This window comes from Ornithodoros turicata, chromosome 5, assembly GCF_037126465.1.
Source record: "Ornithodoros turicata isolate Travis chromosome 5, ASM3712646v1, whole genome shotgun sequence".
Lineage (NCBI taxonomy): Eukaryota > Metazoa > Arthropoda > Arachnida > Ixodida > Argasidae > Ornithodoros > Ornithodoros turicata.
Genome location: NC_088205.1, coordinates 33,455,679 through 33,527,767, shown reverse-complemented (window position 1 = coordinate 33,527,767; position 72,089 = coordinate 33,455,679). Strand labels below are relative to the sequence as shown.

Here is a 72,089-nt window from a genome sequence, read left to right as displayed (position 1 = left end):
TTGCCATCTCTCGCAGACTGTTGTAATCTTTCTCTGTCTTGGATAATTCGACCCATCTGTCCAACAAGCTCCCTATTCTTGCGGCATATTGGTTCCAGTTCCGCCTTCTGTTCCTGAGCTTTTCTCTAAATCCATTGGCCGTTAGCCGGAACCGTTGTAGCACCGCGTTTTTTTCTTTGTGGTAGTCCACTGAATCCTCGGGCGTAAGCCTCGCAAATACTGCTAATTTACCAGCTCCCGTGGCTCAGTGGTTAGCGTGCTGGCCATGTCACGTCGAGACTGGGAGGTACCCGGGTTCGAATCCCGGTGCCGGCTGTGCTGTCTGGGGTTTTTCCTGGGTTTTCCTCAGACGCTTTCAGACATATGTCGCCACAGTTCCCTTAGAAGTCTGCCCAGGACGCACATTCCCCCAGGGCGTGAGTCGTGACGTTACCCACATACGTGAGGCAGACAACGGCAAGCCCTATCACCCCCACCACCAATGCTGCTAATGTCTCCCTTGTGAGGCTCATACTCAGGGTGGCGGCCCACTGTTTCCCCGGCCATATCGTTGTCCGGTTGCCAGACGTTTAAATCGCAGTAGATAAGCGTCCAGGTCGTCTTTCTTTTCATCGAAGGCGGCCATCCACCTGTGCGGGATGTTGAAATCGGGAAGTATGCTGCTCTGTACCCCGGTGCTTTCCTGTCGTTGCAGGCCCTGACCCTCTTGAAGCTTGAGTTTTAACTCTAGTACCTTGCGCTCTTCCTCCAATTTCTGCTTTTCTAGCTCGGCGGCCCTTGCGCTGGCTTCTACTTTTTGCTTTTCTAGCTCGGCTGCTTCTTTTGCCACTTCCCTGTCGAACGCTCGTTGCTCTCGGATACGTGAATCTGCTCTCTTCTGTTCGGCATCTACCCACTCAGATTCAGATTTTATTTATGCACAATAACAATGTATAGACAAAATACCAACTGGATTGCGAGGTCAAAGCCTGTAAATGCAATCCATGTAACACAACAGAAAAGAAAACAATACACAGTATAGCCTTGTGCGATATAATTAAATGTTAGAATACACAGTACATTTAAGCGTATAGTGACCTGATGTCAAAAGAAATCGGTAACTTAGAGGCCACCTAAGATCAAAAACAAAACTAACTATAACCACAAATTAGGAAACGTACAGACTATGTAACAACTAACTTTGCTCAGAACAACAGCTCGGTTAAGCAAAAATGCAAACATTTAAATATTTATGTCTGATAGGTTTTGCAACGAATATACTCTAAGGGTGCTTCTCATAGAGTTAAGATTAGCATTTTCCAAGCCAGCCATTTTCAATTCCAAGCCTTCCCACCGTAGAACTCTACCGTAAATTTCCCATAATTTGTTCGTGGTTTTGGCAGTTTCACGGTCCAAAGATCGCGTCTCAAATCATAACAAGAAGAGTAGCAATAAAAAGAAGCGATATGAGTGACACCAGTTTCGTGCAGAAATTTGAGTACAAGGCAACATAATTTACATTTTCTAAGGGAAAAAACATCCATTATTGCGAGTGAATTAAAAGCATACGATATTGTCGTCCTAGGCGGAACACGCAAGATAATACGCAACGCCTTTTTTTGTGCAAGATAAAGCGGCTTTAAGGCAATGTTGTAAGTTAAACCGTAAACTTCTAGCGCATAATTTATATGTGAATGAACGAGCGCGTAGTAGATGTCAGTAAGTACTTTTGTTGACAATAGAGACTGTGCTTAGTGCATATATCCCTGAGCATATCTTATTTCTCACAGAGAGGACGTGTGGGTGCCAATTAAGATTCCAAAAATTTGGAAGATGGTACTCTGGGAAGGACCTTTGAGAAAAAAAGACTATGCAAATCTAACTGGACGCGACTTTGAGCGGGGCGGAACAGAACGTAATTAGATTTAGAGAAATTTGGAATAAGTTTGTTCTCAGAGAGCCACATTACAAGTTCGCTGAGAACCTTGTTGGCCTTTACAAACAATTCATCAATAGAAAGAGCCTCTACAAAGATATTTATATCATCAGCATATAAAACACTGCTCTCCGACTAGTACCCGGGAAGGTTATTTATGTAGGCTAAGAAAAGAAAGGGCCCAATAATAGAACCCTGTGGAACACCGATTGAACAAGGACTACGGTGTGATTTGGTACCACCAACATCCACAAACTGCTCCCTGTCACTTAGGTAGCTTGCAATGAGTCGTAATGCACACCACGTACACCATAACTTTCAAGTTTAAAGGTCAGCTATGCCGATATCCCAAATAGTCGAAACGGTTGTGATATTCTGAAAGCCCACATCCAGCTCTCCCCAAAATACACCTTCATTCTCTCAGTTCGGTACAGTACCGTGTCAAAAAAATAGGTAATTCATTCCGAAACACACATGGGCGCAGCCATTTTTATGACATAGATGCACCCGAACGGGCATTGTGACGTGTACGCGCCAGTAGTATTGGTTAATACGGCTTAATAACGGTGCTGGCATAAGAACCGAGCGGCACAAGAACCGAGCGCTATAACGGCATCTTTTTCTAATCCAAGATGGCCGATTCTAAGCCAACACAATCCAGTTCTAAGCCAACACAAGCCAAATCCAAAGCCATCTGATTGGCCGCCATTAGCTCCGCCCACTTCACACGTTGATTGGCCCATGCTAAGCCTACTGATCTTTGATTGGTTGACCGTAGCTCCTTCATGCTAATTAATTGGCTCCGCCCCCACTTCACACGCTGATTGGCTCATGCTAAGCCTTGACTGAGCATTGATTGGTTTACCGTAGCTCCACCCCTTCATGCTAATTACTTGGCTCCGCGCCCCGCGCCCGCCACCGCTACTGATCGCGTTGATTGGTTCACCATAGCTCCGCCCCCCGCCCGTTTAGGTTAATTACTTGACTGCACCCCGCCCCCCGGCTTCACGCTGATTGGTGCACGCCCCAGCGCGACCGCTGATTGGTCCAGGCGCGGCGGCAGCGACCCCGCTGCGGCTTTATCTCAGATGTCCAAACTTACCCATCTGATTGGTCCATTCTAAGCCGGTCCGCGCACTCTCCCAGCCCCCTCTGATTGGTCGCCACTGCCTTCACCGGCACCCACCAGACGGCCCGTTGCGGCCCTATCTCAGATGTTCAAACTTACCGATTGGCCCGCCACCACACGGTGCGCGGCGGCGGCGGCGGCGGCTTCAGATGGTTCTAACCTATCTCAGATAGCTCTATGAGATCGAACAGACAGGGAAAAAAATACCTTTCAACGTTTATTGAGTACATGTTTGAGGAAAAGCATGGCAGTTTTGGAGAGGTTGATTCCCTTGATGCTTGATTGGTCCAGGCGCGGCGGCAGCGACCCCGCTGCGGCTTTATCTCAGATGTCCAAACTTACCCATCTCTTTATGCTGATTGGTCCATTCTAAGCCGGTCCGCGCTAATGAGCACTCTCCCAGCCCCCCCTCTGATTGGCCGCCGCCGCCCGCCGGACGCCCCGCTGCGGCCCTATCTCGGATGTTCAAACTTACCCGTGCTGATTGGTCCATTCTAAGCCTACTGATCACCCTTCCAATGTAAGCCTGCCGATTGGCCCGTTCTAAGCCCACTGACACCGGACTTTACTGGCTCCGCCCACTTCACGCTGATTGGTCCATTCTAAGCCTACCGATGGCTGGCCCCCTGATTGGTCCACGCTAAGCCTACTGAACGGTGATTGGCTTACCTGTCGCTCCTAAGCAGCTTCAGATAAGACACACACGATAATCGTTGATTTCAACCTTTATTTGGTGCAACAGCCTCCTGGTTCAGCTGTGGGTATAGGTTCAGCTGCACCAGAGAGATCATTGGTCTACGTGAACATCTCTCACGCTCACTCAGCTCCCTCGGTAGATTCCAACTGTTATTGGTTCATCTGACTGCGCACGTGGCCGCTCACCCAGCTCCTTATTAGTTCTAGTTGGTCACAGCTCCCTCATAGGCTCCAACTCCGATGGGTCCCTCTAACAGCAAGTGGTCACTGCTATTGATCCATTGAACTGCAAGCCACTCATTGGTCACTCACACTCATCTCTAGACGAGATAAATTTAGCTGTGGAACTTTTACCATAAGATAACTTTAGCGGGGGCTGGTAGGCTCCAACGGCTATTGGCCCGCGCTAACCGCATGCCTCCACCCATTGGTTCACAACGCGCATGCTCTGACGGCGCCGAAGAAGGTTACCTACACATTTAATAGAAATTATGCTATTGGTCCAGCTGCGTCATAGGGCACGGCTGTGGCCGGCCCTGATGCTACTTACTTCGTGGCGCAACTCTTTAATGGCTCCACCCACTTCGCATTGATTGGTTCATTTTAAGCCTACTGACTTCTAAGCCAGTCCACGCTAAGCCTACTGATCACTCAACCAGCGCTCTGATTGGCCGCTACCAATTGGCCCTCGTTCTAAGTCCACTGACACCAGATGGCGCAACTCTTCACCAGCTCTGCCTACTTCATGCTGATTGGTCCATTCTAAGCCTACTGACTTCTAAGCCGAACCACGCTAAGCCTACTGATTGTCCCTTCACACCAAAGCCTACCGATGTCTGGCCCTGATTGGTCCACGTTAAGCCTGCTGAACAGTGATTGGCTAGCTTGTCGCTTCTAAACCACAATGCAGCAGCTTCAGACAAGACACACACGACAACTGTTGATTTCAACCTTTATTTGGTACAACAGGCAGCTGTGGGTTGGTTCAGCTGCATCAGAGAGATCCCGGTCATCTCTTGCGCTCATTGGTCACTCAGCTCCCTCGATAGACACCATATGGCTCATCTAACTGCAAGTGCTCATTGGCCCATCTGACTACAAGCCTCTCATTGGTCACTTATGTCTAGGGCTCCCTAACGGGCTCCAACTGCTATCGGCCCATCCGCGGCTGCTCACCGGTTCACAATGAAACTTTTTCACATGCTCTACCCTACACAGACAAGAGATGGCGCCGCTTGTCTTTGCAAAGATGGACAGCTGCCATTGCATTGGTGACTCATTTCTATCCAACCGGTTCAAGAGAGCCAGCGTGCTGAACAGCTTACATGCCGCCGCCTGTTCACACAGCCACAGTTGGAAATGGGGAAAAAAATTTTTTTTCAGGGTACACATCTCAAAACACACTCTACACGAGTAAAGTTGGCTTCCCCCGGTTGCACGCGGGCGTTAGGTCAAGCCCACCCCATGAGAACAAGCTTAGGATCGTTTAGGATGTGTGTGTGTGCTTTGCAGTTCAACCTAAAAATTGTTTCAATCAAGCAGAATGGCAAATGATGCAATGGAGCGCGTTCATTCTTGAGAACGAATTTTGTGACAGAACATAAACAAAACAAAACATTTCAATGTGCAAAAAACTCATCGTGATGCTAATCAGGGAAGCCAGCACGCGTTCGAAATAAGCAAGAAGAAGCACATGATCGAGAAAACAACGATAGTTGGTGCTGTGCAGAGAAGCTGGTTTGAGGGAAAAACAGCTTGTATGATCAATAAACCCTTGGGCCTGTTTTTATTTTAGACAGCGCGCATTCAACACGCGAAATTAAATAAATCGAGCAGAATGACAATAGCATAGTGGCGCTATGTGGTGAAGCTCAAGACGCACTGACACTCCAACGCTTATTAAACAATGCTATGCACGTACTGAAGCTAAAAAAGAAAAAGGCAGGCTCAACCCAAGCTGAGTATGAAGAAACACACTGCTCCCCTCAGAATACCCTGTTCAAACATAGCCAGTGTACACGACACAGCTCGCAGTCCTGGAAGCACTTTTAGAAATATAAGTCCAAGGCACAACGTCGCACTATGAACGAGTTCATCTCGGAAAAAATGCGCGCTCACCTTCGCAGACGGGTCACGAGCACCATACCGCAATATCTGAAACATGCGGCGCGTGGACAGCTCACGTGACTTTAGCCAGCCCGTGCAGTTTTAGACTTCAAGATAAGAAATTAACTAAATCAAGCACAGTGATGCTATGTCGTGACTGATGCTTATTAAACAATGCTATGCAGTGAAGCTTCGCACGTACTCAATGTTAAAAACGGACACTCAACCCAAAACTGAGTATGAAGAAACACAATTTCAGATTGCTCTCTCCCCGAACATCCCGTGCACCTCCGCGTTCCTTCTCTATTCTGGAAGCAGCAATATTAAGATCGTCGCACTATGAACAAGTCCGGCTCATCAAAAAAAGAAAGGGCTTACCTCATCACACCGGTATGACGCACGTAGACTCTTGTCGCATGGCGCGGTACAGCAGGGTAGGGAAACACGGCCGCGTGGACAGCTCACACGATTTCAGCCTGCCCGCGCACACCTCACAACATGCGCCGACACACCCAACATGTCGACCACTTACGCACGGAAAACTTGATAGCCGAAACACAGGCGCGTAACACACCCCTCCGGTTGGGACCATCTCTTTTATATCAGTACTCACTCGTTTCCGCAAGGTTGCAAGCCCGAGAAATTGGGTCACCTTGAAGATGAGCCATCTGTTTTATATCGAAAACGCACTTCATGGCCAAACTCTGCGGCGGACCCTAGCGGAAAAAAATGTTGCGTCAAGGTGATGTAACGAGAAACTGGGTCACCTCGTAAATCATGTTTTCCGAGGCCGCACGTATTAAAACCAGTGATCACACCACGCTATGAGAAGGAAAAAAATATCCCTATGAGTCCACCTGCTCATTGCCGAAACAAGCACCGAGAACAAAGGGTTCGCTTATGCAGTTTCCAAGAGGTTCCAAATGTCCCTCGCAGCTAACGGGCGCGCATCACGGGCACGATTGTGTAAACAAAATCGCACCACCCTCCAAGGGCGCATTTGAGTTCCGTCCATCGGTCGACTCTGGGTTAAGCGCACAACGAGGAAGATGAGGAAAGTTTTCAGTTCATTCGGCAGTATTTCCTGTTTTTAGGAGGGAAAATTCTGTGTTGTGTGATGGAGACGCTATATAGATAGGTGATAAGGAGAAGGATTATATAGCACGTACTCATCGACTAAGCGAGTATATAGTTTGTGGAGAGCGCCACGCTATTTTAAAGTAATTTTATACCATATCCCAAACGTTCTGCGCGATCAAATGGAAAGAAGAAAACCGTTTCACGCATCACGATGCGTGCGCGTGCTCAAACAAGTTCTGGCTATTAGTAAAAGAAGTAGTTTTGGGTTCCCAGGCGGGTGTTTCCAGCGCATCAGGCAACAACGTAAACTGTTCTGCGCGATCAAACAAGTCCCGCTCCCACGCGCGTGCCATATCATAACTTGTTTCAGCGTGCTCACACAAGTTCTGGCTTTTGTGGTCGTATGATGGTGCAGATTTGTAAGAAACACTGAAGAGATTCAAGAGGATGATCCTCCGACAGGAGAAAAGTGATGAGCACCGACTTGAGAACCGCAAAAGTGCGAAGGCCCAGTGTGTCGTGTGAGATGGATCAGTTCGTATGCAAACGCATGCTGGCAGATTTACAATGCCTACACAACTTTTTAAATGGACACGGAGAAGAGAGTGATTTTAGTGACATTTTGAGAGCTATTCCCGTGCGGAGTACTCATAAAATAAGACAGTTTGTGAGATACAAGTTGGAACTGCTGGAGCAATATAGAAACGGAGAACCCATCGACGAGACAATCATAAATGCCGGGTTTTCCATCCCCGTGGTGCGCGACTACTGGAAAAAGAACCACACGAGCTTGGACATTACCGTCATCGAGGGAAATGAACGTGTTGTCTCCACGTTAGAAGACATCCTCGCTAAAGTGTTGTGAATACAGTGTTTAGCAGTACCGCGGGGTCTCTATGAAGCTTTCATCGGGAAACGATTCACCACCATCGACAGGGTAGACGATGCCATGGACGAGATCCTACGAGTATACCACGAAATTGAGCTAGAAAAAGGAGATGCGAACCTATTCATGATATCACGCGAAGTCCTAAAGAGATACGGCTACAGAGACATCGCGGGCATAGATATTCTTCAAGCTCTTCATCTGCTGCACGTCTTAGTTTACCTCTGGAATGAATGCTGTCGTATCATGTACGAACCGTATGGCTGTCCCCTAAAGATCGAGTGAAACAGAAGAAGAAAAGGCGTCTTTGACGAGCAACCGATTGGAGTGCGGAACAAATAAATAAATATTTTGTCAACACAGTTGTCCGTTTGTATGACTGGATAGGAAAAGCACGATATTTCTTGCATTTTTCTAAAGATATAGATTAAAAAGTTGTGCATATACTCACACATACTATACAAGATATATGATTGTGGATTAATTGCTAAAATTTATCGATCCACACTCAGGAGAAGTGGTGACTACCACACATCAGTAAGAGTTTAATCACAATTTGAACAAGTGTTGCGATTTATGATCAGTGTTGTAGAATGTGTAATTTCACAATACGCAAGCTTTAATTCGCTCACTTTGACGAGCACTCTTTCACGATGACAGAGAATTTAATCCAATGGATTGATATTTTCTATATACACTATAACATAATGCGAATTCTTTATGTCGTGGATATTAAAAGTTACGAATATTTTCCGAATGAAATTTACTTAAAACTCGAAGAAAGGGTCACCCGCGTCGACGAAGACGTTTCGGCAACACGCCGGGCCGCGTTTCCCAAATGCCGTACCCGAAACCGAACGCGATTCTGCGCCCGACGCGTTAACGCGGTACCGCACGCGAGCGTGTTGCTTTTTGCGGAAACGTCTTCGTCGACGCGGGTGACCCTTTCTTCGAGTTTTAAGTAAATTTCATTCGGAAAATATTCGTAACTTTTAATATCCACGACATAAAGAATTCGCATTATGTTATAGTGTATATAGAAAATATCAATCCATTGGATTAAATTCTCTGTCATCGTGAAAGAGTGCTCGTCAAAGTGAGCGAATTAAAGCTTGCGTATTGTGAAATTACACATTCTACAACACTGATCATAAATCGCAACACTTGTTCAAATTGTGATTAAACTCTTACTGATGTGTGGTAGTCACCACTTCTCCTGAGTGTGGATCGATAAATTTTAGCAATTAATCCACAATCATATATCTTGTATAGTATGTGTGAGTATGTGCACAACTTTTTAATCTATATCTTTAGAAAAATGCAAGAAATATCGTGCTTTTCCTATCCAGTCATACAAACGGACAACTGTGTTGACAAAATATTTATTTATTTGTTCCGCACTCCAATCGGTTGCTCGTCAAAGACGCCTTTTCTTCTTCTGTTTCACTCGATCTTTAGGGGACAGCCATACGGTTCGTACATGATACGACAGCATTCATTCCAGAGGTAAACTAAGACGTGCAGCAGATGAAGAGCTTGAAGAATATCTATGCCCGCGATGTCTCTGTAGCCGTATCTCTTTAGGACTTCGCGTGATATCATGAATAGGTTCGCATCTCCTTTTTCTAGCTCAATTTCGTGGTATACTCGTAGGATCTCGTCCATGGCATCGTCTACCCTGTCGATGGTGGTGAATCGTTTCCCGATGAAAGCTTCATAGAGACCCCGCGGTACTGCTAAACACTGTATTCACAACACTTTAGCGAGGATGTCTTCTAACGTGGAGACAACACGTTCATTTCCCTCGATGACGGTAATGTCCAAGCTCGTGTGGTTCTTTTTCCAGTAGTCGCGCACCACGGGGATGGAAAACCCGGCATTTATGATTGTCTCGTCGATGGGTTCTCCGTTTCTATATTGCTCCAGCAGTTCCAACTTGTATCTCACAAACTGTCTTATTTTATGAGTACTCCGCACGGGAATAGCTCTCAAAATGTCACTAAAATCACTCTCTTCTCCGTGTCCATTTAAAAAGTTGTGTAGGCATTGTAAATCTGCCAGCATGCGTTTGCATACGAACTGATCCATCTCACACGACACACTGGGCCTTCGCACTTTTGCGGTTCTCAAGTCGGTGCTCATCACTTTTCTCCTGTCGGAGGATCATCCTCTTGAATCTCTTCAGTGTTTCTTACAAATCTGCACCATCATACGACCACAAAAGCCAGAACTTGTGTGAGCACGCTGAAACAAGTTATGATATGGCACGCGCGTGGGAGCGGGACTTGTTTGATCGCGCAGAACAGTTTACGTTGTTGCCTGATGCGCTGGAAACACCCGCCTGGGAACCCAAAACTACTTCTTTTACTAATAGCCAGAACTTGTTTGAGCACGCGCACGCATCGTGATGCGTGAAACGGTTTTCTTCTTTCCGTTTGATCGCGCAGAACGTTTGGGATATGATATAAAATTACTTTAAAATAGCGTGGCGCTCTCCACAAACTATATACTCGCTTAGTCGATGAGTACGTGCTATATAATCCTTCTCCTTATCACCTATCTATATAGCGTCTCCATCACACAACACAGAATTTTCCCTCCTAAAAACAGGAAATACTGCCGAATGAACTGAAAACTTTCCTCATCTTCCTCGTTGTGCGCTTAACCCCAGAGTCGACCGATGGACGGAACTCAAATGCGCCCTTGGAGGGTGGTGCGATTTTGTTTACACAATCGTGCCCGTGATGCGCGCCCGTTAGCTGCGAGGGACATTTGGAACCTCTTGGAAACTGCATAAGCGAACCCTTTGTTCTCGGTGCTTGTTTCGGCAATGAGCAGGTGGACTCATAGGGATATTTTTTTCCTTCTCATAGCGTGGTGTGATCACTGGTTTTAATACGTGCGGCCTCGGAAAACATGATTTACGAGGTGACCCAGTTTCTCGTTACATCACCTTGACGCAACATTTTTTTCCGCTAGGGTCCGCCGCAGAGTTTGGCCATGAAGTGCGTTTTCGATATAAAACAGATGGCTCATCTTCAAGGTGACCCAATTTCTCGGGCTTGCAACCTTGCGGAAACGAGCGAGCACTGATATAAAAGAGATGGTCCCAACCGGAGGGGTGTGTTACGCGCCTGTGTTTCGGCTATCAAGTTTTCCGTGCGTAAGTGGTCGACATGTTGGGTGTGTCGGCGCATGTTGTGAGGTGTGCGCGGGCAGGCTGAAATCGTGTGAGCTGTCCACGCGGCCGTGTTTCCCTACCCTGCTGTACCGCGCCATCCGACAAGAGTCTACGTGCGTCATACCGGTGTGATGAGGTAAGCCCTTTCTTTTTTTGATGAGCCGGACTTGTTCATAGTGCGACGATCTTAATATTGCTGCTTCCAGAATAGAGAAGGAACGCGGAGGTGCACGGGATGTTCGGGGAGAGAGCAATCTGAAATTGTGTTTCTTCATACTCAGTTTTGGGTTGAGTGTCCGTTTTTAACATTGAGTACGTGCGAAGCTTCACTGCATAGCATTGTTTAATAAGCGTCAGTCACGACATAGCATCACTGTGCTTGATTTAGTTAATTTCTTATGTTGAAGTCTAAAACTGCACGGGCTGGCTAAAGTCACGTGAGCTGTCCACGCGCCGCATGTTTCAGATATTGCGGTATGGTGCTCGTGACCCGTCTGCGAAGGTGAGCGCGCATTTTTTCCGAGATGAACTCGTTCATAGTGCGACGTTGTGCCTTGGACTTATATTTCTAAAAGTGCTTCCAGGACTGCGAGCTGTGTCGTGTACACTGGCTATGTTTGAACAGGGTATTCTGAGGGGAGCAGTGTGTTTCTTCATACTCAGCTTGGGTTGAGCCTGCCTTTTTCTTTTTTAGCTTCAGTACGTGCATAGCATTGTTTAATAAGCGTTGGAGTGTCAGTGCGTCTTGAGCTTCACCACATAGCGCCACTATGCTATTGTCATTCTGCTCGATTTATTTAATTTCGCGTGTTGAATGCGCGCTGTCTAAAATAAAAACAGGCCCAAGGGTTGATTGATCATACAAGCTGTTTTTCCCTCAAACCAGCTTCTCTGCACAGCACCAACTATCGTTGTTTTCTCGATCAATGTGCTTCTTCTTGCTTATTTCGAACGCGTGCTGGCTTCCCTGATTAGCATCACGATGAGTTTTTTGCACATTGAAATGTTTTGCTTTGTTTATGTTCTGTCACAAAATTCGTTCTCAAGAATGAACGCGCTCCATTGCATCATTTGCCATTCTGCTTGATTGAAACAATTTTTAGGTTGAACTGCAAAGCACACACACACATCCTAAACGATCCTAAGCTTGTTCTCATGGGGTGGGCTTGACCTAACGCCCGCGTGCAACCGGGGGAAGCCAACTTTACTAGTGTAGAGTGTGTTTTGAGATGTGTACCCTGAAAAAAAAAATTTTCCCCATTTCCAACTGTGGCTGTGTGAACAGGCGGCGGCATGTAAGCTGTTCAGCACGCTGGCTCTCTTGAACCGGTTGGATAGAAATGAGTCACCAATGCAATGGCAGCTGTCCATCTTTGCAAAGACAAGCGGCGCCATCTCTTGTCTGTGTAGGGTAGAGCATGTGAAAAAGTTTCATTGTGAACCGGTGAGCAGCCGCGGATGGGCCGATAGCAGTTGGAGCCCGTTAGGGAGCCCTAGACATAAGTGACCAATGAGAGGCTTGTAGTCAGATGGGCCAATGAGCACTTGCAGTTAGATGAGCCATATGGTGTCTATCGAGGGAGCTGAGTGACCAATGAGCGCAAGAGATGACCGGGATCTCTCTGATGCAGCTGAACCAACCCACAGCTGCCTGTTGTACCAAATAAAGGTTGAAATCAACAATTGTCGTGTGTGTCTTGTCTGAAGCTGCTGCATTGTGGTTTAGGAGCGACAGGCTAGCCAATCACTGTTCAGCAGGCTTAACGTGGACCAATCAGGGCCAGACATCGGTAGGCTTTGGTGTGAAGGGACAATCAGTAGGCTTAGCGTGGTTCGGCTTAGAAGTCAGTAGGCTTAGAATGGACCAATCAGCATGAAGTAGGCAGAGCTGGTGAAGAGTTGCGCCATCTGGTGTCAGTGGACTTAGAACGAGGGCCAATTGGTAGCGGCCAATCAGAGCGCTGGTTGAGTGATCAGTAGGCTTAGCGTGGACTGGCTTAGAAGTCAGTAGGCTTAAAATGAACCAATCAATGTGAAGTGGGTGGAGCCATTAAAGAGTTGCGCCACGAAGTAAGTAGCATCAGGGCCGGCCACAGCCGTGCCCTATGACGCAGCTGGACCAACAGCATAATTTCTATTAAATGTGTAGGGAACCTTCTTCGGCGCCGTCAGAGCATGCGCGTTGTGAACCAATGGGTGGATGCATGCGGTTAGCGCGGGCCAATAGCCGTTGGAGCCTACCAGCCCCCGCTAAAGTTATCTTATGGTAAAAGTTCCACAGTTAAATTTATCTCGTCTAGAGATGAGTGTGAGTGACCAATGAGTGGCTTGCAGTTCAATGGATCAATAGCAGTGACCACTTGCTGTTAGATGGACCCATCGGAGTTGGAGCCTATGAGGGAGCTGTGACCAACTAGAACTAATAAGGAGCTGGGTGAGCGGCCACGCGCGCAGTCAGATGAACCAATAACAGTTGGAATCTACCGAGGGAGCTGAGTGAGCGTGAGAGATGTTCACGTAGACCAATGATCTCTCTGATGCAGCTGAACCTATACCCACAGCTGAACCAGGAGGCTGTTGCACCAAATAAAGGTTGAAATCAACGATTATCGTGTGTGTCTTATCTGAAGCTGCTTAGGAGCGACAGGTAAGCCAATCACCGTTCAGTAGGCTTAGCGTGGACCAATCAGGGGGCCAGCCATCGGTAGGCTTAGAATGGACCAATCAGCGTGAACTGGGCGGAGCCAGTAAAGTCCGGTGTCAGTGGGCTTAGAACGGGCCAATCGGCAGGCTTACATTGGAAGGGTGATCAGTAGGCTTAGAATGGACCAATCAGCACGGGTAAGTTTGAACATCCGAGATAGGGCCGCAGCGGGGCGTCCGGCGGGCGGCGGCGGCCAATCAGAGGGGGGGCTGGGAGAGTGCTCATTAGCGCGGACCGGCTTAGAATGGACTAATCAGCATGAAGAGATGGGTAAGTTTGGACATCTGAGATAAAGCCGCAGCGGGGTCGCTGCCGCCGCGCCTGGACCAATCAAGCATCAAGGGAATCAACCTCTCCAAAACTGCCATGCTTTTCCTCAAACATGTACTCAATAAACGTTGAAAGGTATTTTTTTCCCTGTCTGTTCGATCTCATAGAGCTATCTGAGATAGGTTAGAACCATCTGAAGCCGCCGCGGCCGCCGCCGCGCACCGTCTGGTGGCGGGCCAATCGGTAAGTTTGAACATCTGAGATAGGGCCGCAACGGGCCGTCTGGTGGGTGCCGGTGAAGGCAGTGGCGACCAATCAGAGGGGGCTGGGAGAGTGCGCGGACCGGCTTAGAATGGACCAATCAGATGGGTAAGTTTGGACATCTGAGATAAAGCCGCAGCGGGGTCGCTGCCGCCGCGCCTGGACCAATCAGCGGTCGCGCCGGGGCGTGCACCAATCAGCGTGAAGCCGGGGGGCGGGGTGGAGTCAAGTAATTAACATAAACGGGCGGGGGGCGGAGCTATGGTGAACCAATCAACGCGATCAGTAGCGGTGGCGGGCGCGGGGCGCGGAGCCAAGTAATTAGCATGAAGGGGTGGAGCTACGGTAAACCAATCAATGCTCAGTCAAGGCTTAGCATGAGCCAATCAGCGTGTGAAGTGGGGGCGAAGCCAATTAATTAGCATGAAGGAGCTACGGTCAACCAATCAAAGATCAGTAGGCTTAGCATGGGCCAATCAACGTGTGAAGTGGGCGGAGCTAATGGCGGCCAATCAGATGGCTTTGGATTTGGCTTGTGTTGGCTTAGAACTGGATTGTGTTGGCTTAGAATCGGCCATCTTGGATTAGAAAAAAGATGCCGTTATAGCGCTCGGTTCTTGTGCCGCTCGGTTCTTAGGCCGCTCGGTTCTTATGCCGCTCGGTTCTTATGCCGGCACCGTTATTAAGCCGTATTAATCAATACTACTCGCGCCTTCGTACTTGTCAGTGGATTTCAGCTACGGCTTCTCGCGGCTTCACGTATCTGTGCTTGAAGATGGCGGACAGCCGGGTTCCACCGTTCCGCGATAAGTAAACAGTGCAGCAGCTGCGAACTCATTCGCGAACCAACCTCTGTGCGATGTTGTGACTGGAATTCGTCGTTTGTGTTTTGTGAGCACGTACAATTTGTATCAAGTCGCGTCTGCGTTTGCCCCTTAACAGCACTTGCCCATTGTAGAGACTGACGTTTCGACAGCCGTGTCAGCAAGAAAATGCCGACAGCGTTTTATTACTGCAGGAAAATTGTGCAATGTATTTGAGAAACCGCATACTGCTATGGGACAAGTTTTACGTACGATTTATCAATGTGCAACAGCGTCGACGATGGTATGTAACGACGAAAGACGTAAAACGAAATACAAATCACATTTTAAACTTTTTGTGGGATTCTGTGCATTTTCCAGAAGCTTTCTTTGAATCACACACTCCCATGTCACGCTGCGTTGTGTGGTACGCTACAAGCTACTTCATTTTATGTCTAACATCTGGATATTGTTTGTAATGAACACCGTCGCACAAAAACATGCACACGAAAGCTCCAGTAGCCATGTGGTTGCACACTATGCAGACGCAAAAGAAGTACCAGAGCACATATTGCCACTTAGAAATGTGGTGTCTGAAGAGTTAGGGCATAGCATAGATCCTAGAAGTCCATGGGGTGTAAAAGTGTTAAAGCAATTATGTGACTTGTCGTCCTCGGTGACATCACTGGCCAGCCTCGGGATTAATTCCGTGCTCAGGAATTATTGTACAAATCACTTTGTATGTAGGACGTGATAAGCAATATGTAAGTTGCAACCTTGTCTGCAGCATTCTCGATTGCCTCTTACCTTTAGAGTTCGAGACATGTTACCAAACAAAGTAGTTTGCAAAGGGCACTCTTAGAGGGGCCGTGTAACTTGAGTTTTTAGTTTATAAAATTTATAAAAATATAAGTATACAATATGTAATATGAAATTTATATAAAATAAAAAATAACATTTATAAAAAGAATTTATAAAAATAAATAAAAAGGCTTCATGGAAGCAATCCGTTAGCATACCCATTGCACATGAAGCACAATTCTATATGCTTGGACATCATCTAATTAATCTTCTGAACCATATGTGTGGCTGCATACGAAATTTTTTATGCGCATTCTCTACCTTCCTATTCCTACATGTGCACACGAATAACAGTGCATATATGTGAAGTGGCAACGCTAGACTCTACCATCATTGTGCCCCTTTAACTTTTCCACATTTATGTCTGGTGAACAGGGAATATCTCACTAGAAAAGAACACATTTGTGCATTGGTTGGCAAGCAAATAAATATATTTATTTACATTTTCCATAAATCAACCTGGTGCAAATATTAATGTCAACAAGTAAAGTACTTACAAATTATTCCTATGTGCTCAAATGCAAATATGACAATTCTGTTTTTGTACCTCAGCACAGTACAGTTTCAAAATTAACAAACTGCACAGCATCAGCAATCTTAAAGTATCTGAAGAGGGGAATCACATAAAGCTCCAATAATAGGCTGTGCAAACAAAGCTAAAAAAAAAACAAAGTACTTCAAGAAAAATATGAATAATCGGTTGCCGTTGTGATATGTACTACTATGCACAGTTCATGAATGCAACATGTTACCTCATTGGATTGCCTCCATGTGAGCACTAGAACAGGCATCTTTTTAGGTCGCTCTTTCCATGTTTTTCTATTGTCTTTTTTGGTTTTCTTTTTTTGCAATAGCAAGCATGGCCATAGTGAATCACAAGCAACCAAGGACAGGATGAGACATCTACAATGCGACTGCTAGCTCTAAACTGATATATTTATTAGCAGACTCTGGAATATACACACATTTGCTGCTAAGAGAATGACAATTTAACCAATAGAATAACAGACAAGAAAAAGGGTTATATATCTTCCCCTCTCCTCATTCTATTTCACAGGCAGCCCTAGTATCATTCTGAGTGTGTCCGTGCGTTCCCTTTGAGATAACGTATCTCTGACAGAAGCAAATCCAACAGCGGACTGCTTACGGATGCAACTATCTTGGATTTCTAAAACCACTGAGGGTCCGAAGTTGGGGAAGTCGGTACATGTCAAGTATTTCTCTAACCACTTGTTATTTAACCGCTGCCTTGAGCTGTGTGTTCTGGAAATTTAGGCAGCATCCAGAGTCCCTGCAATGTGTTGCCATGTTTCTCGAGGGCCTGTGTTTCACTATGGCTCTCAGATACAAACTACCCCATTTCAACACAGTAGAAAACACAGATTTGTAAATAGCATCTGCTGATTGCACTGTACATACCCCCCACATAAAGGATCACAGTGGATACTACATCTTGTGCAATAATGTCAGGAACACAAAAAAGCTAGATTTGAAACCACTCTTACGTCGTAGTAGTATTTGTGTGAAGCTGCGCAATTCCTGTCCTGCAAATAATTTAAACCATATGCTTCTTCTGCCAGCGTGATGATCCCCTGAAAAGCAATTCACACTTGGTGGGAACTACCGGTTCTGAAACCTATCCCTGACATGTGTAGCCATCAGGGAGGAAACGGAAGAGCTGCGGTGGAAAAGACAAACACACACGGGCTATGTTCTCTCTGTGTATCAGCTGCTCTGGCTACTTAAGAAGAACATGTTCCAAATTAATATAACACGGCTTGACATGATTCGCCAGCGAAAGCTAACCAATAAAATTAGTAGTTATATGTACAATGCGTAAACACTTGCCATAACATGACAGTTTCCTTCCTGCATTCATGCGCTACCATTCAACCCACACAAACAGTGTACTGAATTTTTTTATAGCATTACAGGTTGTTTGACAGAACTTGAACAAGATTATATAGCACACGATAAAAGTGGAGTGAACATAATGTGCAGAAAAAATGGCTGCAAGCAAGCGAGCTGGTGAAGATGATGCAAATGTAAAACCCCCGAGACTAGGGAACACAAAGGGACATGTTTGTATCTGTCCCTTCGTGTTCCCTAGTCTTGGGGTTTTACATCATGAATAATGTGCAGGTTTCTATTCACGCTTAATGGCCGTAGCAGTAATGCATGAAGACCACTGCTAAGTTGTGTTGAGAAACACCACTTTATGTTTGCCATGTCTAAATGAAACGTACCTGACCAGATCCAAATTAACCGTTCTGAGTCTGGAACACACAAAGAGAAAAACGCAACACACGCCATGACATTAACAGATACCAAATGAGCTGTAGCGAGCTGCACCTTGGGACAAAGTCAACAAGTAATTCACAAAAAGTCAGTGAGCGCCTGAAATGTAACATCTCCAGTGGCGTAGCCAGACCTCAAAGGTAGGGGGGGCTCGATACGAAAACTCGCCCCCCCCCCGCTGATCCTGTGTCGACAACACACACATACTTGTGCACACTGCAAACTGATGATTAAAAAAGGGAACGAAAATAGTTGATTTAGACGTTCACAGTACGATTACATGTATAGGCTGTCATGACCAATGAAGTGGTGTCACGAGATTGGAAGTATTTTGAAAAGCTCATACTTTGAAAACCATTCAAGAGTGCTTCTTAAATAGACGCCATGAACTGCAAGAACTTTCGCGATACTCACACTGGTCCCCCCCCCCCCCCCATATATTATGTTATCGGATTTGCACGATTTGTGTGGGTCGGTCCGTGGCAGGTAGGAGGGGGCTCGAGCCCCCCGTGGCTACGCCACTGAACACCTCTGACTGGTAGCAGGACGGTCCACGTTCAATTCCTGGTGCTAGCTCTGACTGGCTTTTTCATGAATTATTTGTTGGAAGTTTCGATGTGCTTGATAATTATTCGTCAACCATTGTATCCTCATGAGGTGATGAGGGTTTGTCATCCCAAAGAGACTCCCTTTCTGGCATGTGTCCTTATGGATGCTCATCACTGCAGAAAAAAAGAAAGAAAGAAAGGAAAAGCATTTAATGACAAGAAATGGATAGTCGCATTTACTGTATAATGATTGTGCACAACAGAAAGAATACTTTTGCACAGAAGGCTGTACTTCTTGATGTCTAACATCAAGTTACAAAATTCCAGAATATATGACATGTTGTAAGGTAGAGAATAAGTAGAGTTATTGAGTTGTCGAGTTGAGTTGAGGGTGGAGTTGTACCCCCTTTTTATTTTATTATATATGATTATATAATTATCTTTATGTCTGTACCACCCCTCACTCTCTACATTACACGTTTTATATATTCTGGGATTTGTTGTTGAACTTCATGTTAGACATTAACAAGAGCAGCCTTGTGCACGAAAGTCTCGTCTCATTAAAATTTAGATGGTCTCAAGAGTCTTCTTTCTGTTGTGAATCTCTATCGCAGCATACCTGCACATTGCTGTTCTACGTACTGTGACTTTGCAGTAAGAGTATGGAGTTTGGGTAAAAAGACTACACAGCACTGCTCAGGTATTTTTGCCTATCGAACAGTATGTATGTATGCAGTATGCACACAGTATTTGTGCACCGGACCCACTAAAAATGTAGTGAACGTGGCATTGCCCATGGTAATGCACCAAGTTGAACACAATTATTGTAGAATCCAGGTATTTTATCTTACATGTCAAGCCAGTACCACACCAGTATCCAGTGTGAAGTTGTGACAAATAAATAGTTTCCATTTTTCTTAGCTCTCAGAAAACAGACAGTGAATTAGTAAGAGTAGACAATGTTAACATGAATTCTGGGCTATTCTTCAGTTAAAGATTCGCAGATAGTAAAGGCACCTTCCTCAATGGACGTTGATGACACTGAAAATTCTAAAACGTTATCAGAGGCCACATCAGCTTTGGTGTGTCAAAGGATTGTATGTCCAACAGTAATCCAGCTAACAGTAAAAAAAATGTGCAAAAGACATATTAACTGAACTAATGTAACGTACCTTCTATATCAGACAGTGAAGCTTGTAACACCCCATCCACAGGAACCAGTGTCCAGACACAAAAGTGCTTGAACTGGGAGATAGCAGCTAATCGGAATGGCGACCTTTGTTTTCCATCCTGAAAGCACAGGTTGTAACTTTGAGGGCAGATTTAAAAGTGGTGTCAAGAGTGCACATGAAAAGTTGAACATAGATGAATACTCAAATTATAACATCACATTGTCATACCTGTTGGTGGAGGTGGACTGCAACTAACGTGTCAGCAATTTCTTCATGACCAGATGCAAGCCAGATCATGCTTCATTTCCGCCTTCAGCGTGCATCTGTGATAATTCAGAAGTTAGATTACCAATAGTACTATTGTGTTGTTAGTCGTGGTTATATCAGAGTAAGCGCAGTAGGACAGCTGCACAATCGATTTATTAAGCTTGCTATTTTTTATATCTGAACCTCGAGTTACCTTTTCTTGCTCCTTTTTTTTTTGCCTTGATCCTCCGTGGCGCGTTCAAAATGTTATGCGTCGGGCACCTCAGATTTTCATCAGACGATTTCGTGCCGAGATTCCAAATTGCCTCTGGAGTCGCGCGTAACCTATGATAACATCCGTGGACGAAATCCTTGCAGTGGAAATTAGCAGGCACCACTGTCAGCCATGAGCTTCGCACTGCTTGGTCTTTTGGCAGCTTATAATAGGTAACACTTGAATGCTGCGATTAATTGTTCTAACAGCGTAGCACTGTCGCATCTTCGACAACTTCGCCGTGGCATATTCACGAATCATATCGCTCCAGCCCATAAAAGGCAAGGTCAGAACAAGGAAGTGCACTTTCCAAACGACGCTGTGCCAAAAAAAACAAAAACAAAAAAAAACACATTCACATGCTTTGTTTCCGGCTTAGCAACAAGATAACAGCTGTTCGCTTATGTACGATGCACAGAGGAGGAAACGAAAGAAGCCAAGCAGCCAAGCGAAGAGTCCATGCCAAGCCAAAGACAGATAAACCGAGAGCAGTGACGTCGGTGCGCCCGTGCGCAGGGTTTGCCGACGGTCTGACGGCCGGACGTGGGAACTAAAAAATCTGTTTTCTAAAAAACTACGAACAGTTGGAGCAAGATATTTCGCACACATATTCAGTGTTCGGTAATGAACACACAGCGCGAGTATCGCTCAGTTCTGCGGCACTTCAAAATCGGCATATCTGACCTTTAAGTAGTAACCTATTGTGGTCAATCAGGTCGAACGCCTTCGACAAATCTACGAATATTCCCATCGTAAGTAATTTAGAATCCAGATTCCGTTTAATTTTTTCAGTAACATTACTCAGCGCCAATACGCTTTGTAAGTGAGTTTCTGCGCAGAAGAGGAGGGGGAGAGAGTGGAGTGACGCGCGCGGTGATGTGTCGAGCTCCTATTGGTGGAGAAGCCCATTGCACCACGTGCGAGCAGCGAAAAAGGTAAACAAGACGGATCGGTCGCTTTCACGCTGTCACTTTGTTGTGTTCTACGTCGTTTTTAAGCGACAAAATGGTAAATACGTGTTGGGGATTTCGTGTTGTGATAAATACGTGCTATGGACAATTGGATGGAAGTATCTGTCTTCCCTGTTCCAAAAGACAAACGGGAACGTCGGCGGTGGCAGAAGGCACTCGACCGTCGCAACTGGCAAGATGCAGCTACCAGAGTTGTTTGTAGTCGTTACTTTGACGCCGCAGTTCCGAGGCACCATTCAGGACTTTTAAAAGTAACGAGTTACTTTCTATATACTTTGATGTCACATTCCGGCGGACATCAGTCCTGTCTAATAGGGTTTGGATAGTTTAACCGCATACCGTTCAGGACCCCACATCGCTTCCTGCGTGCCCCCAAACCGCCCAAACCCGAGGCACAGTATGCTACCCCTTCAAAAGAGGGATATGGATGTCCCGCTTGTTTCGGTCATTGAAGCATTCGTACACACATTGCTGCGACAAAAGGGAGTATTTCGCTTGACATCCGGGTGACGCACAGAGTAGTGCTTTCAGTGTAACATGGAAAATGCGTAGAAGTACAGAAAAAGTATTCAAGTTCGATTACTAAATTTGACCTTTTTAAAAACACACTTAAATACACTCCTCATGTCTAGTGGTATGGTACTGTTGGGGCGGCGTTTCTACTGTTGCGGTACGTTAGTTTTTGACACGTACTTGATGGCAGCAAACGGCATGACTACATTTCTCATTTCCGTTGGGGCATTCACACAAAGCACACTGCATCCGTCCATAGGTTGACAGCGTAACCCTGACGCTGTATGAACGATCTCGGAATGTAGCACGCGCATTCGAACTAATACACACGTCCAGGAATTCACGCTTAAGCGCGTTTCCTACGTTCAACTTTCTTTTCACGTTTGTTCATACAGCCAAGATATCACAGAAAGAAAAACACACACTTTTGATGTCGATACCACAGCCGTATTCGCTGTTTTACAGTTCAGCTTCGGCTAGACGCTGCATTGTTTACCTTTTAGGAGCGAGCACATGTTTCGTCCAGCCAATCAAAGGCGTCCTTGAAACGTCACTCCTGCGTAATGCGCGGTGACCCCGCGCGCTTACAGAGCGTATACTGTTGATTTCCCCTTTCTAAAACCAAATCGGTGTGGGCTTAGGATATTACAGCTGCTGAAGAATCCCTCAAGTCTTTTCATGATCACTTTCTCAAAAATTTTACTTAAAGACGACAGTACAGCAACTGGTCGATAATTCGAAACATCAAGTTTGCTACCTTTCTTGTAAATTGGAACCACCTTAGCGATTTTCAGCTCTTTAGGAAACACGCCTTCTGTAAGCATGCAGTTCACAAGTTCGCAGATAATATTTGACAACTGATAAAGGAACTTCTTAAAAAATGCCACCGGTATATTATCATAGCCAGTGGCCTTCTTTGCGCGTAACGTGTTTATGAGTGATACAATTTCGTCTGGCGTTGTCGGAACAAGAAAACACGAAACAGGATTAGCAGGCAAAGGAGGAAGGTCGACTCCACTAGGTGGCAAGGAGTTCACGCGGCTCGTGATATCAGAAAAATATTGATTAAATACATTGGCTATGTCATACCTATCACTGATTACCGTGCCTTCCTCATTCATGACGGAAGTAATGACGGGCGAAGTGGTAGGTCGGTTCAGGACTTCGTGAATTACCTTCCATACTTTGCTCTGATCTCCTGCACATAGTTTGATAGATTCAGAAAAATATCGCTCCTTTTCAGCTTTCAGTATCGCCTTTAAAGTGTTACTATATCTGCAGTAGCGAGCACGTAGCTCAGGATTATGTGTGTTCGCTCTACACTTCTTGTATAGATTATTTTTATGCTTGATGGATTTAAGCAAACTTTTTGTTACCCATTTTTCCGAGGAGTACTACGGCCACTAGAAAAATAAGTTCGACTGGTTTTTGTTATAATGTTCTGCAGAACAGACACGAAGGAACTGCACTTCTCTTGGACCTTACTAAAGTTAGCGAATTCCCAATTTTGAGAACTCAAAAGACTTTCGGCAGCATCATAGTCCAAAAACGTGCGTTTTTCCGTGTGCATTGGGGGGTGACCCCTGGGGAGTACTACATAAACCAAATCATGGTCAGTGATGTCGCATACAACAACGCCATATTTTAGGTGCTCTCTCCTTAGGTTCGTGACAATATGGTCAATCAGGGTATTAGATCCAGATGATCCAAGTCGAGTTGGCGTATCAAGAAGTTGACTAAAGCCATAAGGGGAGCATATTTCTTGGTATTGTATGGCAATATTGCTATCGCCAAGCAGGTCAATATTCATGTCTCCCATCAAAACAACATTAAGTTTCGCACTGTCTAGTACACTCATAATCCTTTCCAACTGGCCAAGAAAGGCCCGTATGTTACTTTGCGGGGATCTATATACTACACCAAGTACCAGCGGCCGATTAGGAAAACGTGCGTCACAGTTAGGGCAAAAAGAAGCAAGGTCTGGGATCTCTCTAAAAAGACTTTCGCAGTAGTCTACGTCGATGCTGATATCCTGCCGCGGAAAGAATGCCGCATCATCTCTGACGTATATCCCAACACCACCATGCATATGCATCTCCCGATGCTTAAATTCAGCATTGTAGCCATTCAAAAAACACAATGATTCACTGGTGTTGCTCAACCAAGTTTCAGATAAAGCAATGAATGTTATATGTGAGTGTACGCTCTCAGTAATTAGTTAACTCGCGAAGTTCCTGCCCCGCGAGTCCCAGCCCCTTTCCGGCTGCAATCATTTGTGAGATCTCCATAATGTTGACTATGTGCCCTCTAGCATAACCAACTCCGACACTCTACAGTTCACCACTTCCCAGTCCTCCAGATATCGACCCGTCCTGTCGCGGACGCCACTTTATGTCACACACAGCGGGGGAACTCAGGACCTTCGAGCGACCCGAGAAGCAGTACTTAGTTCCTCGAGGGTCGTACCCTACTCTCACTGAGTCCCAACTGTGTGCGCAAAAGAAAGATTGAGGTTTTGGACGGTCGACTGGTGCAGTGAGCACTTCTGGAGTAGCGGGAGCGGAATGAACTGAGGCCAAACACAGGTGTAACCTTCATAACACAACAATTTACTTAATCAAAACCATTGTCAGATACTATAGAGGTATTCAATTGAACAACACTATATGAGTACACTGTAAAAAATACTGTGATTTCTACGGGCGTTTAATAGTATCTGACGACGGCGTGTTACCGTATTCACAAATACTGCGAAAACTATGTAAAACGGTGGCGCTATCATCATGCGCCGGCCAAAAACTTCAATGCTGCGGCAAGGCCAAGTCAAGTACGGGTCATCGCCGTCATTCACAACCGCCGGACGCCGAACATCTTTCACGGACGATCGTTGAGGAAGGAGGACTACCTCCTACAAAGAAGAAGGAGGAGTGGTCGTTGTAAATCTCGTGAATGCACGTAGCCAGGTAAGCACATTTCTGTTCGCACATCCTGTTCTTTGCGATTTGAGCGTGGTGCACCGTATGCCTTGTTTTTGTTGAACTTATGGCACACCAGTAAATTGTGGCTCGCGTTTGCTGTGAGGTGTCTCTCCAGTTTCAGATCTCCGTGTGTCAGGCGTCCTGGCTCGTAGGGTGATCAAGGCGCTCTTATTGTAATGTATCGTTGCGGAAGGTGCCCTTGTGTTTTTAACACTTTGATGGACTACGTTGGCCACTGTAGACATGTACATGAAGCGAGCAGAATACCGTGCTGTCATGCATTGTGTGCACACGGCGGCGAACTATGCAACACTCAGATGTCACATTTTGGGACGTTACAAGAACACACCAGGACGGTCGCCTCGAAGCAATTTGCTCTCCGAAACCACGAAAGTATGTCACGTCCGTTAGTGCTCGCGTCCGTTCACTACGAATATAGAGATACTGTCACATATCAAGCAGCACATAATAGAGGGTCATGATCAGATTTCCTTATGAACGCTGCCAGAAGAAGTTCCGTGCCGTCTCCGCGTTTTGTGTGCACCTTCATATGTTCTTCCTCTGAAAAAATAAGATGGTGAGTATAATCTTCTTTCTCATTGCAGTGTTTTGATGCCAGAGCTGTCTGATGGGTGCACATGATTCCTTGGTATGTTCTTCATTTGAAAAAATAAACTGTGAGTATAACTGCAAGTCAATTCCCTGCTCCCTGCAACAGTTTCCTTTCTCTTTGCAGTGTTTTGGTGCCCGAGCTGACTGATGGGTGCACATGGTTCCTTGTATGTTCTTCCTTTGAAAAAAATAAACGGTGAGTATAACTGCATATCAGTAGCCCCGCTCCCTGTAACAGTTTCCTTTCTCTTTGCAGTGTTTTGATGCCAGAGGTGATTGGCGCATTTTCGTCACTATGTACATAGAAAATAAATCCCAATGTGACAAACATCACAATGTGTTACGCATGGTCATTACTTAAACTGCTCTCATTGCTACGACTATATGTAGAAAAAAAAAAAGAGGGGCTCAAGGGATGGGCACAGCACGATAAGGGTACACGGCATATGTCAGTTAAAATTACTGGCCAATGCAGTTTTTTTTAACGGCCACAGCACTGTAATGCTACACGGCGTATGCCTGTTAAAATTACTGGCCAATGCAGTATTTTTCACGGGCACAACTTATACGGGGCCACCGTAAAAAAAACGGCCAATGTTTGGCGGCCAACTTTCCTTGCATTTGCCAGTTTTTTTTTTACGGTGAATTTTTTTACAGTGTAAGAGTGAAATCGGAACAATAGGTAGAAGGGCAGTTATTCAATGGTCACTGAACTCTTAAACATATGGAATTATGGGTTGAGGGTATACACTAGATCTGTCAGGACAGGATTGAAATAGCTTAGCTGTGTCGGCGGTGGAGTCCAGGGTCCGAAGTAATGAGTCTCGGGCGGAGCCAGCTGATGAGGTGATGCTCGGTGTCGGGGATCAGCGGTGACCACACACACAACACTCGGCGCACTCGATCCTTGGTGACTGTCCCCAAGCCCCACACTTCGTCGACCCGGTCTCGACACACAACCGTTCGCTTGCACTGCTGCTTGTCAACTCCCCCGTTCTCTCTGAAGTCTTCCCATACTTTTTCTTTTCCCGCGTTTTTGCATTCTCAGAAGCATTGTCATTAAAAAATATATATACCAGCCGCTCGCTAAGAAAGGAAGCATCCCCAAAAACCAATTAACGTGAGCGGCATAAACGACACTCTGCGGTTACAGCTGCGTTCCCGTTTGCTCTCTGTCCGACTCTCGGCAGAGGCCAGACCCATAAACGGGCACTGTTAACAAAAGAAAATCCAAGTGCTTGGACTGTACGTATCCGTGGACCCCTCTTTTTACTGTGAAGAACACATGAGCTTTGTGACAGATTCAAAGAAGATATTCTTAATCAATATGATAGCAATCAAAATTACAAGTTTTATTATAAAAAGTCTAAGATTCCTATATGTGACTACCAATATTGCGACACACAATAGTTTAGTTTTAATTTCAATTACGAGTGCCGATAGATGTAAGTAATTAATTGTGCATAACAGATATCCTGAAAGACCATGGGAACACAGAGGGACGACACGAACACAAGAGGAAATAAATCTATAACAGAGGACACTTTAGTTAAAGAAGACAATCTTAATTGGAAGGAATTTCGAGCGCAACATGGAATCTAAGTTGCATAGGTTTTGTTCCAACATGACACAACTTTTACTAATCAATTTCTTATTAAGTGAATAGCACAGATGTAAGGAAATAATGAGAGACAACACAACACGATCAACAGCTAGCACTAATAGAGAGCTAAACCTGCGCATCCTCCAACACGCAAACAAAAGATACATGCTGGAAAATAATAGCGAAACAATCTACCAAAACGAGAAACATTACAAATTTAATATCTTCCAACTGTGACTATCACAGACTTAACGCTGAAGAACAGAGGAACACAAACAACAGCAAGCAAAAAAACTAAGAACAGACATCGATATGAGAGCGAACCGGTTTCTTTAAGCGGCGCATTCTCCAACACGTAAACAACAGAGGAAAATAATCTATCATTTGAACCACCATAAAATTATCCTCGTGACTTAATCTAATCGAACACTATACAATTTTCATTCTAAGAGACACTACAAACCTTACTTTGTTTTATGAATCCAACACACAGAAAATAGACATGGTACAATGAGAAACAACCAAGGCAGCTATCTCTCGCCTTTCCCCCATTTTCCTCAAAGTGGGGATACCTTACCTCTCTATTTAACCAAAGCGAAGAAACTGTGTATGCTTTGTCACTCCAAGGGGTGGGGGACTCACTCTATCACACATTCCTTTCCTTCTTTCACCAAATAGGACGTTCTGACGGCCGCTTGCCAGCCAAGTTTGCAGACAGGCGATTTTTTTTTCAACATTTATCGCAAATAGATGCTAGCATTATTCGCTTCTGAAGAACACAAGAATTCTATCATAACAATCAATAGCCAGCAAAACCTAAGAACAGACATCAATATCAGAGCAAACCGGCTTTAGAGAAACATCATCTAAGCAAGGGAGAAATATTATGATAACATCAGCAAAGCAATACTCAGTCAAAACGAGACACATTGCAAATTTAATTAATTGACTTCGAATATAGTATCTTGCAACAGAAAGTTCTACATAGATGAAGCACACAGAAACAAAACATTTGAAATGCAGCTGGGCCATTCCACGCCAAGTGATCCAGAGGTGCTGCTCGACCCCCCCCCCCCCCCGGGATTTGGATGAGGATTTTTTTGGTGATTTCTTATGGGTCACAAAGCGACGAAACGAATGTCCCCAGATGAAAAAGTGCACAGTGTTGACGGGACGGGCGCTCCAAATTTGGCTAACTGTCGGAAACCACCAATGCTTTAATGACGTGCTGCGAGCCAACCAAAGCGCGGATCGTGTCGGGAATGGTTTCATTTGAGAATTAAGAGTCCGTTCTGTCATACATTACACATTTTGGTCGCAAAACGCGAAGCGATCGATCCGCGACTTACGACTGAAATTTGCGAATTTTTTCAAACTTCACGAGTTTTTTTAGAAGGGTAAATAAACGAATACCTCCTTCGAAATTTTTTTTTGAATAGTATATGCGCCCATAAACAAACGCTGAAAAAATCAGCTCGAAATATTGAGCACCGGTTGCAGCAAAAAATCGCAAAGTTGGGAATTTTTACAAAAACTGCTGTTTTCAACGCGAAATTTCGTCAGGAAGAGGTCGGAGTAGAAACGTGGCGGCGGTGCCATTCGATACGTCGTCTTGCCTGATGCAAATAAAAAAAATCTCCAGGGTACTTTTCCGTAAAATCAAATAATAATTTTTTTCCCGTATGAGCCATCGCGGAAAAGTACGCACGCGTTGTGAGGCGAATAGCGCGCTTAAATGAGAAGTTTTACACCAGAGGCTTGCTGCGTTGAGCTGTATGTTTATTTACACCTTTTAATACGCATGCCACCTTAAATGTAACACTATTTACTTTGATAACACTTCTAACATCACGTCGACATATATTTCACTCAGTCACAATGAGCGGTGGAGTACCGCTGCACGTTCAGTATGTACACTCCTCGATCCTTGAAATTTGCACTGCAGACGTGTTGAAACTAACACAAACTCAGCCGTCGAAGACACGAAAGATTGTCCTTTTGCTTGAGTTTGATGTGATCTTGGCAGCAATATCGCACCGTGTGACGGGCTCGAAGGCGTGATACGACCTTGTTCCACGGAGAGTGAGGGCGTTCTTGAAGCGGTCAGCCAGCATGGTTTCTTCATTTTCAACCTCTTCTTTTGGTACCCATATTGCTGTGATGCTTTGCATATTAGACTCAGCCCACTTGTAATGGTCGTATAGTGTTAGTATTTGACTATCGTAGAGGCGTTGCAAACTGGCTTTTGCCGCTAGTCGCTTCAGTGCCAGTGTTGCGGATTTGGCCGCCCAAATCGGATTTAAATCAAATCCGCATTTTTTCTGAAGGTAGTAAATCAAATCCAAATCAAGTCCGGATTTAATTTAGACACGTTAAATCAAATCCTTTTAAATCCGGATTTGTTTTTCCGGACCTAAATCAAATCCGCTTTTAAATCCGGATTTATCAAATCTTTTGACAAATCCGGGGGCCAAAATTCGTGCAGTAGCATTACTAGGCGTATAACAGTGTCTACAAATTACTAATACTGCATGTAATCACTAAACAACGCTTAATTAACAGCGTGACGTGGCACAAAGAACAATACATTTCGTCTGATTGACGAGGATATAAAGAACCAACATATCAATCCTTCTTCCTTGAAGCTGATGAGGAGGCAGCTTCAAGCAGACTTGACGGCACCACGCTTTGGTCTTTCAACTCTTGAGGATGACGCCTTCTCAAATGCCGTATGAAATGGGATGTAACATGTAAACATGCAGCTTCGACGACACCTTCTTCTGGCAACGCTTACATGTCCCGTGAAAAGTCGTTGCGGAGCTTTCTATGTTTGTGTAATGGAACCTCCAGTTCCATGGCTTCATACTGGCACGCTGCGCAGTCCACTTGAGCACGGAGCTTACGCATACGACGAACGCACACCCTACTGCAGGACGCTACAGGAGGTGAAATGCTTAGTCACGTACGTCGATGATATGACAAGAGTGGACAGAAGGCGACCTCACTGTGTCACCTCTAGCTGTTGTTCATATATTATATTATTATATTTTATTATATTATATTATATTATTATATGTTATCATATATCATATATTATATTATATTATATTATATTATTATATTATTCCTATAGCTCTGTTGTATTTCATGCGCGACCGGCCGCCGTACGATTAGCTGGAAGCTAACACAGGCCGCGTTTTTTAGGGCACGAGTACTTCCCCCAGAGCTAGGCAGTCCCGAGCACTGCCCGAGCCCAGAGCTGCATCGGCCTGCAGTGTGATAGCATTAGACTCCTCCTCACGAAAAAAAAAAAAAAAAACGCAATCCTCCGTCATTTAATTCCCCGTTGGTTCAGACGGCTCTCCTCGCCGGCGCGTAGCCGACAGCTGGCCACTCCGCCGCGCGGAATTGCGCAATGCCAGTGGAAGAGGGGCGCAAAGAGAAGCCCAACGAAAATACATGTAATGAATGAATGATCTGAGTTGAGTTGAAGGTATCCAGAAAGAAAATAGTAAAACTTTATCGAAAATCAGCCGCACTTTCTGTTGCATTGCCTACACGTAATTCGTTAAGAGCCCTTAAATTTTTGTGTTACACCAAAATAGAAAAAATGATACTGATAAAAGTGCGTTGAATCATCGGTGACTGGTTCGTTCTAGGAGGGGCGGTGCACAACCCCCATCTCCATAATCACGTATCGTGTTGGTGTTGACTCGGGCTTCACGGGGCATAAACAGTGTGGAGTTGGTAGGTATGGTACACCTTCCCAAAAGCGGATTTTGGGTCAGGAACCTCCTCGTCATTTAGCACAGGGCGAGCACGCCTGAGTGAAGGAATTCCTATCGCGGGCCTAGGCTCAGCTACGCCCAAAAACACACGCCTGCGTCGATCAGTACTCAAAAGACCACCGGTCGCTGGTTACTATAACCTGGGGGTCACAATTAAATTGATCGTTAATAAATCGTGGGAGATGTTACGAATTCTGTTACTAAACATGTAGCCTATGGGTCTGTTTTAATGCTGACCTTTGGGCGCTTTGTAAAAATTTACCTCGCGCAGTACAGACTGTTGTAATCAAGGGGGGAAAATGGTATGGAAGAAAGAATGGCACATCTTGCCATGATTGTCCGTGGGAGTAGGGAAGGCTTGCCTTCCAGAAATCACGAAATGATAGATTTGATATATGTATTGTTCGTTTTTACTTTGTTTTGACATGAATGCGTGTACCCATATGTGTTCAATATGATTGGAAAGACCAAGAATTTCACGACATGATTTGGAAAGCTTGAAACGGCTCGTGCTTGAAGACTCAGCTAGAGGTCCACGGGAAAGGTGCCATCCAATCGACAGAATAACGTTAACTACTTTCGAAGAACTGCGCACCCGATGTTCCCTCGGTGTGGTGAGGGGAAGTGATTGGAACGAAACGGCTACTCCTGTCGCTCTGGAGAGAGGTCGCCGCTAGAGCGTGTGCAGATTTTAGACAAGGTCACATCAATTCGCGTAGAATGCGAAACGGCGCTTCGATCAATTTCAAATCCATGCATCTTGTGAAGGAGCTTGGCGAAATCCACGCGCAAATCCGCTGAAAAGGGGGCGATTCAATCAAAATCCGAATCAATCGTGGAAAATGCGATTGAATCCAAATCCAAATCATACCTGGAATATGCGATTGAATCCAAATCCAAATCATTAGTAGAAAATGCGATTCAATCCAAATCCAAATCCTGCCCATATTTTTTCGCGCAAATCAAATCGCAAATCAAATCCTCCAGCCCTCCGGTGGATTTAAATCCGGATTTAAATCAAATCCGTGGATTCAAATCCGCAACACTGTTCAGTGCGCCTCCCACACCATCGCATGGTCCTTTGCCGTGCGATGTTGCAATATGGGTACCAAAAGAAGAGGTTGAAAATGAAGAAACCATGCTGGCTGACCGCTTCAAGAACGCCCTCACTCTCCGTGGAACAAGGTCCTATCACGCCTTCGAGCCCGTCACACGGTGCGATATTGCTGACAAGATCACATCAAACTCAAGCAAAAGGACAATCTTTCGTGTCTTCGACGGCTGAGTTTGTGTTAGTTTCAAAACGTCTGCAGTGCAAATTTCAAGGATCGAGGAGTGTACATACTGAACGTGCAGCTGTACTCCACCGCTCATTGTGACTGAGTGAAATATATGTCGACGTGATGTTAGAAGTGTTATCAAGGTAAATAGTGTTGCATTTAAGGTGGCATGCGTGATAAAAGGTGTAAATAAACATACAGCTCAACGCAGCAAGCCTCTGGTGTAAAACTTCTCATTTAAGCGCGCTATTCGCCTCACAACGCGTGCGTACTTTTCCGCGATGGCTCATACGGGAAAAAAATTATTATTTGATTTTACGGAAAAGTACCCTGGAGATTTTTTTTATTTGCATCAGGCAAGACGACGTATCGAATGGCACCGCCGCCACGTTTCTACTCCGACCTCCTCCTGACGAAATTTCGCGTTGAAAACAGCAGTTTTTGTAAAAATTCCCAACTTTGCGATTTTTTGCTGCAACCGCTGCTCAATATTTCGAGCTGATTTTTTCAGCGTTTGTTTATGGGGCCATATATTATTCCCAAAAAAATTTCGAAAGAGGTATTCTTTTATTTACCCTTCTAAAAAAATTCGTGAAGTTTGAAAAAATTCGCAAATTTCAGTCGTAAGTCGCGGATCGATGGCTTCTGGTTTGGCGACCAAAATGTGTAATGTATGAAAAAACGGATTCTTAGTTCTCAAATGAGACCATTCCCGACACGATCTGCGCTTTGGTTGGTTCGCAGCATGTCATTAAAGCATTGGTGGTTTCCGACAGATAGCCAAATTTCGAGCGCCCGTCCCGTCAACACTTTGCACATTTTCATCTGGTTACATTCGTTTCGTCGCTTTGTGACCCATAAGGAATCACCAGAAAAATCCTCATCCAAATCCCGGGGGGGTCCAGCAGCACCTCTGGATCACTTGGCGATGGCCCAGCTCAGAAATATGAGGCTTTCCCAACTCGAAGAATATTTGACTCACGGTCATTATTTTTATTAATGTCAATTGAGACAACAAAAGAGAGAGACAAAGAAACAAATACAAGACAATAATTATTTCAGGCAACCATTTTCTAAGCAAGTGAGAAATATTTAAAAGTTTCCTACAGAGGGAATCAACAGACACAACTCATACATCATGCATACATAATTTCCAACTCCCAGAATATTTTTATTAATATCAGTCGAGTGAACACCTGAAACAAAGTCAAAACAATAATTTATTCAGGCAAATCATTTCTAAGCAAGCAGCGTGAATACACCACAGAATCAGTACAGAAACTTGTCTTTTACAATGAACAAACAGGATCAACTAGTGGATTCGAACAATAAAGTGAGAGATGGAAGCTAACGACCATAAACTTCCCCCATACTCCCGTCAGGGTTACGCCTGTAGGGAGGGGAGGATTCTCGCGCAGTCTTGTACATAGATGGATTTGATTTGTAAAAGACAAAAAAAAATGGAGATGTCTTGTACATAGAATCATTGAAAGCACACGTTTTTTCTTACACATCACATATTTTTGTAAATCAATTTCCGTAATTCTCATTGGGACTCGGGCGGGATATTAATAACATTCTAAACCTGATAGCGTAACTAATTTGTAAACAATAAAATGAGCACAGATATGCTTTTAATGAAGTCTAGATGCACAGTTGAAAACAGAACAGACAATTGCTCTACATCGAAGAGATGGACAGATTTTGCACTCGTTACTATAAGTCATGGGAGGATGTGATAAAAATCTGCTTCGAAAAAGAGGAGACTTCAAATGATTCCATTATTATTATCATTATTATTATTCATTATTATTATTCATCATTATTATTATTCGATTATTATTATTATCACTGCATCTCGATACGTCATAGACATGGTCGTATTCGGAGATATGGTAGAAATTACAGAATTGAAGGTGCAAGAATTTGTATGCCGAATCTTCAATAGTTATAAAATATCTGCACATCAACATCGGAAGGACCACTGGGATTGATGGTGGAGTTTTTGAGCTCGGCTAGCGAAGAATTGAAGTACTCGACACCAGATGTAATCGTAATCATTGCAAACGGCATTGCTTTCATCAAGAAAGCAGTGAGACTAAATTATCATACACAAGCGGTCTATAACGCACGATTCACTATGGATTTGTTGAAATTACATCTAACTATGAACATGCAAAGTACATAAAAAATCTTATCACATGATATGTTCCACTACCACGGCTATGCAATTATTTTCTTCTACCAGTTCTTGCAATGATGCCGGATGAGCAGAAGTTCAATACTGTTGTAGAAGGTCTGATGTATCATCAGTTATTGAAGCTCAACGACCATATCAACTGCGGTGGACCACCGGACGATTTTCATCTAATAATCTCTTGTACACCATTCAAGAATCTTCATACAAAGAAAGGAAACATCACTAAGAGATTGTGCAAGTTCGTGGCAACTAAATACAAGTTACTGAAGCGATACAAATACGGCGACATCCTATCGATTACATTAATCAACGCTGGATTCAAGCGACCCATAATAAGGAAAAACTATATGATGCATTCTCAATTCATCAATCAAGACAACAAACGAAAACTTCAGAGTTTGGAACGTAAGAGACCAAACCAGTCGGTCCGAGAGCATCCCCAAAACTGGAGAACGATTTATTCTCACGCGCCTCCGTCGTTCTCCTCCATGTAGGGCACTACATAGGCCCGGGGGTGTTTTGACCATGCCTCCTGGGATGGTATTCGAAAACGTTGCCGATGGTGGCTAGACGGTAGTGGCCACTGGGGTGAATATACGCGATCGTTTTCAGGACGCCCTGCTTGTGTGCTGTCTGGAGTACTTTCACGGGACCTACTAAGGCTTGTGTGGCGCCAGGTAGTCCCGTCCGCACAGTGACGAGGTCCCCAACCTGAATGTCCGGAAGACGTGTGTTGTGTCGTCTATCGAAGTGTTTCTTCATCGACCTTCTATAGTGACTCTGCTGCTCGTGCGTGCTCCGCATCTCCCGTAGGTGGAGGTCGTCGGCTATCCCGAGTTCCGAGTCAGCGGCCAGGAGGGGTGACTCCCCATGCAATGCGAAGTGAGGGGAGCAACCAATCCCTTTGTTGTGAGATCGGTTGTGATGATGTGTGGCAGCCTCGAGGCACGAACGCCACCCATGCGGGAAGTCTGGATATAGGTGAAGAAACTGCTTGATGTCCCGTATGGCTCGCTCAGCTAAACCGTTTGCTGCAGGGTGATAGGGTGCAGTGAGCTTAACACGGATTCGCCTTTGTTGGCACCAGGTCTCGAGGCGTTTGCTTGCGAAAGCTGGGCCGTTGTCGCAAATGATGACTTTAGTCTGTGCAAACATTTCCCTTTCAAGAAGGGCAATTACACTGTTCGTATCCTCGCGACCCGGTCGGGTGGCAACCATGCGAGTGCATTGATCTATGGCTAGTAGGAAAGCTTGAGTTTTCTTAACGCCCTCAGCTTTCTTCTTCAACTCCGCAAAGTCTAGGTGGACTACCTCAAAGGGTGTACTCGAATGTTCAGGCAAGGTCATCTGATCTGTTCGCTGGTGATACTTGATCTTGTACCTTTGGCACTTGTCACATGACCGTACATATTCCGTAACGTCATTCTTCATTCCGGGCCACGTGAATCTTTTTGAAATTTTACGGTACGTACGCCACAGTCCATCATGGCCGCCTGAATGAGGGCTGTCATGGTAAAGGCGAAGAACTCTCTGGCGAAGGGTGTCTGGGACCTCGAAGCAATCCCCCTTTAGCATCAGAGGTTCAGTTCCTTCCCAAAGACGCGGATCATCAGCCGCGTTAACAGCTTGGAGGTCCAATCCCAGGCGCGACATAGCATCGGCATCTAGCAGGCTCTTCCCAGGCTTATACTGAACATCAATGTCGTGGTGTTGGAGTTCCGAGATCCACCTCGCCAGTCTACCTTTTGGGTCCGCGGATGTGATGAGGTGGGCGACTGGTTGGTGATCAGTGAACAGTTTAAACCTCCGTCCTTCTAGAAAGGTTTGGAAATACCTGGTAGCTTGAACCACAGCATACAACTCTTTTTCTGTGGTGCAGTAGTTGTGCTCCGCTTCACTGAAGGTGTACGAGTGGAATCCGATGACAGTGAGCTGTTGCGCCCGACACTTGGAAACGTCTCGTTGGTATAGAACGGCGCCCGTTCCATATTGGGAAGCATCGGTGCATAGCTCGAACGGGAGTTGAAAATCGGGGATTGAGAGGACAGGGTTCGAAGATATCGTTTGCAGAAGATCTTCGTACGCTGCAGCCCACTCGGCGCTCCACGTGAAGGTGACACCTTTTTTCAGGAGTGCAGTAAGACACTTTGTGCGGCTCGCATAGTTTTGTATGAAGGCACGAAAGTGGCCTGCCAGGCCGAGGAATACTCTCAAGGAGTGGACGTCGTGCGGCTTTCGTAGGCTCTTGATCTTCTGAACGGAGTCCTGTTTCGTAGTTTTCGTCTTTCCGTCGAAGACCCTGCCCAAGAAAACGACACTTGGCTGAAAAAACACGCTCTTCTTAAGATTTACATAAAGCTTTGCATCTTTCAGCGACTGAAGGACCTGTTGGACGTGGCTGCCGTGTTCAGCAGAGGAGCGGGAGTAGATGAGTATATCGTCGATGTATACGTGGACGAATTTCTCGATGTACGGTTCCAAAACGGACGTAATCAGCTTCTGGAACCAAGCTGAAGAGTTCTTCCAGCCGAAAGGCAGTCTATTGTATTCGTATAGATCAAACGGTATTACAAAAGCGGTGTACTGCTTGGTTTCTTCTGTCAGTGGAATTTGCCAAAAGCCGTTACAGAGATCAAGGGAGGAGAAGACCGTGCAGCCGCCACTGTCATTGATTATGTCGTCCACGTGAGGCATTGGAAAGGGAAAGATGTCAGTCTGCTTATTCACTGCTCTGTAATCGGTGGAGAGCCGGAAAGACCCGTCGGATTTCGGCGCTATGGTGATCGGCGACGCGAAAGTCGAAGTTGACGGGCGTATGATGCCAGCGTTTAGCATCTGCTGTATTTCAGACTTCAGCCACTCTTTCTTTTCGCGGGTCATACGATACGGTCTTCGCCACACAGGCGACGTATTCGCCAGCTCAAAAGGTACGCTTAGAGCTGACGTGGTTCCAGGATACCCCGTGACAGAAAGGAGTTCAGGAAAGTGCTTTGCGACGTCTTCTTTGTCGTGGATCTCTGGTACAGAGGTGGTGACTGAACACTGGGACTGGGCGTTGTCAACGCCAACGGTATCATCCCAGTAGATGTTCAGGCTTATTTTTCGCATATCGGGACGTGATAGCAGGAGGTCGTAGTCTACACCTTCTATGACGAGTGCATCAGTTTTGATCTCTTGCTCACAGAGTCTCAGGGTGACCTGAGCCCAATGCCTGAAACGTTTTGTGGTCCCATCAAACGCTTTGATTTGCACAATTTTGCCTGGTGACAGCTCGTGAGGTTGGAGCAAGCGGCGGTTAACAATGGTCACAGAGGAGCCACTGTCTATAAGAGCCTGGACAGGGACGTTATTGAGGAAAATGTCAACATAGAGGAGTTTGCTTCCATTACGGCAGACAGTTTCACTTTGTGTCAGAGGGAGGAAACTGTGACCCTCGTTTATTAGTTTTTTTTGGTCAGTCTCGACGGATGGGGCAAGGGAATAGTCCTCCGCATGTGCGGTCGTTCGTTGACGTGGGGGAGGTCCACCCCGGAACTGCCTAGCGTTTGGAGTGGAACGCTCTTGTGTCAGAGGAGCGGCCATCCAGTGCATCTGCGGAAAACTGTTCTCGGGTCCCATGTCTCGGAAGCACGAAAGCAGCTCTTCAGTGTTGAGAGGTCCACGAATCTGGGCCAGACGTCGTAGGTCGTTCGGGAGGCCGTGTAGAATTAAGGCCACGACGGACTCGTCCGGTAAGGTCGGTTCAGCACAGCGCGGAAGCCTAACCTTCTCAAAGAAATATTCTGGAAGCGATCCAGTGCGGAAGGTGTACTCTATAGCTTCGCTCCATTTCTGCGTCAAGTTTTCTCCAAACGCGAGGAGAAGACTTTCCCGCCAAGACGCCCACTTCGGATCCTTCTTCGCAACGATCCGGGAGTCGTACCACTTCTTAGCGGAACCCGTGAGAACGTTGTGAAGATTGTCTATCTTCGCGTCATCCGTGAGCCAGCCATTCCGATCACAAGAGCGTTCATAGTGGAGCAACCAAGTATCGGCACTTTGGGTATGGCCATCAAAGGGGTCGGGCATACAGGCATCGCGGCGGGAAGGCACAGCGCTCAGCGTAGAATTCAACAGGCGGACGAGGACGTCATGGTGTTTCACCATGTGGCTCTGCTGCTCCTTGAGAAGAGATAGCAGTGCTTGTACGTCCGGAGCTGGGGCTTGTATGTCCGTCCTCTCTGGAGCTTGTATGTCCGAGTCTTCAGGTGCGTTAGCCGCAAAGGATTCCTGGTATTTTTCTGTTGCCTCAGGAATGAGACGTTGAATGTCCTCGCTCTTCATGTTGATTTTCACAACCTTTCTCTGTAGAAGGGCTTCCGCGCTGCCTGCTTGTGTCTTCAGCAACAGATACTCGATCAGCTCCGTTTGTTGTTGTGAGCTCCGTAAGTCGACGTGCTCACCTCCAACGGAACAGCTGCTGACCATGGGGCTTGCAGATGCACCTTCTATGTGCAATTCGATCCACATCGTCATCAATGTCGGCTGCGCCAATGTAATAGATCAAACCAGTCGGTCCGAGAGCATCCCCAAAACTGGAGAACGATTTATTCTCACGCGCCTCTCCGTCGTTCTCCTCCATATAGGGCACTACATGGAATAGGACAATTGTAGTACTTTATCAAAATAAACAAGTGTATAATTGATCTAAGTAATTTCTTTGTCATCACTATAATGAATTCTATGCACCGCGACGAAACCAGATTGATTGCGATTGTATTTACCATGTTAGCTTGAGAACAATGATTGCTAAGGAAATGAATATTCCACACTATCTGCAAGAATTCTCATATGGAATGAGAGCTGACCATCAAATAGGCTTTACCCGACTACCAATAAATTATTTCTCTCTGTCCTGTCAACGATAGAATGCAGAGAAGCATGATCTTTACAACTTCAACATCCGAAGGATAGAACTGACGGAGAAGAATCGGTACAATGATGTCATTGAAATTCAGAGGCATGATACATCAATCTTTGTTTACAAAAGAGGATCACTAATCTTTTGCAAAAACGTATCATATTTTGTGAAATAAATTGCGCAGTGTGTATATTTCTCAACCAGCTGAACTAGCTCTCTTGGTCTCTTATTCTTGAGCAATGACAAATGTATAATTAACATCTTTTGACAATATATGTTGAAAGGAATCTATTATCAAATGCTGCGATGCAAATGGGGGATTTTACAAGCATGACATGCAGGCGGAGTCGACAATTCTAATCACGCAATCCTCGTAACACACAGCACACAAACCAATATGAGATAAATTCTAACTGTCAATCAGATTTTGGGAGAAGCGAACCACGCAATTATCATCAGAAATGTTTAACCAACATAGAATGAGGATGAGCATCATGTATAAGCACAATGGAAGATATGTCAACTTCATTATAATATTTTCTAAGAAAATATTCCTTTTGCAAACTTAATCATTATAAGCAGCACAGGTCACACATCAACGTAGATCATTTATCTAATTCACAAAATGTACCTGAGGCTTCCCAAAGACATATTGAAAAACTATCATCCTATTCATAGTGTCATAGCAAGACATGTACAAGATACTCAAAAATGTATTTAGAGAAGATAATAAATACTAACGTTAGAATGTAATTAAAGGGACCGAAAAGTGAAAAATAACCCCTATATTTTTGCCCACTCTCGTGCACAACATCGTTGTTTGATGAGATACAGAAAGCATTACTGCTCAATTCGGCAAATTTTTTACGTATAAATATTTTGAAGATTGCCGGAACATGGACGGTGCTGCCAGCGAACGGCGAAAAAGAGCAACTTGGGTTTCAGGTCCAGGGCTCCCAGGGATTGGTCAACCCTTATCACGTGAGAGTTAATTTTGTAGAGAACAAAACTGACGCACATTATCTTACAGCTAAACGCCATTTTAAAAATGACGCTCACTTCCAAACTTTTACGTTAATAAAGCATTCAGCTACTTCGCTGCTACGAGCTACGATCCGCCGCGCCATCTGCAAGGCCGTCTGTGTTATCGCGTTTATTGTTTACGTCGTGGGTGGTCGTGTTGGTCGCGCGAAGAGAAGTGAATGCATTTTCGTGGTTGTTGTGTCAATTGTTCGAGAGACCTACATATGCCTGGTGTAGTTTTGGTGTTCGGGGATGCAAAAATCATGTTCGTTCACCATCAGCGGCGGGCGTTTTCTACCACAAGATTCAACAGGAGAGTGCGCGAAAGCGAATGTGGTTCGAAACACTCGGTTATTAGATGTAGCAGTCGTGTCGTGTGTGCTGTCCTCATTTTGCTGCCGATGACTACGAAGATGCCGTAGAAGGCAAATTGCGAAGACGTCCGAAGCACACTGATACTCAGTACCCAGTGATTTTGCTTCACCGAGGTGACGAGTTCAACATAACGTCTTAGGTATGTACAGGCGTCACACATGTATAAATTATAATATAGCGACAACGTATTCCATTTCACTTATGTTATCCTACTTGTCCCGTACTCAACATTGTCAACATCAACAAATTTAATTTTAGGGGCCTTCCAGTGTTGAAGTGGCGCAAGACTGCTTCGTGTGTGTGTGATCCAGGCACTCAAGTTGATATGACAGAAATAGCTGAAAGCAGGTATGCAAAGTCCACAGATGGACGCACTAGATTTGTTATGTGTTGCAGACTTTGTGACATTTTTTTAGTCTTTGGACCGAGGTGCAGAACATTAGTATGACGTCAACAAGGGGAGAAGAAACCGATCAGAACTAGCTTGTTTAAGGGTACAAGAATACTTCCTGTTGAGATGTAGTTATGACTTTATGACTAAGGAACGCTAATTAATTTTCTAGAGATGCATCCTCTACACTTGAATGCCCAGTGAAACAGCAAACGTTCGTTGTCTTTGAAGCCCCACTACTGGAATTGTTCAATGTGTGTCAGAGCTGCAGTGAGCCATGCAAGGTTACCACATCATATTGGTCGTAAATTTACAGAGTTCCCCTACCTAGGACGCAACTGTCATTTCTCTTTATTGCTTTTCCGATCCTACCTTCTCAGAGATTAATGTGGTTCACCATACACTGCATGGCACTGCCTTTCGCTATACTCATGCTTTCGGTTCCTTGTTCTGTTGAATAAATCTTCACTTGAGTTTGCAGCCATCACGCTGGCTACTATGTTTGCCCCTCATCAATATTGATGTGCTGTAACGGTATAGCACGTCAACATGCCAACAACCTACCAAACAACCTTGCCTAGACCTACTTTTGGATGGAAACTACACGATGTGGTACCATCCACATATAGAAAGTTTTAGTCGACGGAGATTTGCTGTTTTTGTACAACCTTCATTGTACATTCCTTTTGTCTCACTTAGCATGCCTAAAGAAATGTTCTGATATTCATCAAGATGACAGGTCATTGTTCGATCTGCAGCATTATTGTTCCTGTAATCTTTTCACCAACAGAGAATACAAGTGAACAAATGGTAAAATATAACTAGCTTGTTAAATTCAAAAAGGAAAGACAAAACTGTTTATACTTCTCTTGTTTATTTTGTTACAGGTTTTACAACTCTATAAAGTACGTCAAAACATCAGAGGGCAGGAAGTCCTACTCTGTTTCCTAAATCCCTAGACAATAAAAAAGAAAGATATAGTTTGAGTTGTGACAAAATGTTGCTTCTGCTCTTATATTATATTTCAATTAAATGTTACGACGCATTTGTAGTGTACACTGAAGCCAGTTTCAATTTGCAGGGCTGTCAAAAGTACCTTACAATATATATATATATATATATATATAAATATATAAATAAATATATATTCCCCCCCTTACAAAAGTACATCTCAATTACAGTAACAGAGAACTTATGCAATAAATTATTTAGCCATTTTGGAGTACTATGCACACCAATGGTGCATGGTTAACTTTGAACCCAGATCAAGGGTTAATAATACTTGAAGTCAGCCCTCAAGTCCTCCTTTACAAATGTTAGTTGGTGACGTGATAATGAATCAGTTACAAGTACTCCGTTTAGCAAAACAGAGTTAATTAAGTGTTAAATCCCAATCTTGGTTCAATTATTAGTTGACATTTGGAAACATGCATGGTCACTAAGAAGTATACTAAAAGGTTGTGAACACAGTTCAGCTGAATGACACTGATGAAAATTATCTTACTTACTCCTCACATATACAATTGAGACATGAGTATAACCTACAAATACGTCTATGCCCACAGGTTATTTAACCCTCCTAATATGCTGTGACAGCAAAGAAAAAGCAATGAGAAAAACTTGCACCAAACAAGAAATGAAAATATGCTGACAACATTTCTACAGGTCACCGCACTGATGGGAAAGCATCCCTAATAGCATGCATGACGCAGACCGAGATCCAGTGGAGTACTTTCTATTGTATTTTCTCGGAGCACCCCATATCCTTCTTGTGAATGGCCGACAGGTGGTATAACTGAATTTCCTGCAGAAATAAGGGTTTTCCGTCCAGTTTGCCGTTCAAGTAGCGCGTAAAGACCACACGGCGCAGCCGTGTATGTTGCCATGCTCTTCGGTTTCTCGGATGCATGTAAAAGACACTTGCAGTACTTCGGTGTCAAGGCACAGTATTTCGAAATATTCGTTACTTCTGATGCAATCGTCTGTCTGTTTTCCACACACATTCTCTACCTCTCGGCAGCAAAAACCGTAGTATCCATCCGTAGTATCCGTCGGTTTGCATTTCACACATAAACACCTGCACGACGAAAAAACAGCGCTTGTTTCGGCTTATACAAGTGCTTCTCCCTGATACATGGAAATTTCACAAAGCAGTCCATGTTCACGGCACGGTGAGCTACTGCTGAGGACGAATGTGACTCCGATTGATCTCTGGACGAGGAATCTTCTGCTGCGAAGAACACACTTTCCAGCACGCTAACGCACGAACAACAGTTCTGTGTGAGCGACAGTTCTCGAATGCGAAATTCATGCGCACTCATGTTCAAGAGGTTCGACGTTCTCGACGTAGGAAGTGGTCACAAATGCCCACTGCCATTTTCGTTTTCGCCAGAATAGCGCCCGGAAGTGCGCGTATTACATGCGTCATCGACAGATGGCGCGGGGTCATGCAATTGTTGACAGACTGCACGGTTTCCTACTAGGTCCCTGGACATGCAGTTATGGAAAATTCGATTACAGAAAAACTACAGCGACTTCAGCGGAGTTCTTTGATATTCGAACTTTTGAAGGTTCAAGCTTTTCGCTGAACATAAAGTTTCGATAGGTTTATATTCACTTTTCGGTCCCTTTAAGATAGAGTATAAATACATAAAAATTAATGGTATTAAGGTTGAGTACAACATACTTCAAAAAGCATTTGAAATACAATTAAGATACTATTTATCCTTGAGAGCAAAAAGTCACCAGTCACTGGTCAATGCGGCAAGTCGCCGCTACGTGACATGAATCACCTAAACCCCGCGCACTACGCTAACCGCCGCTGTGTGATAGGAGTCATCTAAACACAACTCCCAAAAAGATGACAAAGAGATACCACATAACTCCACTAAGTATATGTGACCCAGAACAAAGCAAACTTCTAGCATGTCCCTGCTCGGCGAGGTCAGAATTCGGCATCACCATGTCAGGGCACACATAATAGAACCCTGACTGGCCAAGGAATAGTACACACGGGGCAAGGTCTCTCAATGGGGACTTCCAAGAAGGGCCAATGTCCGGGTCAAGTCCAAGGGACTCAGGAAATTTCCACTGAACAAGCACGATAATGGAAAGACGACACACAGAAAGTCTGAGAGGGAGATCCAAAATATGTAATTAAAGTATTGAGTAGAAAATACCATAAAATGTATTTTAAATAGAGTACAAATACACAAAACAAAAAGTATTGAGTAGAGAACCAAAATACCGCAAACTGTATTTAAAATACAATACTCCAAATACGTACAAGTCTGGTCATAGCTTACGGACACTACAAATGGAAAGGGCATACTTTAATTTTAGCTCGTAATGAGCTAAAACGCAAACTCTACACAAAAGATCATTTTCTTGTTTAAATTTTCAAAGTCAAAACTGTACACAATTTCTTACAAGTTTGAGATTTTTTAAAGATACAGATTAAAAAGTTGTACATAGTCAGACATCCTATACAACATATTTGATTGTGCATTAAATGCTAAAATTTGTCGAAACACTTCCAGGAGAAGTCTTGTAAAGTGGAGACTACAACACATCAGTAAGTGTTTAATTAAAATTTGAACGGGTGTTGCAACTTATGAACTTAGTTGTAGAAAGTGTAATTTTCACAATACGTAAGCTTTAGCTCGCTGACTTGACACACGAAGTCTTTCGCGATGACAGAGAATTTAGTCAATGAGTTTGATATTTTCTATATGCACTACAACGCAATATGGGTTCTCCATGCTGTGGAGATTGATAATTACGAATATTTTTCGAATAAAATTTACTTACACTCAAAGAAAGGGCCATCCGCAGGACAACGAACTCGTTTCCGGAAAAAAGCAACACGCTCGTGTGCGGTAGCGCGTTAAGGTGTCGGACGCAGAATCACGTTCGGTTTCGCGAACGTCCTTAGCGCCGGGGAAACATCGCCCAGCGTGTTGCCGAAACGTCGTCGTCGTCACACGGATGACCTTTTCTTCGAGTTTTAAAGGGAGACTCCGCACCAAAAGCGTTATGAACTAACAATGCTACGTCAATCTATATCGTATAATGTTTCAGTGGTCGGAATATCTCATCTCCAGGTGACATAGATAATTAGAAAACGATTTTTTTCCATCCAGTGATTCGGCGATTTTTCCATGGAACGGCAGTCTAGCAACACTGTGCTTCACGTCACCGGTAGTCTTCTCAAGCGCGCGCTTTTCTGTTTCTTCTGCTTCGTTCTGTTCTATCGTTGGCGAGTACTTTGCGTGATATTTTTCATTATAAATTCCTGTGCCGTCAGTGGCAGAGGAAAGACGTTCACCGAGCGGAATGGTTGGGACAATGTGTTGCGCAAAAGCTGCAAAAGCTGCAAAAGCAAGCACCCGACGACGCCCGATGTTTCGTTCTTTCACTTTCCGAAAGACAGTGATTGTTTTCGTCAGTGGGTAGCCGCTATTCCGCCGAAAACGAGGAGTTGGCATCCGACAACTCACAGCAGACTTTGCTCCAAACACTTCAGTCCCGATATGTTCGATCCCTCGACCGAACTCATGTTCAATATGGGCTGCAGCAACAAACGGCGATCTCTCGTGCCCGGCGCCGGCCCACGATTTTCGGAAGGCATATGGAACTACCTGCGCGTGCATCGTACGACGAGCAAAGGCGGAAAGAGGTGAGGTTAATTTGTAATGTGTGTTCACAAAATAAAATTTGCTAATTTTGTGTGCAGCTTGTCGACGAAGCACTCAGTGCGTACGAGCTGAGCACACCCACAATGCCTGCAAACACGGATGCGGAAGATCACTTCAGTGCCGAATGTGGTGAGTGCAGCATAAGTTTGCAGTTGGAAGAACACTGTGAATGAGTGTTCTTGATGCTGTTACGTTTCGTGTTCACTTAATTGCATTGTATTCGCTATTGGCTTCGCTATCACGAAATACACTGAACGTATTTCGCAGATATCGGTGGAGTCATTTGTGACACTGGTGGCGATGTCGAGACAGCACCGTTGTCCCCACCTGCTACTCAGGTAGTGTCACCTGTGTTACCCAGCCCAGTCAGGCCAACATACACGGAGCATGGAACACAAAATTTGGAGAACAGTGGTAAGATTTCTTTGCTTTTCATAGGAATATGGATAGGGATACTATCTGCAAATTTACTTTTCTTGATTAGTTCCACAAGTCATCGTGCAAACACGACCGCCTCCTCAGCTCAGTGACGCATCTTGTCAGACAGAGCCAGTTGTATTCTATGACGACGTGCGACGCACTTCAACTCCAGTTTTTGATGGTCCCATCCTCCCTCCTGATGGTCCCGTCATCCATGATGGTGTCCCCATGAATGATGTCCCCATGGATGATGGTCCCCATTCTGATGATGAAGACAGCATGGCAGAGTAGGTCTATGTACACTTATACCGGATTGTATTTTCTGTGTTCATGCAGCCCATTTCTGAATGCATAAGTGTACGTATATTGACTGTATACTGATTTTGTGCAGGATATTGGATCCTAATGATGCTAGCTACGTTCCAAACCAGACAGATGGGTATGGTACTTTTCAATGTCACATTTGTACATGGGTAGGTATGGCACTAATGGTATTTCCTCATTATGGAATTTTCATAGGACATTGGAGTCGTCATATTTTGAAGCCCCGCTTGAGGCCCCACTTGAGGAACCTGATCTGCTGGACCTGTAAGTGCACTACTCGTTTGCTTTGTGCACTGCAGTTACACAGATGCACATGTCATTCAGGTTGGGTACAAGGAAGTAGTCATTTATATGCTGAAGTACACACGAAGGAACAGACACATGTGACATGGTTCCAGTGTTTCAATTCCGTTAGCCTTCCCACCCACTTCTGCATCATTTCTAAAAAGCTATTCAGAATTAGCATGCTAAGTCAACTAAATTTATGTTGCTGAACCCTTTCAAGTTTAACCTCATTTCCACACTTCACAACAAGTTCACTAGCCGCAATAGAGTCAATGCCTCACCCAGTCTATATAATGAAAAGGGAACATTGTGGTCAAAACAGAGCACTTCAAAGTAGAGTAGTTAGAGTACAGTTCAGGAATTTAAGCATTGTAGATAATAACATATTTCATTTGCAAGATTCATTGACAAATGGTTCAAACAATAAAGTGTATCTTCTGTTATTCTTATCATTTGAATACAGTTTAGGTGTTGCAACACTATGCATTGTGTACCCATGTGTTTGTGTTTACTCTCTTTGCTTCACATATTTGTGATATGGAGATCCATCAGCCCATATACAAGCTGCTTATTAAGAATTTCCTTGTAACCCTTGTAATGCATATTTCTCCAGGCCTCCCAATGCCGACACTGATGAGCAGCCAAGCTGCAGTGCAGAAGATGAGGATGATGAGAACAGGTACACTGACTTGTCTGTACTAGGGAGTGAGAGCATTTGTTGCTTGATTCAAATGAAATCTTGCATGTTAACATAAGCTGGAAATAAGCTGAGAAGGATATGTTCCCAGTGCAGAACATATCCTCAAACACAAACACCTTTGTAGTGGAGATAAGGGAGCAACTTCTAGTGAGGTGACCAGTTAAAAAAAGGAAAAAAAAAAGTCGGATGTTGATCTAAGCTTGAGGTAGATGTGCTTTGGCCATTGAGTGTTGTTCGATAAACATTTTTGCATCGAGCGAGTTACATTACTAATTACGAGAATGATCCCATTCACATTATAATAGAGACATTATTGTAATGTACTGGTGACAGTGAAAATCATGCCAGCTATATTGAAGCCTTATACTTATGATGTCCTAATTTCAGGTTTGAAAGCGTACCTGACTCCAAAGGCCTGAGGGAGAACTTTTACATGGTTGCAGAATCTAACCTCCTTGACTTGCTCCGCATCTGCCCAACGTGCCTGACAGACCAAACAAAAGTCAGCCTGAGCTGCAAGGGATCCTTGCTGCGTGCAAGTGTCACATGCAAAAAGGAACACACAAGAGTGTGGCATAGCCAGCCGCTTTTGGGTGCAAAGCCAGTAGGGAATGTCCTAATGTGTGCTGCCATTTTATTTGCCGGGTGCTGTCCAACAAAAGTGCTCCGCATGTTTGACTTCCTACACCTGGCGAGCATCAAGAAGACACAGTACTACAGAATGCAGCACTGCTACCTTTTCCCTGCAATTAATGAGGTGAATAATGAGGTGACATTAGAGTTTCTGCTGATGAATGTATTATCCATAAACTGGTCCTTACAACTCTCCAATCTGGCTTCAAGAAAATCAACCCATGGTGAGACAAATGGTTAGCAGTAAATACTGACAAATGTAGCAGAATATCCTTTACACGATCCCAAATCCGCTTACACTCTTATCACATGGGTCCCCATGCTCTCCAACATGTTGGCTCCCATAAATATCTTGGTCTATGCATTACTTCCAATATGTCTTGTTCTCTCCAAATCTCCCATATCTTACTGAGTGCCAACTGCAGCCTCGGATATCTACACTATAATTTCTGTTAGCTCATAATCACTCTAAAGCAGATAGTCATTGAGTGCCATTTATATTTCCGGTGTGTCCAGATCTCGTTATTTCGGATAACACTTGCAGTATATTTTGTCCATTGTGGTATCCTTCGTAACATTGTGAAATTTATTATCTGCTCGTCCTGTATGACATTTCCTGTCTAAGTACTTATTGATGTATACTTGTGTCCCATTGCGATAGGTAATGCCCTTGCAGCGCCCTAAACGTATCATCCAAAATAAGTAAATATACTTCCTTTTCAGCGTATTTGCGTTATTTCTGCATGCTAATGAAAATACATTTCTTTTAGGCGTGGCTCTCTGAGCAACAGGCACTCATCCAGAGGGTGAGGGGCAGAAAACTAATGTTAGCTGGAGATGCTAGGTGTGTCTCTCCAGGCCACAACGCGCTCATGGGGACATACACTCTACTGGAGACATCCGTCAACAAGATATTACACTTTGAATTGATCATGGTATGTGGAAATAACCACATAACTGACAAAAACGTGTTTTGGTCTCTTGTGTAATCACTAGAGGGAGAGAAACTCTACTAATATAAAAACATACGTTCCAGTCTCCACAGGTTGTCTACAGCAACAACATGGAAAAGAAAGGACTTGAGCAGGCCTTGGCATTTCTTGATGAACATGAACTGTCCACGGACCTGCTTGTCACTGACAGACACACTGGTGTCAAGGCTTTCTTGAAATCAAAGCACACCAATATTCGTCATCGTTTCGACGTCTGGCACGTGGCAAAGGGTAGGGATTTATCTCTACATTAGTGTTTCTTGACAGATATAGTTTGGTACAGTACAACATAATTCGAAAATTTTAGGTATAAAGAAGAAAATGCTGGCAGTAGCAAAATCAAGGCACCATCGAGATGTGGCCCTCTGGTGTGAGAGCATTGCTAGACACCTGTACTGGTGTGCACGAACAAGTGGGGACAGTGGAGAAGAGCTGCTCGCAAAATGGGTGTCCGTCATCCGTCATGTTGTGAATGTTTACACCCATCCTAATCCTCTTCATCCGGTGTGCTACCACGGTGATATCGGGGACAGACTGTGGCTGCGTGAAGGTAACTCCCTGGTTCACTGTTATACTATCTACTTGATATGCTTCGTATATATGCTTTCCTCTTGCACTTGAGATGAGCCATTCTTGCGAAGGCTCTCCAATAGTCTTTTCATAAACATAATATATACCGCAATCAGTGTACATTTTGTGGTACGCACAATCATAAAATTTTTGTGGTATGGGCTGTCTGGTACATTGCCACGCCGAAATTCTTCATACTATTTGTTTTATAACCAATGAAGTGTGTTTTGCAAGCATATGTGTTCTCGTCAGCCATTCATCATGTGCGTTGTGTAGAACTTTGTGTGTGTTAACTTTTTCTTTCAGGTTCAGACACATTCAGGAAACTCCACGACATCATTATGGCGAAGAGCCTTCTCGCTGACATCCCTAGGCTTTCACCACGAGAGCAAACGTTCGGCTTGGAAGCATTCCACGGACTGCTGATCAATTTTGCGCCAAAATCACGGAGTTACTCATTTGAAGGCATGAAAGCAAGGTAATAATTCAAAGTGTTATTGTTTATTTCTTATAATACATTATGAGTAATACAACAGTCTCTTATACCACATAATCTTCAAAGGACACAAATCACTGCCTTGCAGTACAACTACAACTCCGACCGGGTAGTGCTGCAGAATGATGCTGGGAGCAACAAGTGCCGTCTCAAGCCATGTAAGCCAAGGAAGCAGTGGGTCGTTGTTCCCTTGAAAGAAGCAACATCATATGGTTAGTCAATTTGTGAGATGCAAACGTATCCACATAATTTATTGGACTTTCTAATTCAAAGTAATCATCATTTTAATATATCTCCCTAGGTTATGTTGATAACCTGTTTGACCATGTCGTGAGGTGCCTGGAAAAGTGGCCATCCTATGACGCTGCTGGAAGGTCCAACCCTCGAGTTTCTATGCCAACACTCTGCAGCTCATATGGTGAAAAACCAAGTCTAGAAGGTGCTGCCAAGGCACATCGTTCATGGTGCTTCATGTGCAAAGGCCCCTGTGGGAAAACTGCTATTACATTGCATGGCATGCTGGTATGGTCACATTCACCTGCTGGCCTGCTTGTTTGTCTGGGTAGTGATTGCCTTCCAAGGGAGCAGTACATCTGTAGTGTAGAGTTCGTGTAGGTGTACTTCGTCAATTGAACCTCTGTATGCAATAAGGGGATAAGTTGACTTATCTCCTTTTTACTATTTTTGCTGCGTTCACATCTATATTCCAGTATGCACCTATGAATGAAAATTTAGGACCGTATTGTGATTTGCTGGCCTGCTACAGCATGGTGAAAAACGGGAAATGCATGTATGTCAATGGGACGGACAATCAGACCAGGCCCCTGTTCTCGGTTTGTTGTACTATTTCTTTTCCAAGGAGCATTGCTGTAACGCTATCTAAATGCTAAAAAAATAGAACGCAAATGTTGCTTCCACATTGTATTTGTGTTGGAGAAATATGGGCATAACACTGTCTCCACTTTCTCTACGTTGCAGAAACTCAAGACAAATGTTGTCTCAATATTGTATTTGTTGGAAAAATGTGACTAACGCTGTCTCAATGTTTCAGCAGCATAACACAAACGTTCCCACCGTGTTTCATTTGTGCTGCAGGAATGTGGCTTGGAGGCTGTCTAAATGTTGCGAAAATGTTCTCCAGCGTCGCTGCTGGCTAAAAAAATTTCAAGGTGACATTACCCACGTTTGCGCAATGTTTGAGGTAATATTTTCAGAACTGTATTGCAAAATACTGCGCGACTATAGGGTACAGTCAGGAGCTTGGATGAGTGATGTTGCTCGGAGGTACTATGTTCAGACACTGTTCCTTAGCAATAGTGGAGAAACATTGCGTTGCCACGTTGCAGGAGCATCGTAAAGTGGATAGTAACATTGGCCCACTTTTGTGGGCCAATATTTTGGTACCAAATGTTTTGGTAATATTACAATAATGTTAACGAGTGTTGCAAAACTTTCCTCTCTAGTGCAATATTACTTCAATGTCACGGAAACGATGTGTGCTACTAGGGATATTTAATTGTTTGTACTAGAGTTTCTGGGTTGGCTATATTATGATCAGACTCTGGTGTGCGAAGGTCAAGAGTGTTTGTTTATTGTGTTATGTTGTGTTCGATTGTAGCAAGATGTGGTGCTAATGTTTGAACTCCACTGCAACAACATTCATGCACCATGTGTACACATTTTCATTTTTCAATGCGTGTGAAGCCAGACTTTGGAGATCTGTACTGTCATCGAGCAGGAGAGCGACCTATGGGGGTAGACTCCATTGGGGGGGACCGCTTGAGCATACCACCAGATCAAGCATATACTTAAACACACACTGTTTGGATAATTTTAAGTATAGCGAGGTGTAAAATATTTGTAACAGTGACAATGATGCATCCTTGCAATTAACCCATGTATCTACAATGAGTCAAGCATACCAACCAACATTCCTAACATCCCTTCCTGTCAGGTACCATGTTTTGAAGTCAGGCTTGTGCTACATAGGATATATTAACTGAGAGGAGTGCACAAGAACCCCTCTCAAAAGACAGTATGAATTTGTTTCCCGAAATGTTGTATTTTTGTTCCAAGAGACATTGCTGTAACACTGTCTAAATGTTGCAGAAATACAACGCAGATGTTGCCTCCACATCATATTTGGTGTAACGCTGTCTCTGTGTTGCAGAAACAGAAGACAAATATTGCCTTCATATTGCATTTGCACTGAACTTATGCGGCTGTAATACAGTCTCAATGTTGCAGAAATACAACACACATGTTGCGTGCACATTCTATCTGTGTTGGAGAAATATGGCTTTAACACCGTCTCTATATTGGAGAGGCATAACGCAAGCGTTGCTTCCATATTTTATTTGCATTGACGGAATATGGTTGTGACGCTGTCTCAATGCTACGGAAATCTTATCCAGCATCGTTACTGGAAAAAATTTTCAATGGGACGTTATCCGGGTTCGCACAATATTTGCGCTAACGGTTCCACAACGGTCTTGCAAAATATTGTGCTACGATAGGGTACGCATGAGTAATGTTGCTCGAAGGTGACTGAGGAACATTGAAACACTGTTCCCTAGCAACACTAGAGAAATATTAAGCTGTCACATTGCGAGAATATCGTGAAATGGATAGTAACATTGACCCACTTTTGGCAATATTATAACAATGTTAACAAATGTTGCAAAACTTTGCTCCACGTGGGACGACATTTGGATAGACAAATGCAGATGCACAGCCTAAACCTCAATGTGATACACTGATGTGATGCATACCTCTATACCCAAGCAAAGTGGGTGTATGCAGTTGAGGGGAAGGCTTCTCGTATCCGCCTTAGGGCACAGCCTGGAATTCGGCGTCTGTTGCCCTTACCGAGGCCACCCCAAATGCAGTACACAAATTCCCTGTACGCTGTAAACCGGAGGACACTGCATGGACAAAAATAAAATACCTATACATATTGGTACTTCACTACATTACTCTCTCATAGTTCCCATGCATCATGCTAAATAACTGCAAACCTTACATACCGATGCATGTAGTCAATGCTGCTATCGTCGTCTCCACATCTCTCCATATAGATAGGGCTGTCTGCCCTCAGCACTCGTGAGCGCATTTCGAGCTGCTTTCTATGCAGACAAAGCATGGAGAACAACTTATGTTCTGTGATGCATTCAATCACTTCTTCATCACACACGGCTGAAACCTCATCTATTTCTTGGCAGCACAGGTTCTCATCGTCTTCCATTGGACGGCAGCGGCCACATGAGCACCTAAAAATGCAGTGCATGCAAAAACAGTGCATATGCTTACTGAGTGACTTATTGGTTGTGTTGTAAAACTTTCTACAAAATATAATATCTATGCAATGATCCTAGGCAATATAATCCTAGGCAATAACATGTGTAACATATGTACAATTGTTTGTGTGAATATTTTATAAAAGTTTTGCCCACCGAATTTATAGTCTGTTACCGTGTGTCCCATTTCTGCAAGCAAGTTTGTGAGCACTGCCAAATAGATGTTAATTACATGTGTAACGCCCGAGGCTCTCTTCCAGTTGTGCTGGACTGGGTGGCCCCTCCTGCACCCCATCTAACCCCAAAGGGGGACAGGGTCACAAACTGCTTGGGGACCCCAAGAACGGATATGGGAAGTGTAGTTGTTTGCTGAGTGCAACAGAATAAACCCGTATTCTTCGCATGACTCTCTCGTCTGTTGTCTCCTTCGTCACATATATGTCCTTGTAGCTTGCAAAATATTCTTGAAGTAAACTTTTGCAAAATGCATATCATAAATAATAACAGTAAAAACGCACATCATACTGCTAAGCATTACTTGCTAAGCAAGCATGTATGCTGCAGAGCATCAACTCACACAATCACCCGAACGGTGCCGCTCGCTGGTTATGCAATGGACTTTCAATATGTTTCCACAATACACCGAATTCAAAATCTTGGCGGAAGCACGCCCCACGTGCAGTCAGCATGCCACTGTGCGCTTGTTAATGTGTGTGTGTGTCTCGGCTGAAAGACTGCACTGGTGGATGGGCTAGGATCGCAGCGTGCAGTCGTACCAAGTATCGTGCATCGTTCGTACGAATTCACGAACCCTCACACTATACACTATAGTTTCAGTTTTATTAACGTCGCCCGCAACAAAAGAAATGTCAAACCGTACTGATATGGCAGAAACATATACGCTGTTACTCACCATAGACTAGCATCCACACGATCACAATTGCTTTCGCTTTCCTCGCTGCGGCCTCGTTGGGTTGGCATGGGATCAGTCATGAACGGCGATTCCTCATCGTCTATGCATACGTTTTGTTCGTTGAAATGAATTTCTTCGTCTGAACTGTAGTCACACTCAGATGAAGAAATGGAGGAAGCAGATGATTCGTTATCCATGTTCCACCGAGAAGCTATAACGCGCGCGTACCCGAAACTGATGCAGACGGCAGCCTGCGGCCCGCGGGAGACTACCGGTGACGTCACACAGGGTACGGGAGGCCGGAGAGGAAGCCGTCTGGAGTTTCGGTTTCGGTATACAATTTTCGGCTTTTATTGCAACTAATACGTCTCCGACCGCCAAACCAACTTTGCTTCTAATTTCTAAACCATATTTGGGACTCATATGCAGAGTTACTACGATAGTTTCGATTTCTCCCGGAGTCTCCCTTTAAGTAAATGTCATTCGAAAAATATTCGTAATTGTCAATCTCCACAGCATGGAGAATCCATATTGCATTGTAGTGTATATAGAAAATATCAAACTCATTGATTAAATTCTCTGTCATCGCGAAAGACTTCTTAAAATCTGATTGCCAGTTAGAATTTATCTCATATTCGGTTGTGTGCTGTGTATTATGAGGATTGCTTGATTAGAATTGTAGACTCCGCCTGCATATGACATGCAGGCGGAGTCTACAATTCTAATCAAGCAATGTAAAACCCCCATTTGCATCGCACCATTTGATAACAGATTCCTTTCAACATATATTGTCAAAAGATGTTAGACGTTCTTTCAATTATACATTTGTCGTTGTTCAAGAATAAGAGAACAAGAGAGCTACAGGTTTTCCCGTCGTATTTAATCCTTATACCGCGGAATTTAATCCTCATGCCGCCACTTTTAATCCTTGTTTCGCTGGATTTAATCCTTACGCCGCCACTTTTAATCCTTATACCGTGGGATTCAATCCTTCTTCTGTTAAATTTAATCCTCATGCTACGAATTTTAATCCTTATGCCGTGGAATCCAATCCTAAATTGTCGGGTTATCTTTTCATTACTCTTTTCACTACAATGCAATAGTGTGGACTACCTGTATGCTTTATGACATGTTTTGACTATTTCCTCGTTTACAGCCTTAAATTGACTTTACAGCCATACACAGACTTTTTGTGACTATCACTGCTCAATGCACTACTATGTAATAGTATGGGAATTTTCCTGCATAATTGGTGGCTTGTTATGAGCATTTCCTTGTTTACGGCTGTAAATTGACTTTTATGACCACGCCTACTCTATGCAGTTCTATGGGATGCTATGGGACTACCTGCATAATTTATGACCTATTATGACTATTTCCTTGTTTATGGCTATAAATTGACTTTTTATGACTATGCCTACTCTATGCACTACTAGGGGATGGTATGGGATTAACGGCATGATTTATGACCTGTTTAGAGCCTTAAATTGACTTTTTATGACTATGCCTACTCATGCACTACTATTGGATGGTATGGGACTACCTGCACGATTTATGACCTGCTTTGTCTACTTCCTCGTTTACAGCCATAAATTGACTTTTTTGTGACTATGCCTACTCTATGCACTACCATGGGATGGTATGGGACTACCTGCATGATATATGACGTGTTATGACTATTTCCTTGTTTATAACTATAAATTGACTTTTTGTGACAATTACTGCTCTACGCACTACAATGGGATGGTATAGGACTACCTGCATGGTTCTGTTACCAGTTTTGACTATTTCCTTGTTTACACCTATAAATGGACTTTTTATGACTATGATTACTATACATGTACTACTCTGGGATGGTATGGGACCGCCTGCATAATATGTCACCTGTTTTGACTGTTTCCTTGTTTACACCTATAAATGGGCTTTTTATGGCTATGCCTACTCTATGCACTACTATGGGATGGTATGGGACTGCCTGCATAATATGTCACCTGTTTTGACTATTTCGTTGTTTATGGCTATAAATTGACTTTTTTATGACTATGCCTACTGTATGCACTAGTATAGGAAGGCATACCACTGCCTGCATGGTTTGTGACCTGTTTTCACTATTTTCACGTTTACAGCCATAAACTGACTTTTTGTGACTCTGACTACTCTATGCACTGCTATGGGACAGTATGGGACTACCTGAATGATGTATGACCTGTTATGACTATTACTGCTCTATGAACTACAATGGGATGGGATGGGACTACCTGCATGATTTATCGCCTGTATTGACTGTTTCCTTCTTTATGGCTATGACTAGGACTACTCAATGCACAACAATGGGTTAGTATGGGACTATCTGCATCATATATGACATGTTATCAGTATTTTCTTGCTTACACCTGTAAATGAACTTTTTATGACTGGCTATTACGTGCACTACTATGGGATAGCATGGGACTAGCTGGAACTTACGCGAACTACCTGGAAAGTAATTGCTCTGAAGCTGGAACATACAAACAGATAAACACAACACAACCTTCAAGTTGTCTAGAAAAAAGAACAATTGAAATATGACATTCATCGGAAAAGCCTCCTTCTTTTTCACGCCTCTTTCCAAATGTAAGTTGGTCAGCAATGACATGCACTTCACAGTGCCACATCCTGGTCATCAGTTCTTTATAATGCTCTTCATGTTTCCCTACAATATGTCGCTTCATTGATCTCTTTGAGCGTCACAGGCCTTCTATGTTAAAATGACGTGGGCCCCGTTCTTGAATTCTCACATAGCAAGCGTTATCATGAAGGCAGCCTTACTATCCCATCGCGGTGTAAGGAGTAGTCATATTTATAAGAAATCCATTTGTAGCTCTAAACCAGGAAATTGTCATAACAGGTCGTAAATCAGGCAGTCTTGTGTTGTCCCATTGGAGTACAAGAAGTACTAGTCGTATTTATAAAACGTTCATTGAAACTGCGAACATGGAACAGTCATACCATGTCATAAATCGTGCAGGTAGTCTCACACTGTTCCTGGCCGAATCCAGCCCAACAACGCTCTGCGCTCAAAGCTCTTTTGACCTTTCTGGACACAATCGGACTTCGATCCTTATTGTAAAGGGGCTCATTATTTCATTCCCCACATCACCACCAGCAGTGGGTTAGAGTATTGCTCTGGCCATGAAACTACCCATTCATCATCTTAAAATAAGGTTGTTGATGTTGTTGTATTCCATTGTAGTACACACTGTAGTCGTAGTCACAAAGAGATCATTTGTAGCTGTCAACCAGGGAATTGTCATAACAGGTAATAGATTATGTAGGTAGTCTTATAAAATCCCTTTGTTGTGTAAAGAATAGTTGTATTCATAAAAATCAATTTGTAGCTACAAACCAGGAAATAGTCATCACACGTCATAAACCATTCAGGTATCTGAAATTATCCGATGGTAGTTCAAATAGTACTCATAGTCATAAAAAATCAATTTATTGTTGTAAACAAGGGTTGAGTACAGCTTGTGTATTACGTTCATAATAAATTTTCCCTTAAAAACAAGGAAATAGTCATAAGAGGTTATAGATCATGCAGGTGCTCCCATACTATCGCATAGTAGTGCATTTACCAGCGATAGTTAATTTATAGCTGCAAATGAGGAAATAATCATAACTGGACATAAACATTGCACGTAATCCGACATTATCCCATAGTAGTGCATGGAGGAGGAGGCAGTCATAAAGATTAAATTTATAGCCAGAAACAAGGAAATAGTCATAACAGGTCATAAAGCATGCGGGTAGTCCCATACTATCCCATTGTAGTGAATAGAGTCATAGTCACAAAAAGTCAATGTATAGCCCTAAACAAGGAAATAGTCATAACTGGCCATAAATCATGCCGGTAGTCCCATACCGTCCCATTGTAGTGCATACAGTAGGCATAATCATAGAAAGGTCAATTTATACTTGTAAACAAGGAAATAGTCAAAACAGGTAATAAATCGTGCAGGTAGTCCCATACTATAACATAGTAGTGCATTGAGCAGTGATAGTCACAAAAAAGTCAAGTTACAGCCGAAAAGAAGGAAATAGTCATATCAAGTCCAAAATCATGCAGGTAGTCCCATAGCATCCCATAGTAGTGCATAGAGTAGGCATACTGATAAACTGTCAATTGATGACCGTAGATGAGGAAATATTCAAAACAGGTAAAAAATCATGCAGGCAGTCCTATACTATCACGTAGTAGTGCATTGAGCAGTGTTAGTCACAAAAGTCAAGTGATAGTCATAAACAAGGAAATAGTCATATCAGGTCATAAATCATGCAGGTAGTCCCATACCATCCCATGGTAGTGCATAGAGTAGGCATAGTCACAAAAAGTCAATTTATGGCTGTAAACGAGGAAGTAGTCAAAACAGGTCATAAATCGTGCAGGTAGTCTTACACCATCCCATAGTAGTGCATAGAGTAGGCATAGTCATAAAAAAGTATATTTATACCCTTAAACAAGAAAATAGTCATATCAGGCCGTAAATCGTGCAGGTAGTCCCATGCTATCACATAGTAGTACGTTGAACAGTGATAGTCTGAAAAAGTAAATTTATAGCCATAAACAAGGAAATAGTCATATCAGGTCATAAATCATGCAGGTAGTCCCTACCATCCCATAGTAGTGCATAGAGTAGGCACAGTCAAAACAAGTCAATTTATGCCTGTAAACAGGGAAATCATCAAAACAGGTTATTTATCATGCAGGTAGTCCCATAGCATCCCATAGTACTACATAGAGTAGGCATAGTCATAAAAAGCCAATTTATATCCGTAAACAAGGAACTACTGATAACAGATCATAAATTATGCAGGTAGTCCCATACTATCACATAGTAGTGCATTGAGCAGTAATAGTCACAAAAAGTCGGTGTATGGTTCTAAACGAGGAAATAGTCAAAGCAGGTCATAAATCATACCGGTAGTCCCACACTGTAGCATTGTAGTGAAAAGAGTAATGAAAAGGTAACCCGAGAATTTAGGTTAAAATTCCACGGCATAAGGATTAAAATTGGTAGCACGAGGATTAAACTTAACAAAAAAAGGATTTAATCCCACGGTATCAAGATTAAAAGTGGCATTATAAGGATTAAATCCAGCGAAACAAGGATTAAAAGTCGCAGCATGAGGATTAAATTCCACGGTATAAGGATTAAATACGACTGGAAAACCTGTAGTTCGGCTGGTTGAGAAATATACACACTGTGATTTAATTCACGAAATATGATAAGTTTTCGAAAGAGATTAGTGATCCTCTTTTGCATACAAAGATTGATGTATCATGCCTCTGAATTTCAATGACATCATTGTACCGATTCTTCTCCGTCAGTTCTATCTATATCGGATGCTGAAGTTGTAAAGATCATGCTTCTCTGCATTCTATTGTTGACAGGAGAGAGAGAGAAATAGCTTATTAGTAGTTGGGTAAAACCTATTTGATGGTCACCTCTGATTCCATATGAGAATTCTTGCAGATAGTGTGGAATATTGGTTTCCTTAGCAATCATTGTTCTCAATCTAACCATGCTAAATACAATCACAATCAATCTGCTTTCGTTGCAATGTATAGAATTAATTATAGTGATGACAAAGAAATTACATTTATTATTTGAATTATACACTTGTTTATTTTGATAAAGTGCAATTGTCGTATTCCAAACTCTGAAGTATTCGTTTGTTGCCTTGATTGATGAATTGAGAATGCATCATATAGTAGTTCTTACTATGGGTCGCTTGAATCCAGTGTTGATTAATGCAATCGATACGATGTCGCCGTATTTGTATCGCTTCAGTAACTTGCATTTAGTTGCCACAAACTTGCACAATCTCTTATTGATCTTTCCTTTCTTTGTGGACAAGAGATTATTAGATGAAAATCGTCCGGTGGTCCACCGCAGTTGATATGGTCGTTGAGCTTCAATAAGTGATGATACATCAGACCTTGTGCAACAGTATTGAACATTGCTCATTCGGCATCATTGCAAGAACTGGTAGAAGAAAATAATCGCATAGCCGTGGTAGTGGAACATATCATGCGATAAGATTTTTTATGTACTTTGCATGTTCATAGTTAGATGTAATTTCAACAAATCCATAGTGAATCGTGCGTTATAGACCGCTTGTATATAATAATTTAATCTCACTGCTTTCTTGATGAAAGCAATGCACGATTGCAACGGTTACATCTGGTGTCGAGTACTTCAATTCCTCGTTAGGCGACCTCAAAAACTCCACCATCAATCCCAGTGGTCCTTCCGATGTTGATGTGCAGATATTTTATAACTATTGTAGATTCGGCATACAAATTCTTGCACCTTCAATTCTGTAATTTCTACCATATCTCTTAATACGACCATGTCTATGACGTATCGAAATGCAGTGATAATGGAATCATTTCGAGGCTCTTCTTTTTAGAAGCAGTTTTTTATCACATGCTCCCATGACTTATGGTAACGAGTGCCAAATCTGTCCATCTCTTCGATGCAGAGCAATTGTCTGTTCTGTTTTCAAGTGTGCGTCTACACTTAACTAAAAGCATTTCTGTGCTCATTTTATTGTTTAAAAATTTGTTATGCTATCGGGTTTAGAATGTTATTAATATCCCGCCCCTGTCGCCATGAGAATTATGGAAATTGATTTGCAAAAATATGTGATGTGTAAAGAAAAACGTGCGCTTTCAATGTTTCTATGTACAAGACATCTCCATTTTCTCTTTTACAAATCAAATCGATCTATGTACAAGACTGCGCGAGAATCCTCCCCTCCCTACAGGCGTAACCTCGATGGGAATGTGGGGGAAGTTTATGGTCGGCAGCTTCCATCTCTAACTTTATTGTTCGAATCCACTAGTTGATCCTGTTTGTTCATTGAAAAAGACAAGTTTCTGTACCGATTCTGTGGTTTATTGAGGCTGCTTGTTTAGAAATGATTTGCCTGAATTAATTATTGTTTTGACTTTGTTTCAGGTGTTCACTCGATTGATATTAATAAAAATATTCTGTGAGTTGGGAATTATGTATGCAGCATGTATGAGTTATGTCTGTCGATTCCCTCTGTAGGAAACTTTTAAATATTTCTCACCTGCTTAGAAAATGATTGCCTGAAATAATTATTGTCTTGTATTTGTTTCAGTTGTTCACTCAATTGACATTAACAAAAATAATGACCTTGAGTCAAATATTGGGAAAGCCTCAGATTTCTGATTTCAGATGTTCTGTTTCTGTGTGGTTCATCTATGTAGAACTTTCTGTTGCAAGATACTATTAAAATTTGAAAAAAAAATTTATTAAATTTGCAATGTTTCTCGTTTTGACTGAGTATTGCTTCGCTGATGTGATAATAATATTTGTCGCTTGCTTAAAAAATGTTTGTCTAAAAGCGGTTTGCTCTGATATTGATGCCTTTGTTTTTGTGTTCGTCAGAATCGAATAATGCTAGCATCTATTTGAGATAAATGTTGGAAAAAAAAATCGCCCCTGTACAAACATGGCTGGCAAGCGGCCTTGAGAACGCCCTGTTTGGTGAAAGAAGGAAAGGAATGTGTAATAGAGTGAGTCCGCCACCCCTTTGAGTGACAAAGCATACACAGTTTCTTCGCTTTGGTTGTATAGAGAGAGATAAGGTATCCCCACTTTGAGGAAAATGGGGGAAAGGCGAGAGATAGCTGCCTTGGTTGTTTCTCATTGTACCATGTCTATTTTCTGTGTGTTGGATTCCTAAAACAAATTAAGGTTTGTAGTGTCTGTTAGAATGAAAATTGTATAGTGTTCGATTAGATTAAGTCACAAGGATGATTTTATGGTGGTTCAAATGATAGATTATTTTCCACTGTTGTTTACTTGTTGGAGAATGCGCCGCTTAGAGAAATCGGTTCGTTCTGATATCGATGTTTGTTCTTAGGTGTTGTTGGTGCACCATCTGGTAGACCTCACGGTTGTTGATGGGGACCATTCAAAATATTATTATTATTAAAGTATTATTATTATAATTATTATTATTATTAGTTTTCTTGCTGGCTATTGTTTGTGTTCCTCTATTCTTCAGCGCTAAATCTGTGCTAGTCACAATTGGAAGTTATTAAACTTGTAATGTTTCTCGTTTTGATAGATTGTTTCGCTATTATTTTCCTGCATGTATCTGTTGTTTGCGTGTTGGAGGATGCGCAGGTTTGGCTCTTTATTAGTGCTAGCTGTTGATCATGTTGTGTTGTTTCTCATACCTCTCCTTATGTCCTTACGTCTGTGCTATTCACTTAATGAGAAATTGATTAATTAAAAGTTGTGTCATGTTGGAACAAAACATATGGAACTTAGATTCCATGTTGTGCTCGAAATTCCTTACAGCACTTAATAAGAAAGTCCTCACTAGATAATAATGAGGAAATTGTTAGTGTTGCAATAATGGTGATCATGATTCAGACATGTTGTAATGAAACTTGTAATTTTGATTGTAATTTGTAGTGATTAAGATTGTCTTCTTTAACTAAATGTAGAGTCCTTTGTTATAGATTTTATTTCCTCTTGTGTTCGTGTCGTCCCTCTGTGTTCCCATGGTCTTTCAGGATATCTGTTATGCACAATTAATTACTTACATCTATCGGCACTCGTAATTGAAATTAAAACTCCACTATTGTTAGTGTCGCAATGATGGTGGTCATTATAGGAATCTTGGACTTTTTATAATAAAATTTGTAATTTTGATTATAATCGTATTGATTAAGAATATCTTCGTTAACTAGATGTGGTGTCCTTTGATATAGATTTTAATTCCCCTTGTGTTCTTACCATCCCTTTATGTGGCCCATGGTCTTCCAGGGTCTCTGTTGTGCACAATTAATTACTTACATCTATCAGAACTTGTAATTGAAATTAAAACCCCACTATTGATTGTGTCGCAATGATGGTGCTCACGTATAGGAATCTTACATTTTTTATAATAGAACTTGTAATTTTGATTGTTATCGCATGGATTAAGAATATCTTCTTCGATTAACAGTCGCGTCCTGTGATATAGATTCATTGAAAACTTGTGTATATGATTACCAATAATAAAAAATATTATATGAATTGTGCTTGATTCTTTCTGTGTGATACCTCTTCAAAACTATTGCATCGTACTGGTTATGAGTAAGTATATTCTTTATTATGTGAATTGTATTGTCTTGTGTTTCTTCTGTTTCAGATCGTGAATTTTTTTGGCTGAATTTTTCCCCTTCACAGATTGGCATTACAATTCCCAGCACCATTGGCATTAATAAATATATTTCCATTTGTACTTTTGTGTATGGCTATTCTTTGCATGTCTATACTTGCATGTAAACCGCTTACGTGCCACCCACTGCGCCATGTAAAAATTCGCGAAAGAAGTCGGCCCAGGCGTAAAAATGTGCGACAGTAAACGCACGGGAGTGCGTTACCGGTAACGCGTTACATTCGAGTAGTGAAATATGGTAACGCATTACATTTGGGAGAAAAGTAATAAGTAACGTAACGTCATTACCTTTTTACTAACTAACGCGTAACGGCGTTATGCGTTACTGCGTGTTTGGGAACATTGCTTCATCGTCTAAACTTGAAAGCTTGAGCGAGGACCGTGCCTGTAGACTCCGGGATTTTTTCTATTCATCTTCAACAATGACAAGAAGATCACATTGGCACCCGCGAAGAACGCAAAAGAACTATTGACCTACCCTGGTTGAGATGCCACCTTTGTTTACGACCTCTATTTTTCACTCCCTTTGGTATTTTTCGGACGAATGGGGTAAAAGCGACAGAAAAATATCCTCTACCGTCTGAACAAGTAACAAAGTACCAAGGGATTCGCTGTTTGGATTTATACTGTGTGAGATAAAAGGTCACCGTCTCTATCAACCTTGACAAGCAGCACGCACGTGTCATTAGGAGTCCGCTCAGCCACAGAGATGAAAATTTTGAGCGTCTTCGTCATGACATCTCACTTCTGCGTTGCAATAACTCATACATGTAAGTTTTGTTCATGCGTGACCCTTGTTTGTGCACAACATTGCATGTATTGATCTGCCGAACGCACTTGTGTGACTCAACCGAAAATGGTACATATTATAAGGACAACTAGCGAAGTAATGCAAAAGTAACGGCATTACTTATCAGAAGTAACGGCGTTAGTAACGCGTTACCTACTATCCCAACAATAACGAATAACGTAACGCGTTACTTTTTGAAAAAGTAGTGAGTAACGGTAGTGCACTACAAAATAAAAGTAACTTCCCCACCTATGCCCTCCACCTGCGCGCCACCGAGGAGGAGGAGGGGAGGAGGAGTGTCGTTGGGAGGAACCCGAGAGGTCTGCCTGCCTGATTAGGCGGCATGTTTCTCGGGAAGGGAAAGGTGGTGGAGAGGAGGAGAGGAAAGGGTGAAGTGGAAGACCGAGCGGAATCCGCTCGGGGGGAGGATAGCTGCGTCCATGGGCCGACTTCAGGGGAACTGTGCCGGCATACGCCTATTACACATCTGAGGGAAACCCAGGAAAAACCCCAGACGGCACAGCCGGCTCGCGGATTCGAACCGCGGACCTCCCAGTCTCCAAGCGCACGCGTTACCGCTGCGCCACCGGAGCTGGTTGCGCGCCACCCACAGCGTACAGAAAGAAATTCGCGAGTGAATTCTTGCGAGACGCGATGGTGACGCTGCTCTGGCGGCAGTGTCGTCAAATGACCATGTCTGTATACTACTTGCAGAAAATGCCGTCTCACAGTACAGAACATGTTTGATGAGTTAGTTATGCAAGGCTCTTGGCCGCCATGAAAATTCAACCGATGTTAACTTCGGCGGCTCGCGCTGCGTTTTCGCATCATCGCTCTTCCTGCCACTACGTTATTTGCATTGTGCATTTCAGGAAGCAGTTCACGTGCACGCCACCGTTTTGCCAAGTTTTTCACTCGTAATCGTCAGCTGTTCGATCCGCAAGTAGACTGTTGATAAATAAATTAGCATCTAGAGGTTTACTAATCAATCCACCATTGTTTCGATGCTCAAGATATCAACGCACGGCTCGTGGAAGTGCGTGGCAACTGCAACACGTACGCTTTTGCGGACAGATATCCCGTGCAGTCTTCATTATAATGAAACCATTCATTCAGAGGCCTACGTCCCGGAGTCGCCGTGGGAGGTCCACGGAAGGGGACGGCGTCTGCTACAACCATTTGCGAACAGACGATGGACTGTTGGTAAGCAAACAGTGACACTGCCTTGCTACAGCGATCACGCTTTGGGGAAACGCACTGTATTTTCAGAAATAGTAAATGGGTGCAAAAATAATAGGCCGATTTCACGTCAGATCAGGCAGGCCGGCAGGTCCCATCGACCTCCTGGATTTTCATTATTTTTTTATAGTTAGAAGCTCACCGTATATGATGATAAACAGCGGCAAAACGAATGATTTCTACCGAATAGCTTTTGTGCAAAAAAATCGAGAAAATCCGGCTCTGAATTCGAGCGTTTCAGTTTTGCCATTTTTGCACGCGCTTGTCTCCTGAGTTACACCCAGTATACACCCAGCCTAGCGGGCCAAGTGCAAATTTTCGCGCGCAGGCGCAACGCTCTGTGATACAAAAAATGCCGAACATCATTCCCAGCTTTCGTGGACAGCGACGCCTTGCGCCCTCTCGCGACCATTGAGTGAAACTTGCCGCCAAGACAATAGAAACGTGCGGATAGCAGCTGTTCTATCCAAGGTATCGTAATATCCCCGAGGATACACGTTCAGACATCTCTTCTAAGCTTATACAAACGAAAAATATCGCTATACATGAAATAGATTTGGTTCCCCAGACATCCCGCAATTCGGACCGTGAATACATGGGAGGTATGGGGATTTTCACGCAGGAAACGATTTCATAGCTTAATATCTCTGGTAATGTATGATGCACTGTAATATTCCCGTGGATATGCGTTGTAGGGTACCTCTAGATTCAACATTTAGAAGAAGTTTCAGAGTCACTCAATCGTCTGCGGCTCCCTTGCACGGCAAACTTGGCCCAAATGCCAAAATTCGGAAAAAGTCAAAGTGGCTTCTCCGCGTTGCAGCGGTGTGTAGCAGGGAAATTACCTTTACGCGTCAGTTGAACTTTTCTCTGCTAATTTAGATTTAGTAACTGCTTTTGACATCATTTCTTGAGTTCGATATAATTTTGAGAGCATGGTTGGTACATTATGCGCCCGGGGGTGGAACACGAATTTTGAAGCGTTATCTCTTGTCATATTAATTATTAAGATGTCGCTGTTCGATGAATTCGTTTGTATTAAAGTATTTGAGAAAATTTTAGCAGTATACTTTTTGTTTACCACCAATTGCCGTTCGGTTTTAAGAACATCTGACAACACAACAGTGCATGTTCACGTAATTATATTGCACACACTGATAATAACTTCCCGAAGCATTCCCAGAAATGCGGGACACAGCTTCTTAAAGTTGGCTTGACCGGTGCACTCGCTGCCTTCCATTGAAGCAATGCATCCCATCTGGTTTTGTTAGAATATCTGTTGACCCTGAGCTTTAGAAAGAAATGCCCACACATGGGTCTTGTTGTGAGGGGCCCTTCTATGGCGTACAAGTGGAATGGAAGCGCAAGAACGTCACAGTTTTGTTCCTGGAGGACTTATTTTCGCCGTGTTGGCTTCGTGGCAGAATGCATTGGTGTGCTATTTTTCTCGTACTTTGCCAAAACAATGGCTTCTGCAGAAAATGCCCATGTCAGACATGAAAGCTGAAGTTGTCTCTTACGCTTTGCAACTTTGTGCGCAACTGTGGGCCGCTCCAATGTTGTTCCCACGACAAAAGAAGTGTTGAGAAGCTCGGTGTGGCCTGCGAAGTGTCTGTATCTTCATTCCTGAAGGTAACAACAACGGGCGGTGTTGGCCCACTGGTGACGATTTTGGTTATAGCTTTCGAGGGCCGTGGTTCGATCCACGGCCTGCTTAGTGTTTTTTTGTTGTTATTATATTCATGTATTTTCTATATTTTATTTTGTTTGTAGTGGGAGTTATGAGAGTAACGGCAGGGCGCGAGCGTCAGAGTTTTGACTGGCTCTATGTCATACTGCATGCTGTTCGTTTTGACTTACTTCGCCGTTACAGGAATCTCCGTTTTGCACAGTGCCGGGCGTTTTTGTTATAATGTAGATGATTGTCAATCCTCTAACATGAATTTCGAACTTGAGGCTTAAGCGTCCTCTGTCCTCTGTGAAGGAGAAACTCATCAAAGTTTCATTCGAGATCGATGTGACGCCGGAACCAATTATGCGAGTCAACTTTGACGCGCTCTAATGGTAAAGGGAAGTAAGATGAACAAACTACCACGCGCGTCTCTTTCAGTGTTAATACATGTCAATCATTTAGCATAAATTTCGGACATGTGGCTTCAACTTTATTCCCCAACTCGCCAAAATTTTTGTTCTCAGCATTGCGCAAGGCCGTAATCTCCTTACGGGTTAACTAGTTCTAAGTATCAAAATGATGATGATGATGATGGTGATTGGGAGTTTTGTGGCGCAGCGACAACTGGGATCATAATGCGCCAAAACTCACCAAAATAATGAATATGTTAAAAATACATGCATGATTATTGTCATATATACAGTGTACGTCGCGTAAGACCGACAAAATTTTATTAAATCTGCGATTGACTTTTTTTTTCGCCAAAGTCGTTGAATATGTCTATTCCCGACGGGATCTACTCAGTGGTGGTGGTGTATCAGCAAATAGCGCAGCGTTAATTAACTTTCTTAACTAATCTTTGTAATTATTGAAAATACGTTGACTGCGTAATTGCAAAGATGTAGAGTACAACTCTGCAGGGTCTACCCCACAAGAACCGACACGACCGCGCCTTTTTGTGCTCTATTAAAAATGTGCGAAAATACAAAATAATTGAGCATTGTGCGCGTTTTGGGGCCAATTTCTCCTCTCCCTGTCTCGGTGTCACCCCTTTTCAACTGACATCAGGTTGTTCCTGAAATCATGGAACAGCCCGCTTTGTCCCCAGAAGTAAGCGTGAGGGGAATTACTGATGCTATTTCTCAGCCTACGTTATCATAAAACATGCCGTCTTTGATCTTCTTTTCGTCATTATCTCCTTTGGTCTGCTCAGCACCTTCCAAGGCAGCTCGCGATTTCATGTGACAACTGTCACGCAATAAAACTACCAATGTACCACGGAGAAAACAAAAATAAAATCACTGATTCTGCTGCTCGATAAGTGTGTACGTTCTGCCAGAAAAAAAGAAGAAAAAAAAAAGAAGAAACGACGATATCGACCAGGACATAGGAAGCGGGGGTGCCCCATTTTTTGTGATGTCAGTGTTGTCAAAGGTTGACAGTGAGAGAACGACAGGAAAAAGCGGCCGCCGAACTCGCCTAAGCCGGCGTTCACACGGGGCAACTTTTCCCAGCAACTCGAAGCAACTCAAACCAACGTCTTTCCAGTAATTTCGAGTCCGCGTTCACACGCAGCAACTCGGTAGCTCCACCCACAAGCAACCTTATGGTGATCGGAGAATGTGGGTGCGAATCGAACTGGTGGAATCTTTTCTTTAGCTGCTGTTTATCAAATTTCAGTCAGTTTTATTGCCCCAATAGATCATTGTTACCTTCCAGAAATGAAAACCGATATGTTTCCGTGAAGTTCGTAAAAAAAGAAAAAGTTATTTCTCAGCTGCACCTGCAGGATTTGAACCCATGAATGCACGGACGAAATCCACAACGCCATCGGGAGTCACGTGTCAATGCTCCCCTCGCTGATTGGCCGGAGCACGAGCAACTTCTGAAGTTTTCGGTCGGCGAGCAATTCGCAGCAACTCTGAGCAACTCGAGTTGCTGGAGGTTGCCGGCTGACAGCAACTCCAAAGTTGCTCATAGTTGCTGGAAAAAGTTGCCCCGTGTGAACGCTGCCTAACGCTCGACGATAGGGCACTTTCTCATATTCTTTAAAGGCACAGAAAAGTACTACTGTTTCGATTCTTGCTGACTAGACTTCTCAGGGTTATGGTATACAAATCTAGAATTGCGCGTTCAACTTGTTTTCGGGAATTGTGAAGATTCATTATAAAAGTAGTTTTTTTTCGTTTTTTACCCTTTCTTTTTTTTACCCTTGTGGTTGTTTTTGGGTACCCGAACAAAAATAAAGTTATTATTATTATTATTTACACGACGAAAGAAGTAACGGCTGCTGAGTGTGCGTTCCAAAGCGGTTGCGTCTTGGTTTGTCACTATGACAACATTCTGGGCTGGTGGTTCAGTGATGCAGATGGCGATTCTAGCTTTCATATTCCCTGGTTCGATCTGAGGGTCATGCTTTTCTTCTTTTTTATGAAGAGAGTTTTAAGGTTACGGCAAGGCAAGATCATCACAATTTTTATCCTGGATGGCCTATTATTAGGCACTATGACATAACATGACTTAGTCTGTGAAAGGTGAACCACTTTTCATTGCACCCGAACCTACTACAGTCGACCCGCGTTTATCCGGACGGTCTCGTTTCCTGTGAAAATGTCCGGATTCCAGGGGATCCGGATAAGTGAAACACGAAAATCCAGTGTGATCCTAAAACGACATTCACCATTGACACATCTTTATTGACCATTACATAGAAAACTATCCATTGTCATCTGTTTCATTCTAATACACGCATCCAGTTCTTGCAAACCTTTGCTAATGGCATTAACTTGCGAAATATTGTATTGATGCTCCGAAAATACCAGCGCTGTTCTCAGTGCTGCCCGCGGATTTTTTACCGTCCCAGTTGGTGCCCCCCCCCCCCCACACACACACTTTCATCATCAGATTCTTCTTCAACACAATCGGAAGCGACGACACCGACGATGTCGTCATCTGTGATTGCAGCGCAGGGGCCTCGTTGTGGACCTTCTCACTCTGAAATGACCAGACTTGCTCAGTGGATTACTTTTGTGTAACGTGCAAAGTCGGCAAGGGAGAAAATTCTTCATAGCAACACCCTCTTTGTGTCAGTAAAAAGGAGGACACGACCAGGGTCCTCGACATTCCTTGACTATAGGTGTGGGCCAAGTGTCCTTCTTGGACAATGACCGGAAAACTGAAGCCGATTGTTGGGTATAGTCACTTCTGTTCCCTGGAATTCTACTCCGAGTCCAAAAGCTGAAGTCCGGATAAACGAGGGCGAAATACATGGGGAGAAATCTGTCCCCATGCTTTTTTGTCCAGCTAGCCCAGGATCCGGATAAACGAAGTCCGGGTAAACGGGAATTGACTGTACATCGTTATAGGAAGTCCCCTCACGAAGAAATTATGAGTTGACCTTTCATGTCATCTACACTTCACCCACCTTCGTTATTTTATATTCGGTTTTGCTCCATCTTTGTGCTATATTTTTGTTTTAGGAATAGCAAGCCGACCTTCGGTCAGGCTGACCTTTCCGAAATAAACGTATATCCACCCCCACCCCACCCCCTCTGCAGAATGCCAAGGTGTTAACCCCCCCCCCCCATTTCAGAACAACAGCAGACAGAACGTCTTTAACCGCCATCGTTACAACAGCAATGCGCGTGTGGTCGAAATTCTAGTTTCTCTTTTTAAATTCTATTTGTTCACTCATAACAATGTGCTCTCGTGCGCACTCACAAGGCTTCCCATGCTTTTAAATCAAACTGTCACGTCAAGTCATGTTTTTTCGGGTTTTATGATTTTTCTAATTCGGAGAGAAATCGGGCTCTACGATCTCTGTTTGATAGGTAATCTGGGAAGTTTCGGGTGAAACAAAAGGCATATGAAACACGCCACTGCTGTCACACTGGGGCAAGAAACAAGAATCTTTATATTTCCGCTCGGAACTAGGGCAGTTAATGACAGCGGTATTCAAATACTTGACCGAGCTCCACAAAAGCTCGTCTTTGACCCCTGCAGGAGGGGATTATAAAAGGAGGACAAATAGGTTGTCACAAATAGCTCTCTTCGCTGATATTATTTTGATCCACTTTTTGGACGATTTACCTAGAACGACAAGCTGAAGGACCCCAAGGATTTCGGGTATAAATCGGGTTTAACCCGAAAACGAAGAACTCTAATTAAGCATTACAGTGCTTCCGACGGGTGAGAAAACTTGTGCTTGAATCTGCGTGTTTCCTTACCGCTTCATATGGGACTGCGATAACTGTCGTTGCTTGCTAGTTGAAGTCTCTTATTTCAGGTTATCAATAGCAAGCGCATAAAAGCAGTTTTAGCAGATCGTTCGCAAGGTTATCATGCTTGTCGGTGCCAATTTGCAGTTATGTAAGACTCAGAATCTTATCCACTGGCAAGCCACGTTCAGGCAAGCCACGTTATGAACGCTTTGCTAAAAGTTTCTACCATGTTCACCCCATTCCATAATAAAGCGGATAGGACGCCCACAAAAATTCCACAAGAATGGCGATTATCTGCGGGAAACATCACGAACGTTTGCGCGACTCTACTCTTGGTGCGGTGAAAGGAAACTTTGATATGACGTCCGTTGCTCCCTACCATCTTATCGCCACAGTTTGCGATTGCACTTTTCTTCCTTTTTCTCGGTTTCTCGTACTTATATGAGCAGAGTTTACCCAACACCTCCAAGATAAGGAGAAGGTTCGCGCCCTACGTCACATAGGAAGGCCCGCTGTTACTATTGTGGAT

General features: G+C 43.6%; 1 long non-coding RNA gene across 1 annotated transcript; it reads right to left on the bottom strand.

The window, feature by feature from the left end:
* Positions 1-50,166: 50,166 nt before the first annotated feature.
* On the bottom strand, positions 50,167-53,350 carry LOC135395490 (uncharacterized). The gene is made up of 3 exons (XR_010423120.1): positions 53,208-53,350; positions 52,953-53,105; positions 50,167-50,370 (listed from the first exon to the last, which is right to left on the bottom strand). It is a non-coding gene; the product is annotated as an uncharacterized LOC135395490 (long non-coding RNA).
* Positions 53,351-72,089: the final 18,739 nt, after the last annotated feature.